This window comes from Dromaius novaehollandiae, chromosome 8 (genome assembly GCF_036370855.1).
Source record: "Dromaius novaehollandiae isolate bDroNov1 chromosome 8, bDroNov1.hap1, whole genome shotgun sequence".
NCBI lineage: Eukaryota > Metazoa > Chordata > Aves > Casuariiformes > Dromaiidae > Dromaius > Dromaius novaehollandiae.
The window spans coordinates 12,150,107-12,203,522 of record NC_088105.1 but is presented as its reverse complement, the minus strand read 5'-3'; the positions used below and the strand labels follow the sequence as shown (position 1 = coordinate 12,203,522).

The 53,416-nt window shown below is 52.7% G+C and overlaps 1 protein-coding gene across 2 annotated transcripts; it reads left to right on the top strand.

Annotated features, from left to right (window-relative positions):
• Positions 1 to 3,981: 3,981 nt before the first annotated feature.
• RXRG (retinoid X receptor gamma) lies at positions 3,982 to 45,856 on the top strand. Of its 2 annotated transcripts, none has more exons than XM_064515666.1 (10): positions 3,982 to 4,144; positions 34,652 to 34,911; positions 38,068 to 38,212; positions 38,880 to 39,059; positions 42,174 to 42,334; positions 42,782 to 42,911; positions 43,168 to 43,300; positions 43,819 to 43,910; positions 44,194 to 44,299; positions 45,565 to 45,856. In XM_064515666.1, the coding sequence occupies exons 1-10, from the start codon at positions 4,048 to 4,050 to the stop codon at positions 45,710 to 45,712; spliced, it is 1,452 nt and encodes a 483-aa protein (XP_064371736.1). In that variant the 5' UTR covers positions 3,982 to 4,047; the 3' UTR covers positions 45,713 to 45,856. The 2 variants fall into 2 exon arrangements, with proteins under 2 accessions (XP_064371736.1, XP_025979190.1); XM_026123405.2 differs by lacking the exon at positions 3,982 to 4,144 and adding an exon at positions 24,727 to 25,013.
• Positions 45,857 to 53,416: the final 7,560 nt, after the last annotated feature.

The window sequence follows — 53,416 nt, the reverse complement described above, 5'->3', positions numbered from 1 at the left end:
CTAGTAGCATGCTTCAACCCATCAGAGCCTGGACCTTTTTTGAAGCTCTGGGGCTTGAGACTTGAAGCACACCAGATACAGCTGCTTTGAGAGGTGCAGGCCAGCGAGTGAGAAGGAAGAGTGCGGCATCTGACCTGGGTGCATGTCCTCTGTGTTGGGCCAGCAAAGCCAAATGTTTGTCGCCTTTGGATTCACCATGCTGCCCCAAAAGCCAAACAGACATGTAGTAGCGTTGGCAATCCTTGTAGGAACCTCATGTCTACCAGACTCCCCTTCCCTGCCCTCCCAGCAGGTGCCAGCTGGGCTTTTTCTTTCTTTCCTCCTATGGTTGTGTTTCATCAAAGCAAGCACAGTCAGGGGATGCAGAGCCTGAAGGCTTACTAAAATTAGGCCTGATCTTTGGTCCTGTTTTCAAGGCATGCTGGCATCTGACGTACGAACTGGCTACAATCCGGGTTTGCAAGTCCTAAGTGCAGCTATGTTTGTATTATTGTTTGAAAAATCCTTTGGAGCTGCTGCATGCCTCTTGGCACAAAACAGCAGCACACAGGCACAGATCAAAGAACCCCGATGAAGTATATTTTGTCATAGATAAGCAACCTACGCTACCAAACTAGCTGGCAAAGGGGGATCACAGCAGAAGCACCAAGGCTGTGATTTTGACACAATGACACCATGTTCGTTCAGTGCCCATGACTCATTACTGGAGCCACATATGTTTGCTATGGAGATCTCTGGGTCTTCTGCAAAAACAGCTAATGAACAAGATGCTAAGTCCCAATTAAGTTAACGGGGCTCAAACAAATCTTTCATGTTGAATGCAGTGTTTTGTGTTTTGGTGGATCTGGGTCTTGCTAAAACTTCCCTTCCTTCTTCTTCCTGTTAGAGTTACTTAAATACCAGTGATTAAAAAGGAAGAACTATGAACAGGAGTTAAAACCCCAAAGTGTGATCAGGATAGATGTTTGGAATGATTGTATGAAATGCCTTCAAAGAGGTCATGAATAAGCAAGAGAGGTAAGGAAGAAGAGAGAAAACTGTGGTTTACACATTTTTTTAAACGTGAGTTTCTGAATGAAGAGGAAATGTTGCTGCCAGCTGTCTTGTTCAGCTGCGATTGCCTAACACACCATGGAAATCAGGGTCCATTGGCAGCATTCCTGCTGTCCTCACACCTCGATATGTTAACTCTGCCTGTCCCTGGGCCAGAGGAGCATTCATTCGGTGCTGGATTTGAAATAAAGGCATTCCAGCCCTCATCTGCTCTTTGGGCAACAATTTTGTTCTAGTTCAGGTCTCCACGAAACACCTGGAGGGCTGTCCATTCTTCTCCAGGCCTGTCCTCAGCCTGCCTGCTGCAAAATGGGCTTCTAAATGGCTGACCCCAGAATTAGGCATTTTCTAGGCCAAGACCAACATCTTAAACTTTACCTGAAAACAAATTGGCAATCAGGTGTAATGAAAACACTCCCAGGAAGCTTTGCAAAGCACGCTTTTATTACAGCTCTGTCTACGAAGGTCTACAGCCTCTCATTTGATGAATTATCAGTAGTATTTTTTTTCCTCCTAACAAGGTTTCCTTAGAAATGGAAGCATTGCTGAATCTCGAGTCTGCCTGGCATATTCCGGGGACATCTGGCGTAAATTCTTCATTATTAGATTACATTAGTTGCAGCAATAATCATTCACATGGGATTATTACATCCAAGCTTGTCTCACTGCCTTTATCCTTTCACACATTGTCTTTCCTGGTTTCCCTTCAAAGGTCTGTTGTGAGTCTGTGTTGGAGCAAGAAATTAACTTGTTAGTAATTTATGCATCATTTCCTCCAGCCACATGTATTTAGGGTAAGATCAATAAAATATAATAAGGAAGCGGGTGGGTATTGTCACTGTGGGGCTGAAATAATTCCTTTGGTATCACTGTAAATCCTTCCTTCGCATATGAAAACCTGCAGGCCTGTCCATCATTAGCTTATTTTACAAGGCTGCATCAGCAGGACATTGATTCAGCTCCTTTGTGTGCTTGCAGAGTTCATGTCCTGCTACTTCTGCTCACAGTCTCGCAGCCATGCAAAGTGATCTGAGCCAAGGTTTAAGATTTTGAAACAGAACTGTTGCATAGGTTTTCTTCCGGCTCCTGTGATATAATTAAAAGTGCCATCTAACACTGCAGCCTCAGTTTTGGAGTGGCTCCATGCTTTTGGAGATGTTAGGTCTGAGCACTGGAGCACCATGGCTCAGGGCCCAGAGATCTTGCCGTCTGTGGGAACTGGAGAGGGAAAGCTGAGTGAATCTGCAAGGTCTGTGGCAGGACTGAGAGGATCTGGAGTCCCCAGCTATTGCTCTGACTGGTGGGTACCCCTTCCTAGATAGTAATAAGGAAGGGAGTTTAGCCCCATCTCACAACAGTGTAAGGATATAAGAGGGATGACGTTTGTGGGGAGAAGAGGCAGCAGACAGCAGGCTGGATGTCTACGACTCCTAAAGAGGCTCAGAGTTGATGCCACGGAGTATCCTGTGTTTCTGTGTCTCTTTCACACCTCCTGGCTCAAGTCCAGACTATCCTACAGGGTTTCAGCTGTGTGAGAACTTGAATTTGGGGTATTTGTTGCAACTTCAGATGGAGATTTTCCTGAAAATGTAAGTTCAAAACAGCAGTTTGGCGCTCCTGCAAGCTCTGCCTGCCTGGTTTCCTGCAGCCAGTTTTCCTGCGGGAGACGTCCCTGCGGCTGGTGCTGATGTGGAAGGGGCTGCGTGGTCCACCTTGGCTTCAGCAATGCTTGTCTGATGGTCTGAGGGGACTACAGCAGTGCAGAAGCTCTGGTTTCTGAAAGCCTCTGGAAGCAGAAATCACTCTGGGACCTGCATGTTTTGTTGCCATAAACATGGAGAGATCCAGGGGAGGGAGGTGCCTGAAAGCCCTCCGAGGTCTGAGTCAGCCCCTGGAGGAATATTCTTTGTGCAGCGTGCTGGGCTGGGCAGCACAAAGTGTACGGGATGGGGCTGCAAAGGCAGCGCAATCCTGCCCTCCGCAACCCCGGCAGTGTTGACAGAGCCTGAAGGGGAGCACGGAGGAGATCAGATCCCGAGATTATCCGTGCAGACAGGGGACAGGAATGTTGTTTGCTTGCAGCTCCTCTCCATTAGCACTGGCAAACAAGGAGGGAAAATGCAGGCAGACGGTTTGAGGGTGCAACAGAGACAAGTAGGCACAGGGGTGAAATCAGAGGGTCCAAATTCAGCACAAGAAAAACTGGTCACAGCACAGGCTGGTTGTCTTGTTCTGAAACCTTTGTAGACACAAGGGTCCGTCCAGCTCACCTGTATGCAGCTAGTGATGCTGCCCAGGAATGCATTGCCCCTTGTCACCTGCCCCCATGGTCCTCAGAGGCAAAAGCCAATTATTCCTAGTCTCCGATGGAATTTAGGGGGGATGTGGCTAACACAATCACCTTTTTTTTTGACAGCAAAGTTTGCTATCAGATAGAGTGGGTATGTTTACAGACAAGAGAAAAACGGCCAGCTGGCAGAGAGAAAGGAAGAGAGAAAGAGGAAAGCAGAAGCGAGATGGATAAGTTATGGATCCATGATAAGAGTTCAAAGGAGAGAAGTTATCACAGTCTGGAAGTCAGGTAGGCTGGGCATGACCCATGGCTGCTCGTGACGGGATGACAGCGCTTTGCTTGGTTTCCTTCCATCAGGAGCCACAGGTAGAAAAGAAATTGCTTCTAGGAGACACTTTCTCAGCGGAGTCACTTTGGACCGACTCTTTCCCACCACACACCAAGCACGTCCCACCCCAGCCAGCCCGCGCAGCCAGCCCTCCCCCTCCACATTGCAACACCTCCTGCTTTCCAAAGAGAGAGGAGCCCAAAGAGCAAACACAGGAAACCCCAGCCCTGGTCAAGGTCTGGGAGGTAAATTTGTAACTTAGGACAGATCGTGAGGATGCTGGTTTGTAACAAGCAAAGGCTCCTTTCTTTCTGATCCCATCCTTCTCCGACAGCCCAGCACAGCTGGGAGAGCTGATCCCAAACATCCCTTCATGGTTGAGTCCACTGAAGAGACAGGACGCAGGTTGGAAATGCAGCCGGGCACACAGGTTCCTTATTCCCTGGAGATGGGCTCCTTCCCTCATTTCTGTAAGTTCTTGCCCTCACCCCCGGGAATTGGGCTGGACTGACCCCGCAGTCTCTGGCACAGTGGGCTCAGTTCTGCATTGAGGAGCTGTGTGGAGAGGCTGGTGAGATGCTCTGTGGCCACCGCTGAGCAATGGGGCTTGCTGGCCTCCTGGGCATGCTACTCCCATGGTAGTAGGTGCCAACCAAGCTGTCCCTCCATGGGAGTTTCATTCAGTGCAGGTTTTGGAAAGAAACGCTCGTAGCACTGTGCTGCACTCACCTATTACTCTCAGTGTAGTTTATTCTCTTGAGCTTGTTGAGGAGATGTACAGGACTGATGAGAGCTGCGTGGGACATGTTGTTTGCTAGGTACGGACCCATGGATCCGTGAGAAAGTCAGTAAGAAGGCTGGTCAGAAGGCTAGGGGTCAGGGCTTTCAACGAAAGGCTGAACAACTATTGCTGCTTAGTGAGGGGCAGAGCAAGGAGCAAGAGAAGTCTTCAAAATCAAGGAAAACCTGTGTAAACAGAGAGGGAGTAGTGGAAGGGTCCTATAAGAGGCAAGCCAAAAAAATCATGAACATGCACTGCAGGAAGGAGGGCTCAGGTGAGGCACTGGGAATAGCTATTTAACAGCATCAGTGGCACAGATGGCTGGGGAAGAGGTGGCATCTCCATCACTGAATGTCTCTGGTCCTGATTTGGGACAGGCAGATGGGTATGATGAGCTGACGAGATCCCTGCCAGATCTGTTTTCTGTGAGTCTGTGCTTTCCTCTCACACTGGAGGACAAGAAAAGTGTCTGGAGTGTGGACTGGGATACTGTGCTTGGGAGTGAGGGCTGCAATGTTTTATACTGAAGGAATTCTGTGGATCAGTTCATAAAGGTTAATAAAACACTGCTGGAAGTTGTATGTAAAACTAGCCAGGAATTTTCTGTGAGAATAATACTTTTTACACAGTGTTGTTTTTCCAAAAATTGAAATTGGCCCTGGATAAATGTTGATTGTTGTCAAATATATTAAATATGTATATATGTGTATATACATGTATGTATGGAGGAAGAGAGAGAGAGAGAGGGAGAGAGAGAGAATTCCATGGGGAAAAAGTCAAAATGGTCTAATTCACCTCAGAGCAGCTTGAACTCGCCTTGTGTTTTGAACTGACCCAACGTGTTTCACTACCTCCACTGAGTGTGAGCTCTTTACAAAATATGTGTAAATATACCCTGACCAAAAGGAATATATTTTCTTGCCTTTATATATTTCCAATCACACACAATTTAAAACAGCAACTTAACTTGCTGCTTTCTTAGTAAAAATATTTCATGAATCAATATCAATCAGTTAGCATCAAGGATGCACCGGGAGATTTTGGATGTAATATTGCCTTGGGGGCTGCCTGTCTGGCTCTCTACACCCTGCAGCACCAGGTTGAACTCTTGGTCACCAGACATTCCCCAGCCAGGTTTGGCCTCTTTCCCGTATGAGAACAGGGTGATCCTTTTTACAATTTGCATTTTTCCTGGATTGCTTCATGCAGCCCAATTTCAGCCCCAGCAGCTGCTCCCAATGTGTTTGAGAGGTGATTTTGGAAAAAAAATCAGACATAGTCCTCCCATGGCTCTAAGCCGGGAGCTGCTATCAGTGGGACTTGTGTGCAGGAGTTGCAGTAATCGCAGTCCTCAGCCCGCACGTGTCCCACAGCTCTCTGTCCCACTTCCCTGTAGTGCTTGACGGAGCTTCCTCCTCAGCCTGGAAGAGGGTCTGGCACCCAGCGACCTGAATGAAGTGCCATCATGTTTTAATTGGCTCACCAAGGAAACCAGACGTTATCTGCCCCGAACAACTTGTAAATCTGTGGGCTGTTTGCAAGTGGATGTGATAGAGGGTGTCAGTGCTGGAGGCAGTTGTGTTCAAAGAGGGAGAAAGACCTCACCAGTACGGAAAATCTGCAGCAGGACGGTGTGCCTGATTAGACATCAGAGAGTCCCTGGAGGAGACCTGGCTCTCCTTATTTCTGTCCCTCGCTGTACCAAATTGTGGGCATCTGGGACTCACCTACCCGGGAGCTGGTGCACAGCACTGATGCGAGGCTCCCTTTGTGAGTCCTGTGCATTTCCAGCATAGGTGCATGGTCCAGGCTGTCCGTAGAGCCCAGCACAGTGTGGCCAAGCTGCTCCTGGGGGGTGTCCTCAGGTGCTGATGTGTGGCCCATGAGACATCCCTGGTACATCTCTGTGGGGCAGAACTGATGTTGTAACTACTTGGGGCATTGAGGAATTACTGTATTCCTTATTTTTATTTTTTTTTTACAATATTCCAAAAACTCGACACATCTAGACTCTGAAGTGCTCCCAGGGTGGGAGGAGTTTTGGTCAAGTTCCATCGGTTTTGCAAGATTCCCTGGCCTTTTACTGGAGTGACTCGCTATATATGAGATACTGTGAGCAAATGTGTGGATGCAGGCAGCTCTGTTTCCTACCGAAAAACCTGGACAAATAGGTGTCCCTGTAAGTGAAAGGACAGAGAGACACTATTGTCCAAGGCTCAGAGACCTAAAAAGCTGGTCTGGGTCAAGAGTGCCAAAGGCTTCCACCCCACTAGTCTTCTCTGATCCCGCAGCATGAAGGAAGGCTGTAGAAGAGCCCTGCCTGATGCTCAGCACCAGTCCCAGTTTCAAGCTTCATCCTCAGCCTCTGTTGTCTGGTAATGATCTGCAACAGATTTATCACCAGCTATAGCTGAGAAGGCCCAGATGTGAAGTCTAGTGTGTGCTGCCAAAACAACTCACGGGTACTAACAGGTTAATCTGTTCCACTCTGCATCTGTCAATAAAGCATGCGTCCTTCCTGTCCTGACTTTTCCCAGTTGACCTTTTTAACCACGGTTGCAGGTTCTGCCCGATCTTTCCTTTGACAGCTCTGAAGATTCATTCTGAACTTTGCAGCGGTGATTGGTTTATGGCAGGGATCGGCAACCTTTCATGGGTGCAGGGGCTGCCTGCTTTTCTCTTTCTCAAAGCAGAGCTCACACATGTCTGAAGAAACTCTTGGGGAGCTGGGAGATGCTGCCTTTTCAATAGACAAGATGTTCCTTTTTGGCTGGTTAGCTTGGAGCTAGCTTTCGTGCGAGGAAGAAACTTCTGCTGCACTGAAGTCAGGGAACCAGGAAATCACTGCTGCTCTCTTCAGAGCCTGACCCCTTGCTCTTGCCCTGCTACGTGCCAGCCAAACGCTGGCTGTTGGTGCTAGCTGACTCTTCACTGAAGTTGTATTGCTAAGGCTGCACTTCTGGGTGCTAGAGAAAAGGACAGAAAATAGGAAGAGAAAAATTTCTCATTGGACAGGTATGTGGGTGATGGGAGCCTTCCATGACAACATGGTCAGGTGGATGCAGTGTGAACAGTCAGAGTGTGCGAGGTCCATCCTGAAGGCAGCTGCTGTCCAGGCCAGCAGTGATGGTCTTGGTTCTTGGAGGGCATTTGTGGTGCCTCAAGGGGACAGGCTGTGAATGCCCCTGCTTGCTGTCCTCTGCCTCATGCATCAGAGCCATGGGTGAGACCCGTGCAGTAGTGTCCTGGACTGGCTTCTCCTTTTGTCTCCATGCTCATCATTGCCTCTCGACCTTAGACCTGCAAGCCGAAGGGCTGACCCAGCTCCTCGATGTCACCTCTAAGGCTTGCAGGGCTGAACTGCTGAGCTTGCAGGGCTGCTGCTGCAAAACCAGGTGAACAGCAGGCTGGGGAGCCCCTTCAAGCAGCCTGAGGGAGCGGTATCTCGAGGCCTGAGCTGTTGGCTGCAGCAAGCACTGGCTGAACCAGTGATGGTAACAGAAGGTCTGGCTTTGCTCTCCACTGATGAGAAGCATGACAGGCTGACCCAGTGGGACTGTGAAACAAATAATGAACAAGAAGGATAGGTATCTTTCAAGTACTGTTACAACATGAGACCTTCCAAGGGATTGCAAAGAACTCCCCTGCAAAGCCAGGAAAGACATGACTTGGAGTTTCTGAAGCTGCGGGTGAAACCACACAATTTTGCCCCCTTCCAACAAACCCCGCACCTTGCAGGCTCTCTTTAAAGACTGACAGGAAGGGCAGAGATCTAATGGCAAGGAAGCATCTCTTTTAGGTGGCTGCTAACAGGATCGGATTGCAAAAATCCTGTACTCACAAGATTCAGACAGTTTAGAAAGAGAGAGGAAGAGCTTTGGACTCAGCCAGTCAGAGCTGGATCTGGTCGAGGCAGCAGGGTCTGTGCTTACATGCTCCCCTTCCCTCTGTGCCAGGGTACAGTGGCACCAGTACGGGGATCCAGTCCCTCTGACAAGGGGTTTGTCCCCAGTAGCAGCAACAGCCAGAATAAGGGACACGGACACAGGTATCACCTGGCCCTTGGGGAATGGATCGCCCTGAGCAGCCCGGGGGGCCGGCAGACAGTCACAGCATGTGCATGAGTGCATGTGTAGCTGAGAAAGGGGCACAGCGTGTACACACGTGTGTGCATGTATGTACACAAAATCTATAATGAAAACACCTTAACGCTTCAATTTGCTTCTTTGAATTTCCCAAGGACTTGCTCTGACTGAGATGAGTTAAAAAAAGGAGCACGTCCTGCTGCTATTTTCCTGTTACTCCAGTGACCTTGTGGGGAGAAGATTGTTTTATTGCTAGCCTGTTCCTTGCAGCAGAGAGGGGGCAGGAAAAGCCCTTTAATTAGCTGATGAAGGGGAGATGTCTCCTTGGCTGGACCTGCAGTGTTGCAGCAGGGAGTCCTGCAGCAGTAGGGGAAGGGGTAGGAATATAGGTAAGGGGTGTAAGCGTGTGGGTGTGGGTAGCGGGGGGGGGGGGGTAGGGGGTAGGGGGGTAGGGGTGCGTGCATGGGTGCGTGCATGGGTGCGTGCATGGGTGCGTGCGTGCATGTGCTTGTGGGTGTGTTGCAGGTGTTTTGAATCTCCTCTTGATCTACTCCAGCTGAAAATCCAAGGCTGGCCACCTGTGGGCTTTTCTACCCAGTGGGTGAGGTTAGGAGGTGGTTTACAGTTGGATCTCCCATTTCTTGCTGTGATTTTGAGCTCCTGGTGAATGGATCCTGCTTGGTTTCTCTTCTGGCTCCTACTGCAGTTGCCAGCTGGGCTGATTTCGAAATACAGCTGAAAGTCCTCCTTGTGTGCCCTGCCTGATGCCTGGTGCTGTTCTGCTCTTCCTGTGAGTCCCCTGTTCATGCTGAGGGAGATCCTATCACCAAGGGATTGCTGCCTCCCTGGGGAGAGGTGTGAGGCTGGCCTGGGGGGAAGGAAGAGGATGGGGAAGTGGGGTGGTAACTGGGGGCTCCCCCACGTGCATGGCAATGAGGCCAGAGAGGAAATTGCTGGTAAACTGGAACAATAGCACAATAAATGGGAGTAGCACTGAAAGTGCCAGGTGGAGAGGCACAGCCTGGTGCAGTGGTGCGTTGCTGGCCATAAGGCAGCAGGGTTGGTACCTCTGGGTGAGGTGGGCCACCAGACCTGGTGTCTGCATGCCCTCCTTTGAGGAGGAGCATCATATGGCTGGGAGCTTGAAAATGCTGAGGTGGCTCTGGCATGATGGGATGCAAATGCTGGCCTTGTCCTTGGTGGAGGTGGCTGCCGAGTGTGGCTCTTGCCTTGAATGGGTCCTGCTGCCCCATGGATTTGCTGCGATGCTCTTGTTTGCTTTCTCGTTGTGGCTTTTTAAAGGGAAGCCTCTGATACGACTCCGGCAGAAACTGCTCTGGAGTTGGCTGGCCTTTCTGAGCTATGTGCAGAAATGTTGTTGGTTCCTGAAGAAGACATTCTGGGGTCAGATCTCAGCAGTCTGTCACCTGTGAGTGGTACTGGAGGTGGCTGTGGTGCAGGGATGCCTGGCTGGATGGGTCCCCATGCCTGCACATCTGACTGGCAGAAGTCCTGCTGCTTTGGGGGCTTCGCAGGGGGTTTATCTTTACTTTTTTGGCCTAGTTCTTCTTAGCAAAGCTATAGTTTTTGTTACTGTTGAATAAAGCCTCTGTTCTGAGGACTTTAATTGAGGGAGAGAAGCATGAAATTGCAAATCTCATCAGGGAAGACATGCTCAGAAGCTGAGTAAAACCCAGGGGGTGGATTCTCCTCTTGTGTCACCCACTGTGCTGGGATAGAGGGTACCAAGTCAAAGTGTGCAGGAAATCTGGGTCTCCTTTAAAAAAAAAAAGGAACAAATACCAAGTTTGTGGTCCCTCAAGCACCCCGGAGCATGTGTGCCACATCTCCAGCAAACCCCGAGCAGATGGTGAGCAGGTGAAGACTGAACCCTGCTTGTGGCACCAGGGCAGGCTCTGGAGTGGGTGCACGGTGTCCGGCCGAGGGTGAGGTGGTGCTCCCCTCTGTGGGGGGTTATAGGAGGATACCAAAGTGTTTCGGGAAGCTGGCTGACCCCTGCATGGGTAGCAAAGGGGTTAAAGCGCAGCCGTTCTGCCCAATCAGCCTGGCTTGCCCGTAATAACCAATTAACGGAGTGTAATTGTGCAAATCCATATGCGGCAGTAATTACCAGGGAGATTAATGGATTCTTTCCTTTGCGAGCGGACCCCGCTGCCGCCGCCTGCCAGCGTCCCCCGCCACACACACGGCCCACCCGAAAGGACGCAACGAGGGGGAAACCGCGCGCCGACCTCGGCTGGATGCTCAGCGCCGAGGCTGGGTGGATGGGGAGGCCCTGTGGGGACTGCCCGGTGCTTGTTTAAATAACCCTTTTCATCTCGCTGCGTTTCCTTACACGCGGCTCGCCGCTCCTTGGCTCGCACCCGGCCTCCCAAGGACAGTCCGTGCGCAGCCTGCCGGGCCCTGGGCTGCCGCGTCCCTGCCCTCCCCTTTGTGCATTCATCCTCCCCTCCCTTCCCTCCCGTTTAGCCCTAATTGCTGCAGAATGCCACATTTGTTCGCCCTCCGCTTTTGTCGCTTTGTTATTTTAGTTGCAATGGGTAATCCAGCAAATTGTTAAAGGCATACGTGAGGCGAGGAGGGGAGAGTGGCTGGGAAAGCGGGGTGCTTCGCACTGGGGTTTGGAGAAGGTTTCCGAGCTGAGGAGCCGCGGTTGCATTTGGGGAATGGGCTGTGCTGCGCTGTGATCCCGGCCCCTGACAGACCGGCAGGTGCAGGAGCTGTGAGCTCCCATGCAGAGGTCCGGCCCATGGGGAGGCTGGGGAGCCAGGCATCTCCAGCCGTGTGCAGGGGGCTGCAGGTGCCCGGGGTGGCTGCATTTGCCCAGCTGGAGATGGGACAGGGCAGGCAGAGATTGCACTGCGTCGCGCATCAAGCAAAGGCCTGTCGCCTCCTTGTTGCCTTCCTTGCTGCATGGTCCCGACCCGATGCTGGAGATGGCCTGGCTGGTGGAATGGAGGAGAGGAGATGGGCTAGCTTTTAACTTGGCTTAAATAAAGCTCCAGATCAGGATAGGTTTATTCTCAGTTCTGCTTCTAGGGCTGAGCTGAGAAAACCTGTTACTACTTTCCCCCTTCTTTTTGGAGACTGATTTTGTGGCTTTTGCTGACACAATAGAAGGACCCCCTGAATGGTTGGTGGGGCATGAATCTGCCGTGGATGGGGAGGAGGAGCGCCAGGGTGGCCTGTGTGATCGCACACAACTTCTTTTATTCTTTTTTATTTTTATTTTTATTTTTTATTTTTCTCTCTCTCCTCCAGCTGCTGTGACTTGCTGCAGCAGCTTGATGGAAATCCTTGCTGGAGCTCAGCTGGCCAGGGCCAGATCTTGCTGCTGGGGCTGTAGCTGCAGGGCATGAAGGTGGTGGCACAGGGAGCTGTGCAGGGAAGCAGCTGCTGCTGCGGAGCCAGGAGGACAGGGAGCAATCAGGCCAGGAGCCTTTCACCTTGGCACTACCCATGTGATGTTTGAAGGGTGGGGGGAAAAAGCTTTTTTTAATTTTTTCCTCCCCTGTGTGTAGGCTGGGATTCAGACTTGGGGTAGGCCAGAGCCATGCAGCCCAGGTGCAAACATCTGGTGAGTGTAATAGCAGTCTTTGCAAAGGTCTGCCTTGCAAGTGGTGGATGCTCACAGGGTATGTAGGAGCAGAGCATGCTCCAGCACCCTTCCCCCTGCAGATGCCTCCAGCAGTGGCTGCCCTGAGCTGCTCAGCTCCTTCCCCTGCTTGGCTGTGGGGCAAGGAGGCTGCTGGGGCTGTCCCTTGCCCGGGCATCCTCCATCCATCCTGGCCCTGTTTGCAGCCACAACCATGTTGATAGACATAACTGATCTTTTTCTTACTGCCTACTCATTGCAAAGGCCAGGAACGTGGCCGCTCAGAGGTAATGGCTGTGCGAGACTCGGCAGAGATGCAAGCGAGGTTCCTCTCTGAGGGGAGTTAGAGATGGAGGGGGTTTTAGGAGACACCTGCTTGAAGGAGATGGGTTGTGTGGAAGGAGGTGTTTCTGGTGCTCGTCCCCGAGGCAGCTGCAATAGCTGTCCTGTGGCTCAGCTCAATCAGTGTCCCCTCTGTCCTGGGCATGGGAAAGGTGCTGGCCAGTGGAGTCAGCACCCTGCTGGGATGCCCAGCCCAAGTGCTGCCTCTGCTCTCGCTGCATGGCTGCTTTCGGCACAACCGTCGGTCCTCAAAGTAACTCTGGAAATAGGCACGTTCCTGCCAAGCGGACCCGTTGCCCACCTGGGCACCGTCACGGGAGCTCCTGCTAATGACCAAAACACATGTTTGCTCCCCTGCATGATGGGGTGGAGAGCAGAGGAGCTGGGTGATGAGGCCACCCTAGGGAGCAAGAGCAGCTTTTCGGACAGTGATGCTTTCTGGCCAACCAGGCTAAAATGGGAATGCAGTGGGAAGTTTCAGGTGCACCAACCTGGATGACCCCTCTGTTTTGGCAATGGCTGGCAGCCATGCCTTATGGGATGTGTCCTAATGTAGTGCAAATGGCAGTCTCACTGCCAAGCAGTGAGGAAGAGGAGTTAGGAAGTGTCTTGGCTGATGAGAAGCCAAACACCTGCAAACAGTCTTGGGTCTGACAGGGCAGGGCTGGAGAGAGGGAGCTGGGAGCCAGCCAGACCCCGCTCTGGCTTGGAGCTTCTCGCACTGCTCTCCCCTCTGTGGCAGAGGCATGCTCCAGAGAAGCTGTGTTTTCCATCAAGTAGCTGAGACCTTTGCTTCCTTTTTTCCTGGGATTTTGGTCATGAGTCATCAACAGTAGTTAGCCTGTCCTCCTGAGCCCTGGAATAAAAAAGTGACAGAGACTGTGGTCAACAACTTCCAGTCACTGGGGGTGGGGGGATACTCTGAATTTTCTTGGGCTGGAAAACTCCAGAGTTTGGGTCTTGTTTGGGGTACTGACTTTCAAATGCTTTATCTTGTGTGATGGTTATTTCTAAGCTGCAGGTCTTTTTTTGAATTGGGGTAGGAGAAAAATAACTTTTGAAAAATTTTCTTTCATGGTTTCCATTCAACTGCTTCCCACTCGGTTTTGTTTCACCCTGAGAAATACTGTACTCTGTGCTGGCATCTGTCCCCTTCATCCCTTGTTTCCTTTTCTTCCTGCATACTCCTGGCCCAGCAGGAAGGAATGGATGCTTGGAGTAAGGGTGTTTTTGAATTAAACTTTTTTCCACTGGCAGGGCAAAATGGAATAAACATAGTTCTTGGATGAATCAATGCTGTCAGACTGCAAAGGCCATGGCACAGCCAGAGGATGGAATCTTTTTGTGGATCCGATGCGCTTACTCTTAGTGCAAATGATCACTTCTTTGGGTAAGCACTGAAAAATGAAAATGCTTGTCCTGAGCATCTTTGAGTCCTTGGTCTGTCCTGGGCTGATTCTCACTAGATTTCCATCTCATACAGCCACGGGCAGGTTGACACCTTGGCCCAAATACAATGTTGTGCTGAGATTTTTGAATGTGTTTGCAAAGAGGATACTAACATGTTGGGGAGTCCTTCAGTGCCTCATCCATTCCTTCAAGAAAGGACTGGGACAGAGGTGGTTTTCTTGGCACAGGTTGGCTCGCAGGACCCCATTAGCTTGGTTTTCACCCAGAGAGAGAGACAGGGGAATCTCCTTGGCTGTTGCAAATGGGGCATTCATGATTGTCGGGAAGCCATGTCTGTTGGCATCAGCTGAGGATCTCAGCTGTTTTGTTTTTGTTTCTTTGCTTGTTTTCCATTTCACCTGGCCAAGGGTCCATCAATGCTGACCTTGCCTCGGTGCTGTGTCATCCTAGGTTAGAGGCTACGTGAGCCAAAGCACAGCAAGTAAATGGGTCTCTTGGGCGTGTTCTGCCTGCAGATGTTCAAAGTACCTCAAGCCTCAGGAGAGAAGCCTTCCCAGCCAAGCTTCCCACCTGGCTCACATGCCCAAGAGCATTCTGGGGGACTCAGTGCACTGAGTGAGATGTCTTGCACAGTTTCTGGGATGCTTAAAGTGTTGGGGTCTCTGCTGCCCTGGATTTTATGCTGCAGGGTTGCAGAATTTAGTGGGTAGATGCAATTGAAAAGCGTGGTAATTATTAAAAAAATAAACTAGGGGTGGTCAGGCCAGCCAGCACAGCAAGGTTTATGTGGATATGGCTTGGCTCTTACCTGCCAAAACATCTCTTTGGGAGCAGCCCCTAGCCTGTACTGATTCCCAAACCATACTGGGGAACTGTCTGGTCAAGCCTATCGGGGACTGCATTTGCCACTAGCAGGATAGACCCTGGCACTGTGCCCTGGTGCTTTCGGCTTTACTGGTGTGGATTTGGCCTTTATGGCTCTGCCGCTAGTCTTTTGGGAAAAGTCATGCCTTGGAGCTTAGTTAGTGTTGGGCTCTTTGTTTATGGAAAATTTAAGATTTGAAAATGGACTGGGCTCTGGATTTTGCAATTGGGATGTCTGGTGAATGGAAGAGACAGCTCTGGACTTGAAAAGCTGCTCTGTGATCTTCAAGGTCCTCTTTAATATGTGGTGTGCAGGTTTCTTGAAAAGTTGGTGCACATTAGCAGAGCGGTGGTACCTGAGTGTGCATGTTGTGTGCTGTACCCATGTTATCTGAGGCCCTTGCTCCCCTGTTGCATCGAGGCTGTTCCTTCTCCTCGGACGCTCTAAGCATGGGCTGATGTGTGGCTGTGGACAGGCCCTCACTTCTGCTTTCTTTCCCTTCCTACTGGGGAGGGACTGGGGGGCAGAGAGCAGCTATTTGGCAGTGCCAGCAAATGTCATTGCACATCCTGGTAAATTCTTAACATGTTTGCTCCTCACCGCTGCACTTTCTTGGCTCTCTGGACAGTGTGGTCTGTACCTGTCTTGATCTAGGGTCCTTCTTTTCTGTGAGGCACAAGGAATTTTGTCAATCTCCAAGGCTTTAAAAAACAGCAAATTTTCTGTTTGGTGCAGGGGGACATGTGGATTTTGGCAGGAGGGTATGTTTGAAAGGAGAGGGCACTGGTAAGAGAAGGGATGCCCGCTGCAGTTGATTTGTTGTCTTCCTCTTGGCTGTTCAGGTAGGGGAAGGTTTTTAAATGGAGACTTTCAGCAGGGAAGCGTTGGGAGGAACCAGTCTCCTGGGGGAATACTGTCTCAGCTTCGTGTTGTGTTTGTCTTCCTCCAGCTGCCACCGAAAGGTGCGTCCTGGGAGGCAGGACAGCTGCCAGAGCAGTTGAGGGATGTGCCTGTCTGTCAGAGCAAGGCAGAGTTGTGTGAATGTCCAACAGTCCAGGCTGGAAAAGTCCCATGCAGATGCTGGTTGGAGCTACAAAGAGCTGATCACAAAATGAACCTGCTGGACATTGGTGAGCTGGGTCTGTTAAGTCCCCGTGGTTTAGGAATCAGATCCCATCCCAGCTGGCGGCCACTCTGCTGCGGTCTCAGAGGGAGCCGGCTGACAGACCAGCAGGTGAAGCCAAGCACAGGGCTGTGGTCCTGGATGCAGTATTTGTGAAGAAGCTGTCTAGGCATTTCTCTGCAGCATAGTGTCAAACAGGGTGTGCTCTGTATAAAGATGTGGATTTGGTGTTTTTTTGTTTTGCTTGTTTGTTTATTTTTCCTGATGACTCAGAGGCATTGTAGGTGCAAGCCCAGAGGTTTGCAATGTCCAGGAGCACTGTGCTAATGCTGTTAGGCTAGAGGTGCTGTTTCAGAGTATTTGGAGCAATGGAAACTTGCTCCAAGACTTGCCTGAAACTCAGTGGGGCTCAGAAGAGCCAACACCAGGATAATCACGTCATTACATGCATGAATGAGGTCTTTGCATGTTAGATGAGACAGGAAAGCATTGAGGAACCTGTCCCTCCCTCTTTCGTGTAGATACGTTAGTGCTGTAGCACTACTTATTTTCTCCTTCTCTCCCAGGGGATCTCCTGGATGAGCTGAAGTCTGCTGGAAAAGGGGTTAATGATAGCAGCAGTGGCACTTGAGCAGTGAAGCAGAGTTGGGATCTAGGCAAGTTCCTTGGCTTCTGAGGTGCAGCAGGCACCCCATGAAGACATAAGCAGCTCCACTATCCCACTCTGGGGAATCCCATATTGCAATAGCTTATAGAAAATGCCTTGTCAACTGAAGCGAGGACTAAACAGCAAAGGCAGCTGGCTGAGAAATGCTGACTGAAGCTGCATCCTGGTGATTGGTAAATGTGGCTTTAGGGCTCTCAGTCCAGATCAAAAGCTCTGCTGCCATGTGACACAAAGTGCTAATCTGATGTAAATGCCTCTTCTCTCTTCAGATCTGTTTAGATGATGCTAATGGGCCAACTTGATAAGGCAGGCTTTATCCTGGATCAGATAAAATCTGCTCTCCCATAGCCTGCTTTTAGTAGACATAAAGCACAAGAGAGGTGGGAGTGATTCAGTGAAAGCCAGATCTCTCGCTATGGCATTACCATGACCAATGTGTAGTCAGATGCTTGCACCTGATCCAGACAGTGTTAAATGGACAGATCCAGCATGAATGAGCTTGCAGCTGTGGCCTTGCTTGCTTGGAGAGAGTGTGGGTTAGAAAGTCAGAGGGATGTGCTGATCTCGGCTCCCCGCGGTGGGACAAAGAGGGGCCTGAGACGAGGTGTCTTGCAGGATAGATATTGACCTTCTGGGTCCTGGCTGTCGTGACTAGGACCCTGGGGACTATGCTGTAGCTGGTGATGGCTACAGTGTCCTCAGCTGTGAACATACCAGTGCTACCTGTGATGTGAGGGCTGGTCCTCCTGGATGCCCTCAGTCCTTCTTCCCCTGAGAAGGGAGCTGCTCAGAGCACAAACAACCCCTGTTACCTTGAACTCCCTGAGCCGTGTTTGCCTGGCTGGTATAAATAGCCTGTCTGAGGCAGCTGGATGTGATGGAGATTGACAGGTTGTCTCTGGAGTTTTGCACTTGCTGAAGCAGGAGGAAATCTAAAAGCACAAATGTGGGGGCACACAGAGCGAGAGCAGCAAGTGAAGGGCTGCTGACTGCACAGGACACCAGGGCTGCAGTGTCCACCTGTGGGAGCCCTTTGCGATCTTGTGTAGTGCAACACAGCGGCAAAACCTTCTCAGCTCCTCATGGAGCTCTGGTGGCCATCAGCAGATGCAAGGTCCAGCACAAACCCTGGGTGTAGGGGCTGTTCCCTGTCAGTTGTGTGTGCCCCAGCTCAGGGCCCTGAGGAGAGGAGTGTGGTCTGCTAACAAAAATTCCATCTTTCCCAGTAAGAAGAGAATGAAGAATTGAGTGGGATCAAGAAAAAAGGCTTTTTGAAAGTGTTCCTGAAGTTCTTCAGTGATACGTTGGGGGACTGAGTTTGGTTTAGGTCATTCCAGGCTTCTTGGAAAGTCAAAGAAGCCCTAAAAACAGTGGGGTTTTTGTTGTTTTTTGGGAGGCTTCTTAGGTGTCCCTGGCTCTACAAGCAATAATGCAGGGTTAATCTGGTCAAGAAACTCTTTTCTTTCAAAGAATTTCTCCAGAAAATGGCAGCTGAGCAAAATGACAGTATTGCAGGTGACTGTATGTGCTGTCTTCTATGGGTTCTCCAAGAACCTGGGGGCTTGTTTTCAGGAGACAGGGAAATCTTGGGCTTCAGGGTGTATTTTTCCTTGAAGGAGTATAACTCTATTGTTTTAAAGCATTTTGCAGTAATCTCAGCTTCACATTACGTGTGGTTACGCAGAGCTGACGTTTAAATGGACAATCTGTAGGTCTTGTGGCCCTCTGATGGGAAAGGGTGTTTGCAGGATAGTGTCAGGGAGGAGCCATGTGAACCTCTCCCAACCTGTACTTGGAAAGCCCCTTGCTGAATGCCAAATGACACATCAAACCAGACTTTAAGGACCGGATGCTCTTTTTCTCACTAAAGTCTCCTCTGAACAGGAGGGACTTTCAGTCTGCCCATGGATTGGGATGATTTTTGGCACTTGCCCTTGGAAATCCTGACTTTACTCTGTCCTGATCCAACCTGAAGCCCTAATTTTACAGCCCAGTTGGCAACCTTGCACCACTAACTAAAGTGGAGTCAGAGGCTTACCTTGGAGTGCAGAGGGGTGTGTGATTCTCCCAGTCCCAGTGTGGCAGCACCTTGCTGTTTTTAGCTCCCAAACCTCCTCTGCAAAGTCAAAAACGTGGAGTGACTTGTCTGAAAGCCTGCAGGCTCCCCAGCCCTAAGGGATCACTCTGTAGACCAGACCACTGCCCCTCCACACAATCCATGCCCAAACCTCTCTACCCCACGTAGCACAAATCTCCCCGATGAAGGGCTGGATTATTTCCTCCATTTACCCTGATCCCAAGCAATGCATGCTTTTGACAGGAAAACATTTTTTCCAAAGAGCCTACATGTCTTTTTTTTATCCACCTTCCCAGGAATATTTTGCTGCATGCTTTTCCATGACGCTACTGCCGCTGACCTTTCTGCTCCGGCAAGGGGCAGTCGCCAGGGAAGCACATAGGCAGCGATTCTTCTGCCGTTACAAAGGCTGGGATTGTTGGCAGCTTGACGCCCGGGCAAGTGTCTAATTGACTTGACTCTCTCTAGCTGGGCTCCGAATGGGCTTTCTGCCTCAGGATATCTCGGCGTTATAGTGGACCTGTTGTTTTTGCTCCTCGCACGGTATTAAGAAGTGCATTGTTGGAGCAGAATGCGTGAGTCAGAACGGATGTGCTGCCCGTCGCCTCGCAAATGAGCGCCAGCGCGGCGCAGAGCCGCTGCGGTGGAGCGAGCAGGGTCACCTGCCGCCTGCGCTTGGAGGGGGAGAAAGCTTCTCAGAGCATCCCGGAGAGTGAGCTTGGCTTGATGGGATAGGTGATGCTTAATATGCAGGAATGGACAGATATAAACCTGCCCGTTGCATCTCAAGAGGAGCGTTAGGATTAAAATATCTCCTCCTCTCTAGTTAACTCTGGCGTGCTCCCCCACCCCAGCGTGTCTCTGGGGCAGGTTGGTGCTGGGTGCTGTCTGGACTGGGCAGACACCTTGCTCCGGTGTCTCTGTCACCCTGTCCTCCGGCACGAGTGCCTGGGAGCATCTCGTCTGTGTCCGTGTCAAAATGTGTTTGTGCCGCCGTTGGCGCCTGCTGTGGAGGTAATTCCCAGGGAAGCCTGGGCAGCTGGGCCCGCACCAGGCAAAGCCGCTGGAAGCGCTTAGGCAGCCGTAAGAGGATTCGGTGGCACCGCTGATTAGCGTCTAGGGCCTCATTATGAGGCTGGTAATTGAAGGTCTCCTGAGGTTTGAACAGACGGGGAATTATCTGCCTGCAGAGCTGGGTCTGGGCTGCAGGGGACGGCACTCTGTGCGAGGTAGGCAGTGCCCCCCGGAGCCCCCTTCGGTGGGGCGGCTCGCTGGGGACGGTGGCCCCGGACCCCGCGGCACGTTCCAGCCTGGGGGGGACCTGGGGAGGGGACCCGGTGGGTGGCAGCCGGGGGGTCGGGGAGGGCAGGCTGCGTTATCCCAGGTGTGTCTGCGGTGCAGCCGTTCGAACGCGCTGCTGCGGGTAATTGCATTAGCCTGGTGGGGCTCCGGGGCTAATTTCATTAGCCGTGTGTCTGCGGTTATGGCTTCGCAGGAGACGGTGGTGCGAAAGGGCAGGGCTGGGTGCGGCAGGGCTGCTCCTGCAGTCTCCCTCCTCCCCGGCCGCCAGGAACCTGGGCAGCAAGTCCCTTTTGGGGACTTTCCCCTGCCCCAGACCAATGCCAACGGGTAAAGCAAAGGGGTGCTTGGCTAGCAAGGTGCAGTGGGGGCTACTGGGCAATCTAGAAAGGGAGCCTGGGCTCTAAAACCAGTGTCCTGTCAGCAGCAGATCTCCTTTGGGACAACATGGCTCAAAAGCAGTGGGAGGAGAGGGAGATGTTGCATGTGGCTGTGTGGTTATGAGGGCTACCACTGCCCTCATTGCACAACCATAGGACACCTCTGCCCTTAAACAGGTGGGACGGGGCCATGATGGGATCCTGAAGAATGTGTGGGGTTTTCCTGCTTCAATCCAGCATGAGAGGAATGGAGACATATGGGATAAGAGTATTCCAGTTTGGGTCCTTACGTGTTTAGGGTCTGACCCTGAAGACCAGTGTCTCAAAAGGCTTGGTGGAAAGGGCCTGGGAAGTCTTTGGGATTTGGGCTATTCCAACATGCTGTCAAGACATTGGAAATTTAGTTTCTGCCATCGGAAATGGAAATTTGATTGGGAATGGAGCAAGACAGGGGGCCCGATATAAATCGGTGCTGCTTTGTCAGAAGTCCTGCCCTGGCTGATCCTCCAGGGTTTGGTTGCGGCATGTGGGCCCAGCTGGGAGCAACGTGCCAATGGTTTTCCTTCCTACAGTGACAGTGGTAGTCATAAAGTCTTCCTCTTTTACAGAAGAGAGGTGGGGTATAGAAAGCCTTCGTGAATCTGAAACAAGGTCTCGTGAGCTCTCTAGCAGAGGTCAAGGAGCTATTTCTGTACGGTCCAGGAGTACTTAAGACAGGCTGGAGTTGGTCACCGTTTGATTTGGGTACAGGAGACGGAGCATCTCCCTGCCTCAAAACCCCTGTTGGTCCTCTAAATTAACTGCTTGATGCTCACTTTGCCCAATGAGAGGGCCAGGAGGGGTTTCCTTGGAGCCGCTCGGCTTGTGTGTGTATTGCTCTGCAGCACCAAGCACTCGCTAACCCAGATCTGCTAAAAATCAATGAAGTAATCCACTTACTGCTTGGGACTGCCAACCTTTTTAAGGAGCTCAGAGCTGTTTTGTCTTCTTCTCTTCTCTCCCCCTTTCTTCTTCTAAGCTGGAAGAAGAAAAAAAAGAGGGGTCGGGGGGGTGCTGGCAGAGCTGGGCTAAAATCAAGCTCTTTGCTCTGGGCAGATCAATAAAAATAATTCCCTGCTAAAACTTCATTAGCATGGAATTAAAGCTGCTGAGATCTCATGTAGTCAGGAAGAATTAATGCACCCACCACAACTCAGCTCAGTCGGTGCTTAAAACGCAAAGCGGCTTCGCTGCTCGCCCCTCCCCATCCCGATGCCGCCGGGGCCAGCCGGAGCCTGCGGCAAGCGCCTGCCCCGTGCTGCTGCGGGCCGCTCGGCGATGGCGCGACCCCTTTCTCCAGCCTGGGGGCATGGTGCAAGCCAGGTGTGGATGGCAGCAGGGCGCAACTCTTGCAGAGGGAGACAAAACTGTTGATTTGCAAAGGTGGATTTGTCTCTTGATGCAGTGGTGCAAGTCTGAGTGCCAGTGGGCACGCGGGGTCGACAGCCCTGGGGCATCTCTGTGGGGTGATGGACAGACAGAAAGGTCTCTTGTTTGTTGGGGCTTTTTTGACTGAAAAGTGTTTTTTTCAGGCTTGTCAGGAGAAAAATCTTTCCCTGCTGAGAAATCCAATTTTCCATCCAAAGATTGAAATGAGCAGCCTCGCAGCCTCCACGGGGCCCTGCTTCTCCCGGCGCCCTGCTCAGGGCTGCTCCCAGCTCCTGCCCTAATGGGAGCCTGGTTGCCACCACTGAGGCAGCAGAGCTGGAGGCAAAGCCAGCGTGATACCAAAATGGCAAGTGTTGCCTGCGGGTTAGGAGTCTCTGTGGCTGCTGGTGGCCTGATGCCACTTGGGGAGCACCTGCGAAGGAAGGAGCTGTGTGTCGGGCTCTCGAAGGTGGCTGCAGCTGTGAGTGCTGGGAGGAGAGCTGGCCCTCATCGGGGCATGTCCCCCAACTGTGGCAGGGTGGTGGGAGGGGGGACACATGAGGTCCCTGCACAGGCAGGACACAGTCCTGCATGGGTTAGGATATTGCTGCGTTACGCTCTCGCGCGGGTTATCGAACCTTCCCGTCTCCCTCCCTTCCTTGGACCTCGTAACTTCTCTGGCCTGATAGCAGAGCGCGCGAGCGTGCCCCTCTGCTACTTCACCCCTCTCCCAAAGAAACGGCTCCGCAGTGCTGCTTGTGCAGTAAAACAAATGGGATGGGGGAGGTGGCCAGGTAGAAAATATGAAAGCTCTCTCTCCTCTTTGTGTTCCCTTTGCGTGCTGCAGTTACCTGGGTTTGCTTTAGTAGGACCTACTCTGAATACTGATCTCGCTTCTCACAGTATTAAAAACAACCAACCAGGGAAAAAAAAAGTGCATGCACCTACACCCCAGCTAATTGGCTGTGCAGAGTACAGATAGCACTGCCAGCAAAACCCCTTGCTCCCACCGCCGATCTGGTTACCTGGCTGTCTGGCCCTGCAGAGACGCACTCCTAAAGGGTAGGCATGGTGTCCTGGTGAGCTCCAGGTCCTGGAGGTGCTCTGACACATGCACACAGCTCTTCACCAGCTGCAGCCATCCACGGCATGGTATCGTCCTGACACTGCACATTACCAGGTGCTGGGACCTAGAGCCAGAGCAGCAATGGGAGGAAGCCAAGGGTCCTTTTAAAACTAGTTAAAAAAATGGTTACTGAAATTTGCTTAAACTCCAGCTAGAGAGAAATGGGGATGACAATGGCTGAGGAAGAAACGAAGCTAAAACTAATAACCTTTCCTCTGCACATGCAATAGCTTGGGGCTGACAGCACTACAGCTAGCATCCGTCTGCGTTGAGGCTGGATGCTGTTAACTGCTCTTTTGCTGGTGTGTTGAATCGCTTTCCCATGTGACATGTGGTGCCAAGGGGCAGCATGGGCCCTTGCGGGAGCTGGAGGGGGAAACAGCCCAGAGGTCCTCACCAGCTGCCAAGTGTCCTGATCTGCTCTTCTCCCCTCTCTTCATGTCGCGGGGCACGGTCAGCCCCCGAGGAGGTGAGGCAGAGCCGTCCTTCCTGCGTGCCCACCCCTGCACCTGCGGGAGCTGCCCAGCAGCCCCACGTGCTCGCCCCAGCACATGGTGGGTAGGGCCCCTCGCAGGCCCCATGACCCACAGTATCCACGGATGGAGCTCTGCAGGAGGCAGGGCAGACCTCGGTCTTCGCTTGCTTTGCAACCTTGGGCAAAGTTCCTCCCTCCTCCATGCCTTTGAAGTGACTTCAGCCTTTCTGATCTGGGTGACACAGGATGGGCTGTTGCCTGCCCCCTGAAATTGCAGCCCCATGGAAGGGAGATGGGTCTGGTCCCGCTCCAGAGTCCTGATCCCTGGGGGTAGCAGTGCTGGGTGATGCTTTGCCCCGCTTTGCAGCTGGCTGCTGGATTCTGCTTATTTCTCGCAGCGCTTGGTTGTTGTGGTAGGTGGGCTGTAAGCTGACACTATGGATGTATATATGGGACCAGCTGAGTATCTCAGTGGATGGTGCTGCCATGGTCAGGAACTATTTGCTGACCGTATCTGGCACTGAGCGAGCCCCACTGGGCTCTGTCCCCACTCCCCTTTTCTTTCTTCTCTCATCCAGCTTCAGCAACCAGCTTTAAAGCAGCCCCTTGCAGACTGGCTCCTGTCTCCACCAGGTGATGTTCCCCCAGGCAGCTCGCACCCCATGCTGCCTCCGAGACGCCAGTGGGACGTCTGCTCATCGGTTTGGCATGCAGGGTCTAGCAAGCAGATCTCTGGGGGCTTGGTGCTGCAAGGCTGCTCTGAGAGCCAGCCGCACGTCCTGCCCGGGCTGCCCTGTCCCTCATGGTGGCATCCTTCCTACGAGCCATCCCCGAGCATCCTGCCCCCCACAAGCCCCCCAGGGCCACGGTCTCATGGGGGACGACCTGTGCTGCTGTGTGCCAAGACAGCTGGCCACTGGGGTGTGAAGCCTTGCGTGGTACCTGGTGGGACTCCTTCTCTTGGCTGCTTTTTGGGAAGGGGAGCTGAGCTTCTGACTCCACCAGCCCCCGAAGCCCTGGCCCTCTCCAACCCCTCGGCTGCGGTCCGGCACTGCGTCTCGCTGGGGCACGGGCATGCCGCCACCCGGGGAGGCCGGCTCGGTGGCTGCGGGCACGCTGCCTTCACTGCCCCGCACGTGAGCTCCTGCCCCGTCCGCCGGGCGAGGGTCGGCCTTTCTCGCCCGCCTGGAAAACACCTCCACGTGCCGGGGGCTGCTGAGACTGATAAACTGCATCAAGAACAAGCCGCATTCACTGGTGGAAAGGCAAAGCGTGCCCCCTCCTTCCCAGCGATGCTCCTCCCCTGCACAGCTCAGCCTTCCCCCCTCAATTTCTGATCTATACGGGAGCCGGCGCGCATCGATCCGTGCCTCGGCCGGGCGGCCGTGGATGTGCCGGCAGCCGGGGCGGCCAGGCACGGGGGGCAGCCCCCGGCGGGGTCGCGCCTCGTGGCGGGGAGCCGCTGCCGCGACGCGAGGATGAGGCCGGCCGAGGAGGAGGCAGCTGCCCCGGCGCCCTCGGAGCCCCCCTGCCCTCGCGGAGCCGAGCCCCGGCCGGCTGTGCCGTGCGCCGGGGACCTCTGAAGCGAGAGGAGGCGGCTGCGTTTGCAAAGGGAAGAGATGAACTGAAGATTAAACATGTATGGGAATTACCCTCACTTCATTAAGTTTCCCGCAGGCTTCAGCAGTGAGTATTTTCCTTGCGTTTGCAGTCTGCGCCTTCGCGGATAGGGAGAGAAACTGATCCCACAGGAAGAGCTGGGGGGGAGGAATTTAAAAGCGTGGTTAACCTATCTTCTCCGTGGCAGTAGCCTCCCGGTCCGCCCTAAGCAGCGCCTGCACGCTTACGGTCGCGGCTGTCTTTTGCCTATGCGTGTCCTGAACTTCAGCAAAGCTGAATCCGGCTGTCTGAACCGGTGCAGGCACGATTCAGACCACGAACAACTCTTCCTCTAAAGTTTAGGATATGCTGTTTGAGGGATGCTTGTGTGTGTTGGGTTGGATCTGTTCTTTGAAAGAACAGGATCAAATCAAAAGAGAATTCTTCCAATTTTTTTTTATTTGTGAAATTACTGGAGGAAACAGCTGCTTTTAAAGCATGAGCCTGCCCCTTCCCTGGCCCAAGAAAATCCGGAGTCTCTCCTTTCCCTGGCCGGTGCCTCTCTCCTGCCCTTACGGCACCGGTACTGAAGCGATCATGCGAGCTGGGTCAGGTTAGCCAGCCGAGGCCGCAGGCAGCGGTCTGCACAGGGCTGCCGCGGTGTGCACGGCCGCGAGTTACACCGCCACCGCGCACGCCAGCCGAGAGCAAGCCTCTCGTGTTGCAGAAACGGGAACCACTCTGGGGAAATGGGGTTTGCATTATTTTTATTGGAAGTTACTCTCCAGCTGAGGGTTGCAAAGCAGCAGAGCTCAAGGACGGCTGTATCGTGCTCCCTCGATGTGCTGGCTGCTCTCAGCTGGGACAGTGTGCTGCCGGATGGGGCAGCCGGTGGCAAACCAGACCTGGCACAGCTCTGACGGGGCACTAAAAGTGGTGGAAATGGCTTTGTTCCAACATGGGAGGGCAGAGGGGGACTAGGGAGAGCAGGAGGTTGGTGCTCACCTAACCGGGGCCCGAAGGGAGCTGGTGGGAGTGCTTGGCTGCGGGGCGGCGAGTGCCCGCGCGTCCTCGGCCGGCACGGGCAGCTGGGGCGGATGCCTCAGCAGGGAGGGCTGGAGGCGCGGGGCAATACGCTGTGTTCCCTCCTGCAAAGCCCCGGAAAGGTTTTCTTCCCAGCTCTCCCAGTATTTCTATTTAGCAATTGCTGGCCTCAAACTTTCTGGGCTGCTGGCAACGTATTGATGCCTCTTTGGGGAAGGTAAAGTGCAGTGATGCTTGTGTGTGTGCAAAGCCTTCGTGCTGATGGAAAACTCCCCAAGCTGTCCTCAGCCCTTCAGGCTGTGTGTACACCAACCTGCTGTTTCTCCGCCAGCGGAGGCACGCGCTGCCGGTGGAGTCTGCGTGGGAGCTTCCCGCTGTATTTTTCCCTCTTGCCCCAGATGCTCACCTCTGGTGCTTCTCTCACTGCAGAAAAGTCATGGATGTTGCACCAAATCATCCCCAAGTTTTACAAGTCCCTGACTTTCCAAAATACCTTTTCAGGTGGTTTCTGCAGTAAAGAGACTTCTTGTTGGAAAAAAATCTATTGCCCACTCATGATTTTAAGGAACAGGGAAATAAAACCTGCACTTTCTCCTATTGCTGCAAGAAGCGTGAAATGATAGATGGGGAATATTTGTTTGTTAATTTGTTAGGTACTAAAATTTCACGAAGAGATGAAAGAAAAGTGACGTTCAAACTGATCTTCATAAGAACCAGGCACAGACCCCTGTCTGCAGGGATCACCATGCTCAGCAGAGCATTTTGGAGATTTCTAGGGGAGGAAAGTGTTAGTGGAAGAGGTATTTCTGCTCCACCAGGAGAGACTAAGGCACTATTCTCTAACCCCCCAACAATTCAATATATTGGGACTTAACTTTCATTTAGTTAACAGTGTATTTAACTGGCATTTTAACCTGCATTTGACTTGGTTTAAAAAAATTGAGGCATTGAGGTGAGATTGCAGCTTGGATGCCTTAATGCGATGGGAATCTTGCCTCTACCACCGACCCAGTGTCCAAAGCTCCCCACTGCCTTGGGTCTCTGGCCACAGAGCCCACGTGGGCAGCCTCGGTCTCTCGCAGGCCCTACGGACCCTCTTGGTCTTTGCTTCTCCCCCAAACATAGCTACAAAACTGTTCCTTGTCCTGCCTGTGCTGGCACCATGAGGGGGGAAATCAGGTCAGTGGACAACAGTCGTGTCCACATGAGGACGTCAACTTCATTGCACTGGTACTGCATGGTGCAGTTGGAGGGCAGAGTTAAGGTGATGTGGCTGCTGCTGTTTTATGGCATGCTGAGATTTTATAGCTTTGGGATTTCTTTTAGCTCTGAAATTCTGAGATGTGTTTTGAGCAGATCAGCAGCATGTTGAGACTGTATTTTTTCAAAATGCAAGCAACTGAGACATATCCTCTAACTTAATGTTATCTGCATTCCAGTTAGAAATAAAGCACACATTTTTGATAGTGTGTATAACTGTTATTTCCAGTCTTAAATGGCTGAATAACACTGTCAAATATGTATCTGAGAATATACACACACAACTGGTATAAGCACATCATTTGTGCTGGGAGAAAGGGCACTACGACTGTGAAGTATTGCAAGTGAGCACACAGAGTAACAGTGGAAGTGTCCAGAGTAGTCACCTTTGCACATCTAAAGCAGGAGTAGTACGTGAAAGCAGATGGCTTTGCCTTCACAGCGTAGAATGTAAGAACATGGAAAGGGCTTCAAAATGTGTTTTTAGTCAGTAAAAGGATGCATTTCACCCAGAGTCCAGCTCCCAGGGCAAGGAAAGCTGCTGTGCTGGCTGCCCCCTCTCTCCGAGCACTCCCGAGCACAGTTGGTTGGGGATGAGAACTGACTTGGCTCCTCCACAAAGTCTCTTTTATTAGTACTCATGTAGCTTGGCCTGCAGCCACCCCACCTCCGGCTGCAGCCTCGTCAGCTCTCCCGAGCAAAGCAGGGTTAGGCCAGGTCACTCGGGGGCTTGGGAGAACTGCAGAGGAAAACCCAGGTTGTGCTTGGAGCGGGGCGGCTGCCCGGCTAGTGGCACCTTTCTGCCCGTGATGGCCTAGGTTTTGGGCCTCACAGGCTGCTTTTTTCTGGATGTCGCAGCTTGCAAGGTCTGTACCTGTGAGTGCTTAGGTGAAGATGGCTCTTTGACCCAACAGGTAAAGGTGTAATAAAATCCAACGGCTGGGCAAGCTCCTGCAGCCAGTGAAACCCAGAGATTTTCTAAAAGCTGAGGTGACTCGCTGTCAGGGCAGTTTGCCTGGGGCTGCAGCAGACCATGCAGCCGTGGGATCCTTTCGATGGGAACCCGGACCCCCTCCGGGAGTTTAAGGCCCATTGGAGGAATCAGTGAGCTGCTTTTCCTGGAGGACGCCATGCTGGAGATCCTGGTGGCCAAGTGGGAAATCTGATCAGATGGTCACGAAAAGCCCTTCAGGCCTCACATTCTGACTTCTCTTTCTCTGGGGAAGGCAAGTTTTATCCAGGTCTTGTGTGTTACTGTGGTCACCAGGGGATGTGATACCTTGTTAGGGTGAGTGAATTTTTTTGCAGTCTTTATTTTAATTACCTGACATGCAGTTGCTAAGGGATTTACAGCTTCAAGAGAATGCAATACCGGTACCTGGTAATGCACAGTTTTTGTTAAAATCCATGACAAACCCTGTGTTGGCTTCTGGGGATTTTACTCTCTCCTTCCCTCCTCTGTAGCTTGGTCTCCAGGAGGGGAAGCATATGCAGCCACACCGCAGGTGCGTCTTGTCTGAGTGTCCTTGGGCACAGTAAGCCTTGAGCCTACTGTCCAATTTCAATCAAATCAGAGCAAAATCTCAAAATCACATCTGATGCTGTGTCAGGGCAGATGAAAGTCTCGTGTGCTCCCAGCCCCACTGCTCCTCACTGGCCCCTGATTTGCAAGGGCAGCGCAGGAGCCATGCAGCCCTGCAGCCGACCGTGCCCAAAGGAGAGGGAGAAGGTCTTCCTGCTGCCCAGGGAAACTTTCTCGTGCTTGCTCCCACTTATCCGTGTGTGGATCACCACTGCAGACTCCTCTGCTTACGCATGTGCGAGCACACCTCGGCGCATCTCTGCGCCTCCATGATGTTGGCTGTCAGGGGAACTCTGCATTATTTATTGACTTGCAGCACTGGGCGTGAAGATGGAAGCACAAAGGCTGCTGGACCTTAAAAGCGAGGTGAAAACAAGAACCCTTCTGTAGGATATTACCACAGGGAGCTCTGCTGCCTGTGGACAGTTAAAATATCACTAGGGTTTTTTTGTGTGTTAACTCACATGCATTAAATAAAAAACTATTTCTGCGATTGTAGTGGCAAAACTTTGATTCTGGTTGATGTGGGGTCCTTGCTACACAACTGCATCCAATCTCAGGAGGGTTTCTCGCAGGTATTTCATCCCGAAGGTCTTCCCCAAGGACGAGCTGTCCGCCAAGCAGTGCCTCCGATGCACGTCCATGCTCCTTTGCTGAAATCAGCCTGTCTCTGTATGTCTTGACCCACTTGTCCGTGCTCTCTGATCAGCAGAGGATGAAGTACCTGCAAAATTTCAATAGTTGTGTGTCAGGCAGGGCAACTCACACCTTTAATCACGCATGACAATGAAATGAACCCTTTCCCCATATATCTGAGGCTTCAAAAGCATGCATATGCTTTTCATTATTTAAAGTTTGTTCTGTCTTTTGATTCTCTATGACATATTGAAGAAGAACTCTGAAAAGTTTGAAGGTATCCTCATCTGCACAGCTCTGCATGTCTCAGGAGGCAGGATTGCTTTACTGCCTAATTGAAGAAAGACCTCAGTATTTAACTTGGGCATCGTTCCTCCCAAGGGTTTGCTGGCTTTGGGGCTGCACAGGCGTTAAGTCAAGCAAACCTCGAACCGATGTGCTGATTGAACAGACAGTGTAAGGGGGAAGGCTTCTCATCTCTCTGCGATCTCACTTCTCCCTTTGTCCACACCTAGCTGCTGAGATGGGTGTCTCCTGCCATTATATGGTGGTTTGATTTGTTGCAGTCTGGATACTTTGATACCCATTGCCTTTGTGGAGATGTGTGTGGCTGCTTGTGCACTGGTTCAATTTGTTTCCACTTTGGCCCAGGCCGGCTATATCCCATGAAGTGCATGCAGGGTAGAGGTGTCCAAGTTGGTTTTATCAAACAAATGTTAGTCCTGGACCAGTTTAGCTATATTAACCCAGGCCTGGCTTGTTTAGCCTTGGCCTGGAGGACCTGGAACTTTGTGCTGTGCTGGTGCATCTGTGTGAGACACCTGGGCATCCACAGTGATGAAGATGCAGCACTCCTGTACTCCTGGTGGTGTGAGCTGGGAGGCTTAAATCCTTCTCAGGCTGCTGATGGGAGTTTCCCACCCCGGGGGTAGGATTTGGCCACGGTGGAGATAGAAACCCACATAGCAGCAGAGAATCAAAAGTTTGTTGTATCCTGTCTCACCTTCAGTGGCTGATGGGTGAATGTAATGCTGTTGCTCATGTCCTCAATGGCACCGTTACCAAAATGTGGAGAACTGGGTGTTTCTTGGAGTCTCCCCTGCTGTTTTTTCTAATGTCAGCAGAGTTGTGTTTCATGTCTTACGATCCCCTCTCTGTTTGCTAAAGCCATAGGCCCCACATTGCATCTGGCTGCACTCTTCCATCCCACAGCTGCTCTCTGCAGCAGGCGATGGGCTGTGCTTGAGAGGGGGCTTGGAACAGCAAAGCAGCCAGAATTCCCCCTCTCTCATCTTTTCCTTTTAAACTTGGCTTCCTATGAAGGGAAGGCTAGTGTGTGCATGCATCTGCGTACAAGGGAGCACGTGGAGGGCTGATTCGCAGGCACTGAGTCCCTTGGATCCTGCATGCTTGCGTGTGGAGTGACCCATTGCGTTGCTCGCCTGGTGCCCAGGCTCCTGTCAGCCCACGGCATGCTGGCCATGGGGTCAGGGCCATGGCTTTGGGGTGGTACCATGTGCGCTTTGGGTGCTCAGTCCGCTCCTCCCTCTCCAGCTCACTGTGGCCCAGTTGCTACTCTCTCAAATGGGGCTGGGAAGACCTCAGCAGGAGATGTACCTCCCAGCCCTGTAAGGGGCTGCCAGAGAAGAGGGGCTTTTCCATTAGTGCACCCAGGGAGAGAAGGGGTGCTGGGCAAGCCCTAACGAGACATCAGAGAATCCACACAAATGCCTCCTAATCCTGCCCTCTCTTCCCTTCTTCTCCAAGACAGAAATAAGCACAAAATCAGGCTTCCCTGAACCTCTTGCTCAGGAAACTACTTGCCGAAACATTAATGCATATGGTGGGGAGGAACATAAACAGACCCATTTGTGGAGCAAAAAAATGCGATCTTATTTGCAAATGTGATTCTGAATCTGCAGTAGGTGGTTAAAAGTAGTACTGAGCCATAAAACTTGTTGCAGGGTCTCAGCTGGCGTCCTTAGGAGATACGTGAGCCCTGGTGAAGCCAAGAGCCATACCTAGTGCTGGATGGCCAGGGGCTGCTCTGCAGCAAGGAGCAGAGCCCTCGTCTCGTGACACGGGGCTGGCCCTTCACCCCACAGGCCCTGCTGCGGCCATCCGAGTCTCTGGCATCTAGCTGTCGTGTTTCATTACCTGACAGAGATCCGGACCCGCACTGGCCTGTTTAAATGTCACCCGTACCGAATCCTGGAGGAGGCAGTGGGGCCGCGACTGGCACGCAGGGCTGGCTCCCTTCTCCGCATCCCTCCTGCTCCATCCCAGAGGACCCTGTCACCTCCGCAGGGAGCTCCTGGTGGAGCAGGGCTGCCAGTAGCACAGTGTTTTTGCTCCCTCGCGGACGGGCTCGGTGAGCTGATCCCGGGCAAGGGCTGGAAGTCAGGGAAAAGTTTGGACTACCTTGCAGAGAGTGCTTTGATTTGATTTGGATTCCACCTTTCTAGGTGGGTTTGGCATTGAAGTTTATTATGGATGGATACAATTGTTCATTGGTAAAAGGAAAGTCAAAATCAAGGGTTTTGACTAATGGCTTTTGGCTACAAAAGGTTTGGCAGCAGCACCCAAATTTCCTCAGAACACAGTGGTGCTGGATCAACGTTTTCTGATTTGGGTGGAAAAGCATCCCCGAAGACCACTCTGCTTCCAAAGAGAAGCTCCTGGCCCTGGCCTATGCGGGTGGCCAGGCCCCATGGCAACAATTAAATTAAGGAGAGGCCTCACCTCCACTTTGTGTCACCAGGCCCTGGCAGAGCCCAGCTTTCACCCTCATGCTCTCCTCTAGATTTTCTATTTCTCCATTCACCTCCTCCAGCAAACACTCCCCCATTCGTCCGAGCTCCCTCTTCAGCGTTTCGCTGCCAGGGAAGGGTGGTAGGCACAAGCCTTCCCAGCTGCCTGGCTTGGTGGAGCAGCCTCCATCCCGTCCCGTGGGGCAGAGGATCTCCCTGGATAAACCCTTTGAGCAGTCACTCTCGGCATGGGTGCAAGCACGCTACAGGGCTCGTTCTGGCAAACTGTCTCCTTTGGGTGAACGCCTTGCTGCAGTCTGACTGAGGACCTTGCTGATAGAGAGGCTTCATGGTGGCAACATTTCTGCAAGGTCTGGTGTAATGCAAACAGATAAATTAACTCTCCTGGGAGTCTTTTGTAGACTTGCCCATTTCCCAGGCACCTAACAGTGTATCTGTAGCTTTGTGTCTTCTCTGAATTACCATAATAGCTTCTTGGTTTTGCACGCTCATCTCCCACCACGTCCCGCTCTACTGCTTGACTTTGTTGTGTGAATAAGTATTTCTAATTGGTTTAAATCTTCCGCATGATACTTTCAAAGGATGGCCATTTTCTGTGTTACGGAAAAGGGTGAGGAATTGTTCCTCATTCCTCTCCTCCGTACCTGTCATGATGTTACAGACCTGTGCCCAGTCTCCCCTTTAGTGGATTATTTCCCAAGCTCATGAATTCTCAAAGGCAATGTTGTTTATCTAGTTGTTTAAAGAGACATAAAAGCAATTTCCTTATAACCCTATGCTATGGCTGCTGGGTAGGACTGTACCCTGTGCTATCAAACTACTCGCAGATGATGAAAAATACATTCTCTTTCCTCTGAAGTGGTTAATGGGCCAAGTCAGGAAGCTCCTTTGAAGTCCTGGGGAACAAGTGAGGAGCCTCCGTGTGCTGGGCACACAGACATAGCAAGGGCCACAGTAACAGCACTTCTTCTGCCCGTCACTGAAGGCTCTCCTGGCAGCTGCCTTCCTGGTGGAAAGCTTTTCCACTTGAAAGCAAATAGGGGATAGGAGTTTTGCTGTGTACTAGTAGTATCCCTGGACAGAAGGAGGGCTGTGTACCCCTGCGTGTCCTGCTTTACTGCCCATGGCAGTGGCGGGGGGAAGTGTGGTGGGTGTCTCCAGCAAGAGGATGAAACCCTGAGTCCTGGCTCGGCTTCTCCCGCACCACCAGCCCGCCTCGCTGCCTCCAAGGCTCCTGCTCTTGTCGCTGTGCCTGCTTCCTTTTGCTGCACATTGCTTTCCCACTGGGAGAATTGATCCAAAAAGTCAAAGCAAGAATTGACAAAGACCTTTCCTCCCCCCTCTCTGTGCAGAATTAAGTCTGAAGCGGGTTGATAACAGCGGATCGAGTCCTCCTTGACTCTGACAAATGTCTTTAATGTTATTCAGCAAGCTGACCTTTTCCCGTCTTTATTGTGCATCTTCCCTTTGAATCAGATTTGATTGTTACTTCAGGTAAAATAACAAACACTGTCACGTAAATAACTTTGCAATAATGTTAAAAGGGAGAAAAAAAACCCAAACCCAACCTGGCCTTACTTTCAATTGTAATGGGAACAAACATCCTCTGTGCCAGCCATGGAAAATCAGCTGTGTGACATTCCTGCACAACATCTTGCCTTGATACTCAAGGGAATGGTCTCCTATGTTGAAAAGCCAACAGAGGAACAACGGTTCATTGAAATCTTAATGACAAATAATACTAACTGGAGTCAGTAAATTCTAGGGGAGGGAGAAAAGGTCATGTATAAATCCTTAAAAGTTAGCTACCCTGTCTAGATTGGTGGGCATTTGGTACCTAAATACCATCTGCAGGTTTGAGATTGGTCTTGTCAAAGACAGCATTTAGGTCCTGGGTGACATGTTCAGGCTCCAAGCCTGCCCAAAAGTGACAAAGCTCAAGGTTATATTGCTTTTCTGTGCCGTGTCCTTGCTAGCTGGGGAGGAAGAGTTTGGAGAAGGCCAGCGTGAGACAGGCAGGCAGCGGCACCTTCTTCCTGAGTCAGCAGAGATGCTGGAGCAGGGAGGGAAGACTTGATCATTAAGTATTATCTTGATGATGATGTGTTTTGTTGCTTTGTGTGACTCTGTTTCCTTTCCCATAATCCGGTGTTTTACTCCTTCCTGTGATAGAATAAAGCATGTTTGCTCACTGGCAAATGAAGCACCGGTGACAGGCGGGCATGTAGATGTGCTGTGACCTGAATCAGGATGAGCTTGTTTGGGTGAGGACACCTAGAAGGGTCAGGGGTCTAACGGGAAGCCAGACATGAGACCAGGAGAAATACACCCGTGATGTGGACGACAGCTGCCACACTCCTCTCCATACATATCCATATGTATTTTATTCCCCATTGCCTCCCAGCACTCAGTCTTTCTGCCTTTCCTCGTAGATTCCCCTGTTCACGCCAGCTCCACATCCGTGAGCCCCTCATCGAGCCTTCCCGCGGGGAATTCGGCGGACGGTCATCACAACTACCTCGAGGTGCCTGCGAACGCTTCAAGGGCGCTGCCATCCCCCATGAACACCATCGGGTCTCCTGTGAACACGCTGGGCTCGCCATACAGGGTCATCACATCCTCCCTCGGCTCCCACTCCGTCTCCCTGTCCTCGGCCCCGGGCATGAATTTTGTGACGCATGCCAGTCCGCAGGTGGGCAGATACCCTCATGCTCTCTTCAGGCTATTGACGGTGCTTGATGACTGGGATAAAGTCTGAAAATCTGAGAGGGCTGGTTGAGTGGTGGTGGTGGGGTTGGTGTGTTTTTGGCCACTCATGGAGATTGGACGTAAAGAAGAATTTTTGTCATGTGAATCTTCCTGCGTAAATCCCCTTGGTACAGCCAAAGAGAAGACGATCATACGTATTTCAGCACATCCTGCATCATAAAGGGAGAAAGCTATTTCCTGAGTTTATCCTCACCAGGGGGCAATCTGATCTCACTCCACTGCACTAAGGTGTAATTTTTCTATGTGGCAGTAGTGACATAGCTAAAAGCTGCAGTATGGAAAGCGCTCCCCTTCCTCCTGGAAAAGGATATCTGCTTCATTTCATTGTTCAGAAAAGAGACAGACAGCGAGAGACAAATGTAGATGCTAAATGCCAGCCACATACTCTGTGTTGCATATAAACTTTGCCTGATATGAACTGAAGGAAAACGAAGCGCTCCTGTCTTTACTGCCTGAACCATGCCAGGTGCTGAGGTTTCCCCTCCAGACAGAGCGGGGAGATCCCTGGGGCTGGGGCCAGTGCCTCCACCTTGACACAGTGGGGACTGTGGTGACGGCACAGGATTTTGCCTCCTTTGATGCCCTGACCTCTAGGGGAGCTGATCATGTGCTGTAGTGCTCTGGGGGATGCAGGTCTAAGTGAGAATATTGTGTTTTATTAACAAGATTCTGCCTTTTATTGATTTATTATTAGTATTAGTATTAATATTATTAGTGGTAGGGAACCCTCGAGAGCCTCGCAGCACAGCTAGGTAAGCAGGGAGGAGATCACCTCCAAGTCCTCACTGCCTCCTACCCCGCTGCCCCAGCTAGACTGGCCCGTCTGCAGAAGCACTTCTCCTCAGCATCTGCAGCAAGCACTAGAGGAGGATGGTGCATGGAGGTCCCCAAAGAGCTCAGAGAGTTATGAGGACCTGTGATTTGAAAGGTTTGACCTACCAGCACCTTCACTTCTGCAGAGGTCTGAGCTGTCTACAGTGGACATGCTGGGCCTTGTTGCACCCAGCTGTTTCCCCATCAGCCTGATGATATCTGTGCCCATGATACCCAGGGGCAGGTGCGACATCATCCTGGAGCTTATGGCGATGCTGGCTGCACAGATACCTTTCCCTTGAAGCCAGGGACATACTGGGAAGCGATTTTCCTGACCTGGGTGCTGAGCTGGCTGCTGTGTCAACTTACCAGCTCCAAGGAGTGTGTTTCACTTGCCTTCGCTCTAATGCAAGGAGACAGCTGAGCCTCAGGGATTCGGCAGGGAGGCAGCTAATGGATTTGGGTTCAAGCAGGTGTCCCAAATATCATACATGATTGCACTTAACCAGCAGGAGCTGAGCTCCAAAGGCACTGATGGCTAAACTGCCCTGTTTCTCCCTGACATACACCCTCTCTCTCTGCTATTGTCTAGAAATGCAGCTAGAGAGAAGGAAAAGGTGGTACCTGAGCTCGCAGTAGCATTTTAAACTATAAAAAATTCCTCCTGGTTCAGCATCTTGGCAAGAGGTTTCCAGGGTAAGGAAAGTGGCTGGATGTTTGGAGGAAGTGGGGTCTGAATTCTCCTTTCCTTGGGCTAAATTCAGGTTTTGGAGCATTAGGATTTAAAGCTATCCGGAGCGTGGGCTGGCTCTCTGCTGGAGGGAGTGTACTTCTGTTCCTCTGGGCAAGCTTTTTCCATGAGCTTTTATTTTCTGGTGGGGGGAAACAAGCTGGTACTTAACATGGTAATCACTGTTGGACAAATTGTATTTTCAATGTCATCAAACCTCTGAAACTTTGAAAATGAAGGGCCTGGGGTGAGAGATGACACACAGACTTGTTTTGTCTTTTGCTTTTTCTAATGAAAGGCCCAAAATCCAAATGGGACCGACCCTCTTGTTCTTTGGTGAAATTTCCCATGGAAATTTTTATGCTGTTTTTGTAAGAAATAGGCAATTCTTTAGAGAAAATGGAGAACTTGTAGCAACGTGCGTGGACTCAAGTGGTTTAGATATTACGGAGGCTGTAACTAAGGCTGTAGCTGGACTTTCCTCCAAAGCCTCATTTTCTGTCCCTACTTCTGTCCTTTTGCTTGAAGGAAGAAATATAGCTGATAAACTGGGGGGGGAGATTGTTAAAAACAACCTCAGTGAAACAGAAGCCATCCCCCGCCCTCAGAGCACAGAGGCTGCAATGGTGGTTTGAGGGTGGTTTTGGAGAGATAGGCCTCTGCATTGCCATGCCCAGACAGACCGCTTTCAACAAGACATGCTCAACAGCCCTTAATCCTCACTGCCCTGCCAACAGCAGCTTGAAAGCAAACAGCAATAAAACTAAGCCCTGGGCAACATCAGGCTCGGGTCTCTAATCGATGTCGGTTTGTAACCTTTAACTTCCAGCAGCTGCAAGCAGCTCCCTGGACCTCAGCTGGAGCCCTGAGCCTTTCGCCTGTGTTTCACTGCAGCTGGTTTTAGATGCTTAATCTAGTCCCTTTTTATGTCTGGGAACCCCAGATCTGCACCCTTCTCCAGCCTGTGGTAGTATTTGGGAACTTCAGTTGTAGGAAGTGACCGAAATGGCCATGTTTTCATGCAGATTTGTACATCAGAAATCAGGGAGGGACTTTTGGTTAAAAATAATAGTGTTAAGTGAGTTAACAGCATTTCAGCTCCTCTGGCCATGTGGCAGTATGAGTTTAATTGTAACAAATCCCCTGGCTGCAAACCCTTTCCTTACTAAGTGTTTAGCACCTGATGCTTTGAGCAGCCACTGATCTGCATCCTCTAACGAAGCAGCCCCAAGACTCGGAGGCTGTAACTGAGCATCTCATCTTCCTGTCTTCAGTTACAGCATCAGGGCTGGGTGAGAGTGACTCTCTGCTACTGGGCAACTGCTTAAACCCTTCCAGCTAGGTTTACCTTGCCACCCGAATGGGATCACCAGAAATGAGCGGGAGGATGAGTCTGGCAGGGCAGTGAGGGAGGGCTCACCTGGCCCCACCCAGCACCAAAAGCCTCTGGGCGCAGCTCGATTTGGGGTGGTTTTGATGGAGTACTGGACTCATGCACTAAACCTGCCTCATGTCCTGTGAATTGTGCCTCTGCAGCTCAATGTCCTGAACAATGTCAGCAGCTCTGAAGACATCAAGCCCTTGCCAGGTCTCCCAGGGATTGGAAGCATGAATTATCCATCCACGAGCCCAGGATCCTTAGCCAAACACATCTGTGCCATCTGTGGGGACAGGTCCTCAGGTATGAGGTTTCCTTTCTTGGGGAAGGCTTTGCGCCACGAAAACCTCCTTGGCTGCCCTGAAGCGAGGCTGGCATGCTAACGAAAGCTGTGAGGTTTCACCAATGCTGTACTGGCAATGCAGGACTTGTAGTTGGGCTTGGCTGACCCCAGGGCAGGCTGTCTGCTTTGCGGATGAGTGCCAAAGAGAGAACCGCCCCAGAAGCCATGCTCCTCTCCCTCTGATGTGTGTGACCTCATTTTGCATTTTGTCCCTGTTTGTTAAAAATATACTAAAATCACTGTGTTCTTACAACCTGCGTTTTGTATTAGTGGGGCTCTGGCCATGTCTGGGCTTCCCTTGAATGCCAGGGGACCTCGACCCAGCCATGCCTGGCAGACCCCTCTGTGGCAGTGCTCCCCGTGTGCTGGGGCTCTCCTGCTCCTGCACCCCAGCTGTGGGGCTATTCCATAGCCCTCTCATGGGATGGATGTAGCCCATCTGCATCACTAGAAAGTGGAGGTCTGGCCTGTATTTTGACTGCCACTGGTCGTTATTCCTGCTAATGGCCCCCAAAGCCAAGCCAAGCCTCCTCTGGTGACTCCCTGCAGCCAGTCCTGTTGCCTTTTGGGTTGGTTCAAGCCCATCTGTGCTGGCTCCCTGGTGACGGGCTCCCCTTCGCTCCGCAGGGAAGCACTACGGGGTGTACAGCTGCGAGGGCTGCAAAGGCTTCTTCAAGCGGACCATCCGGAAGGACCTGATCTACACCTGCCGTGACAACAAGGACTGCCTCATAGACAAGCGCCAGCGCAACCGCTGCCAGTACTGCCGCTATCAGAAGTGCCTCGCGATGGGGATGAAGAGGGAAGGTATGTGCAGGCAGATGGAGGGAGGGGGCACATTCCCTACATATGTGCTTTTTGTGTTAGTGTAAATCTGGCTCCTGGTGGCCTTCTGGGTCTGGAGCACTCCAAAAACCCACACTGGCAATTTCAGGGCATTTTGGCCTGATTTCTTAAAAGAAATGAGGTGGATGCAAACCCGTTGAGATAAGGGTATAAAGTAGGGCTCAGCCTTTATCAGACATCAGAGAATCTGCACAGGGCTAGGCAGGGATGTTCTTTGTGACCCAACCACAAGGAGCCACCCAGTCCCTGAAAGAGATGTCTGTAGAAGACCAGGCTGCAGGAGCTGTGCTGCCCCCAGAACTGCTCGCTTTGGGTAGGGCTTTTCCAGACCAGAGGCTGGTGATGCCAGTTGGTGGCCATGGGAAAGCTGTCCCTGAGGGACATGGTGCTGGCCCCAGCTCTTACCCAGCGCCTCTTCCCAGGCAGCCATGCTGCCAAGGCTTGTCTGGGTGGCCAAAGCGGTGTCCATGGTCTAGGGAGCCATGTGTCCCTGTGGGCGCACCAGGAAGACAGCATGGGTGCGCGCAGTGATGGGACGGTGCCGCCCGTGAATGGACAGGATGAGCTAAACAGAGCTGCTCCTTGGGGCAGATCCCTGGGTGACCCAGAGCATCCTGAACCCCCAGCTGCAGCCACAAGCAGGCAACTGGGGAGGAGGCTCTGCCCTGGGCCCTCTTGAAGCCACATGGGGCATCTAGAGAGAGTTTTCATCCTGTTTGTCCCGTTGCTTCCTGAGTCCCTGTAAACTTCTGCTGTCTACAATATCCCTCAGTGGGGAGTTTGGCAGCTTGTCTAGTTACCCTGTGAAAAGCTGCCTCCTTTTGCTTGCTTTCAGCTTGCTGGCTTCACTTGTTGCCCCCTAATTCTTGCACTGGAAAATAGGGGGAATGATTTATTTCCATCCTTGATTTTTATAATTCTCTCTTCTTTTCCCACTTTTGCTTTTTGGAGCTGAGCTCTGGTACGGCTCCTGTCCTGTGGCATTTTCATGCTGCAGGAGAGCACTGTTAGGAAGCAGCTTTTGCAGCCTCTCCCAAGCTCCACCCGCATTCACTGCATCCCCAAAGGACTGTGTTTCTGGCCCAAACCAGCTAAGGTGTTGATCTGGAGCAACCATCTGACCTGAGGCCTTTGGACTTGGAGCCACCTTGTGCTGGCTTGAACGAAGCCTCAGAGAGCTGCTGACTGTGGCACGTGTCCGCACAGCCTCTGGAGAGTGCAAAAGCCTTTGGGAAAGCCCCCGCTGAGCAAATTGGTGCCGCTGGAAAAGGCGAGCCCAAAGGCAAGGGGGTTTTTCTCTCTGCCTCGGCTGGCCATCTGCAGCTAGCTGCTCCCCACCTCGGCTGAGCAAAGAGGACCGACAAGCTGGATTGTCTCCTAAATTATACCGGCAGATACGAGGTCAGGTAGTGACATGCAGCTCAGCTTTTAAGCGGCTTTTTTCCAAGATAAAATAACTGTGCTACTTCCAGGGTTAAATGCCACTAAGCGGTGTAACAGTCCCTCTTGGAGGCTGCGTTGTCCCCTGTGGAGCACATGAACGGGCTGGTGCGGGGCAGAGCGGCGATGCTGGGATGCAGGGCGCAGGCTGAGCCGCAGCCCCTTCGCCGCAGCTCTGGTAACGCCACGCTGCCCCAGCAGCTGGCGACCGCGAAATGCTGCATGTGCCTCAAAACCCCAGTCCCGGGCACCGTCCTCAAAGCCGGCTGCAAAGTGCTTCCGAGGAGCAGGGCGCCGATGCTGCTTCCCTTTGCAGAGCGTGACGGTGCAAACCCCAGGCTCCCCGTGGACGTGGGCAGCGTGAGAGCAATCCTCCGCAGTCCTCCCTCATCCTTCTTCATCCAGCAGCCTTGCCTGATTTACAAAATGGGGGCAAAACTCTCACGCGATCTTGGGGCTTTCGAGAGGCGCTTGCTCGTGGAGCTGGCTCCTTCCTCGGTGTTCGCCCGTGCTCGCTCAGGTCCCCTTTCTTCTTAAAGGACATCTTGTCCCTTGGCTTCATACGGGGGTGGTTTCCCCATGCCTCTGGCTACTGACTGCCCAGAGTTTAGGTAAATGATCAGGGAGTCGTTAAGCTGTGGTATAGCAAAGTGTTTTGAGACATTTCTCCCCAGCGATGAGCTACACTGATATGGCACCTGCTGCTCACCCACCACTTATTTTTCAGTAAGTTTTCCTTATTTTGGTCTGGGATTTCTCAAACAAAAATGTGAAGACAAAACCTTTTGGGGTTACAAGGCTCAGCAGGCAGCATGCGTGTGCCGTGCGTCTGCCTGTCCTGCTGCACACCCAGAAATCCCGGGAGCTAATAACGTAGGTGTGCGGAGAATTTCAGTGAACCTGTGGTTCCTATCAGATGATTTTTGGGAAAATGCCCAAAGAGATGAGAGAGGAGAGTGAAAGCACTGAGGACAGCACTTCAGGTGCTGCATGGGGAGGGCTGGGGGCCCAGGTCGCATGGCTCCTGGCAGGGGGTGGACAGCCGGCCCTGCCGCCACGTGCTCTGGCAGCTGTGGGGTGCTCCTGGGGGATAAATAAATCCAGCTGTGACTTTTGGGGGCCGATTTTGCTGGCAAGTTACACTCTGCAGTTACATCCCTGCAGCGGCAGGAGCTCGCAGGCAGCCCTGCACCCTCGTACGGCTCCAAGCACCATAGCTTAATTCAGGGCCTTGGCATGCAGGAAAAACCTTGGTGCCTTCAGTGTTTCAGAGCAGGCGTCTCTCCCCCGGCGTCTGCTGATGGCTGAGTCCAGGCTGCCACCTGGAGGTATTAACTGCAACTCCTCTTCTGGAGCTCGACGTCTGTGAAATCACTGCCTTTTCGCCAAGTCCAGAGGCAGCTGGGCTACAGCAACCCCAGAGCTACTGGGGAGGGGGCCGGCGCCGGCCTGGTGGTTGTCATTTTAATAGACCAGCGCGTGATCCATCTACTTATTTTCTGTTCTTCCCTTTGTTGCCCCCCGATGGGTTTTCTCAGCCCTCGTCCCGGGGAGAGGAGGGTCTGACGCGAAAGGGGCATCGGGAGAGCAGGTAAGCGTTGGCGCGGTGTAAAGGACGGCTTCCCTGTGCTCCAGCTGTGCAAGAGGAGAGGCAGCGAAGCCGGGAGCGGAGCGAGAATGAAGCCGAGTCCACGAGCAGCGGCAGCGAGGACATGCCCGTGGAGAAGATCCTGGAGGCTGAGCTGGCCGTCGAGCCCAAGACGGAGGCGTACAGCGACGTGAGCACAGAGAGCTCGGTAAGCGGCACCGTGCCGTTTCAACAACATCCCTGTCAGCTTGAGATGAGAGCCTCCTAGGTGAGATTTGAAAGGACAACCCCCGCAAGGAATGGCCGGTGTTTTCCAAGCGTTTTTTGCTTTGCACCACCTAAAAACCCTTGCTAAAAAGCAAGGACGTTGGCCTGCCATGCAGAACTTGCTTTGCAAAGAACAGCGAGCAAACAGAAAGGGCTGGCAACTCTCAAATTTGGCTTTCTCTTGAGGGAATAATAATATTAATAAAAGATTTCCTCTCCCCAAAACTGTACAGCTCAGATTACAGGTGATTTGAACATTTTACTTGTGGCTCTGAGCAGTGTTAACGCCTTCGTGTGTGCAGTGCAGGTGGCGAGTATCAGTGATTTTACATTGGCAAATTCTCCCCCTTTCCTCTGCTCCTTCCCTTTGGTGTTGCTCTTCCGTCAGACCAATGACCCCGTCACCAACATATGCCACGCCGCGGACAAGCAGCTCTTCACGCTCGTCGAGTGGGCCAAGCGCATCCCCCACTTCTCCGACCTGACGCTGGAGGACCAAGTCATCCTCCTCCGGGCAGGTACCGTCCCCGACCAGTGGCCTCCACAGCTTTTCCTGGTGCATCTGTCTCCTCCCTGGGGACCAGGTGTCATGCCACCAGGGAGAAAGCAGCTGCCCACCTCTATTTGGGAGTGATGGTTTCTGGGTGCTGCACCCCAAATTGCTGCCAGTGTGGCATCTTTTATCCTCTGCCCACCCTCTAAGAGAGAGAGACCTTGCTGGCCTCCCTCCTCAGCAGCACTTGCCTCCTGCTCACCTCCCTCTCCCTCCTGCAGGCTGGAACGAGCTGCTGATCGCCTCCTTCTCCCATCGTTCCGTGTCGGTGCAGGACGGCATCCTCCTGGCGACGGGCTTGCACGTGCACCGCAGCAGCGCGCACAGCGCTGGCGTGGGCTCCATCTTCGACAGGTATGGGGCCCGTTTCCATCACCCCCAGCGGTCGCAGCCAGGCCACCTCTGTCCCTCCCCTCTGGAAGGGGAATGTCTCCTTGGCGAGAATTAGAACAAACTGATGGCAGTTTGGGGCAGAACTAGCTTAGAACGAGGGGGAGGACATTTGTCTGACTGGCTTAAAAACCAAGGATGGGATGAAGGCACCCTGGAAAGGGACTTGCAGCTGCAAAAGAGTCTCCTCTGTTGTGCGTGTCTCTCTCCGGGGGTGGGATGGCTTGTCTGCCCTCTCCTCGCAGCTTGAGGGCCAGTCGTAACTGGATCTAGAGCTAATACCAATGAGCAAGAGCTTTAGCTGTCAGAGCCTTAAAACCCAACCTGCTGCGTTTGCTCAGGTGACGGCTGCCCACGTAGCGCCCGTGCCGTGTCTGCGCCCTGCCGGCAGGACACGCTGCGTTGCCGCTCTCTCACACGCGAGGGCAGTGCCCGTGCTCTGCACGGTGAAACGGAGTGAAAACAGTGTCGCCTCTGCGCAGGGTTTTGACAGAGCTGGTGTCCAAAATGAAGGACATGCAGATGGACAAGTCGGAGCTGGGGTGCTTGCGAGCCATCGTGCTGTTCAACCCGGGTAAGTCGCAGGGCTGCCGGCCCTTGGAGCTGGGGCAGTCCCACGCTGCTCCCTTCCCCGGGCCGTGCCCTCAGTCCTTCCCTACGGACAGCACCCACCGCCTCTGCGATCTGCTCCTGTGTGTCTTTGCCTGGTGGCACGACATGACACACATCTGGTGTGGCCGGGTGCCTGGCAGGGCCAGGTCATACGTGGGGGGAGATGGGCCAAGCCTGGCCTTCCAGAGGCAAAAAGCTTCCCTGCTGCAGTGATTCCCTCTGTCCGGGGTCTGTCTCTTGTCCAGATGCCAAGGGTCTGTCCAGTCCTTCAGAGGTGGAGTCGCTGCGGGAGAAGGTCTATGCCACGCTAGAAGCCTACACGAAGCAGAAGTACCCTGAGCAACCGGGACGGTGAGTGTCCCTGGGGTCCAGATGGAGGGTGAGAGTGAGCACGCAGGATGCTCCCTCCTGGGGAGCTCTGAATTTCCAGCTGTTTTGACCTCCTGGTTTCTATGAATTTATGACTGCCTCCAGAACTTGTCCCGCTTCCCTTCGAATCCGAGGACACTCATCCAGCATTCATGGCGTCCTGCAGCAAGGAGTTTGACAGCTCACCTGCCCTCTGTGCTGGGAATTGGTTCCCATTAGCATCATTTGAAGCTTCCAGTTTTGGGACTGGATGAAGGAGGGGCGGTCGGTCCCTGCTTGCCCATCCCTAACTGCCTACCCTGAAGAGAGGAGGCAGAGGCAGCAGGATCTGCACTAGCTCCACAAGAGCTTCCCCGTGGCCCTGCAGCCCGGAGCAAAGCAAGGGCAAGATGCCAGCCAAAATTGCGTGGGAAACCCGGCTCTTGAAGGCTGTTGGATTCTGTCAGTGCCCTAATCCTGTGCTGGAGCCTTCAGGCTGTAGATGGGATGCAATTTTCTAGCTTCTCGATCCAATCCTACCCTCTGCTGGCCAAGCTCTTGAAACGCCAGTCCCAGATCCGGCGCGGGGCCGTTAGGCAAGGGATGCGCCTGCAGCGTCTTCTGCTATTTTTGGCTCTGAGCTTGGCTGTAGAGAGCTGCAAGGAGTTAGTGGGGAGGGAGCAGGGGGAGGAAGGTCAGCTCGCTGCCACCACGCTCGAAGCAGGGCCGCGCGGAGGGAGCAAAGGGCTGGCAGTGGTGTCGCTGAAGGGTTGCGCTGCCTCTCGGAGGCTGTGAAGTTTCGAAGGTGATCTTCACTGCATGGTGGAGATGCAAGTCCTTAGTTCGGGCCCTGGCCAGGGAGAGAGTCTGGGGGCATCTTTTCTTTTTTCCCCTTGCAAGTTTATAAATGTGAAATTCTTTAAAATATATATATTTATATTCTCCCTCTATGCATATGGAAAGAAATGCTTATTTCCCTGTTTTGAAAGCATGGGGAAAGAAAACAGGGACCTCCTTTTTCTTCACACCCTGCTCAGCCATATGAATCAGCCAGGGTACCTTGGGGCAAGGGGACTTTCAGAGCCGTTTTGGTGCAGGACTTGGGCTCTGCTCCTTCAGGCACGACCCTGTTCCCCCACCCCGGCCAGGCTGTGCATGCAGGACCAGCCCCCCTGGCTCCATCCAGCCCCCAGCGCAGGCTCAGCCGCACGTGGGAGAAAGCGGTTGATGCCTTTGCCGCACCCCTGACGCTGCTCCTCACCTTGCAGGTTTGCCAAACTGCTCCTGCGCCTGCCGGCGCTGCGATCCATCGGGCTGAAGTGCCTGGAGCATCTCTTCTTCTTCAAGCTGATTGGGGACACCCCCATCGACACCTTCCTCATGGAGATGCTGGAGACGCCCCTGCAGGTCACCTGAGGGTCTGGCCACCCTGGACGGACCCCAGCCCCTCCGTGGCCCTGCACAGCCTCCCACCCCTCCACCCCAGCCCTGTGAGGGCTCAGGAGGCTTTCCCCACCCTCTGCTCCTCCTTGGTGGGATTGTCGTGTTTTTGTACAGCTGTAAATCACCCCCTCTAACCCTCCCTGGCCCGGCCCCGGGGGCGCTGCAGATTCTCCCACCAGCTAACCAGCCACCTGCCCCCCCTGTACAGATAATCGCTTTAAATTATTTTTTCACTCTCAATAAAGGCCAACGGAACAAATACTGCTGGAGAGGTGTGACTGGAGCCTGCAGTGCCGTGTCCTCCTCTGCTGGGGCCACGGGTCCAGCCCGGGATGGGGCTGAGGGACCCTCTGGGGACTATTTAGCAGCCCAAATCAGTGTGGGAAAAGCCCTTGGGGTACTGTGCCTTGTGCTGGGGGCACAGTCCTGAGGCCAAGGGAGGCCAGGTGTTGCTGCTGCTTGCTGTCACCCTGCATCGAGGCAGAGGGGCTTGCTGCTGCCGTGCATGGAGTGGCCCGGCACCTTCGAGCCCTTCCGGCAGAGGAAGAGCCGGAGAAGTTTGCTGCTTTGAGTAGAATCATTTTATTTCAACAACTAATCATCGGGGTGGCCCAAACCTGGGTGCCCCGGGGCAGGCTGGCTCCCTTCGCAGCGGCAGGGCTCGGTGCAGCTCCCCGACCCCGCAGCCATTTCCGCCAGAGGGCTCCGCGAGATGCGGCGCTCGCTTCCCATCGGTGCTGAGCTGAGCAGCCTCAGACGAGTTGAAGGCACGCACGTGTTCAATACAAGGAGATTATCCGGGTGGGAAAGTGTCCTCCCAGGAACCCGGCAGATTGTCTGTATTGTTATTGGTAAAACAGGTGTAGTGTTAAGTGATCTGCCCCTCCTGGCCCTCCCGCAGACGGCGCGGTGAGGTGCAGCCGTGCGTTGTCTCTGCGCCTGCCGGACTGCAGTGCTGCCGCGCGGCAATGCGGGGAAGTTCGGGGGAAAGGAATAGTCACAACAGGAAAGAAAGAAAGATAAAAATGAAACAAGTTGTTAGAACTCCCATGCTGGGACATGATTCATTCTCCAGTATTTCGCTGTGAAAAGGAGAGAGAGAGAATCAAATGAGTAAGGGAAAGAAACAGGAAACCAAAAACTACAAAAACTCCAAAATTCATTTTTTTCACAGTGACACTGAAAAAACACGGAGTGTTCCAGAAGGGGTGATGAGCATTGACCAAAGGGATTATTTTTAAATTGAAAAGGAAGTTTTCCATTGAAAGGGAACTTTTTTAAGGAAGAAGCAATATTCAACCTGCTCTTTGTAAAAGCCGTGCTGGAGCTGGTGGTGTGGCACGTGTGCTCCTGCACGCAGAGCATGCTGAGGTGGTTCACAGGGGGGTGCCTGGGGTGCGCTGAGCCCCAGGACCTGGGCACCTGCCCCACGCTGCTGGTTAAGCAAAGCTAGAGGTTACCTCCAGCCTGGGCTGCTGTGATCTTCCCCCACCAAGAGCAGTGGGCTTCTAAGGGCTGGTCCCCAAATATCTGGGTCTGGTTTTGTTTCTGATTACAAAGCCTTGCATTTCTCTTGATCCCCCCCCCCCCAGTTTTGACGGTTTACATCAAGGTTAGTTGGTGTTAGTAGGTTTAGCAAGAGAAGGCCTGCAGAAGTTGGTGCCACCTTCTGAAGATAATGTGGTATTAATGCTTTTTGTCTAAATACACAGAAAAACCTAAGGTTCTTCATGCCTGCAGAAGACCTCTTGCTAAGGTGGTGTCTGAGTGCTATCTAGGACCGGTCCTTCCTGACATCCTTGGAGCAGAAAATTTCATTTCTGAGGAGCTTGAATGACTGCATGCGCTGTTAAACCACAGAGCTGAGGCTCTGTGAGTATGACATGGAGCAAAACCTGCAGCACCAGGCAATAACTCAAAGTGTGCTTCTGCTCTGGGGTGAGCTGCTGCAGAACATGGGGCTGGGAGGGCCAGAGAAGACATGCTTGAAAGGACAGGGTGCTTCCTCAGCAATAAAACAGTCCCTTTTGGGAGCTCACAGGCTGTGTTCAGCATGACCGTTGTTGCAGCTGTGATCATCAGTGTCTTCCTAGAGCTGCAAGGTTTAATTTGGCCAAGATATCCAAAAGGGTTTTGAGCCATGCTCGCTCCTCTCTGATAGGGGTTTAATGTAGACAGCATGACGCCTCTCGGTGGCTTAGTTTGAGTGATGAGGGATTCGGACTCCCTACTATTACACATCAGCAGAGCAGCTCAACACACAGTCGACAGAGAGAAATAAACTGGGCAGCAAAGTGGGCTCCAGCTGCCCAGCTCAGATGTCCAGTATCTAGTCCAGATGGCCCTGCATGTGCCCACCACAGTCAGCACAAGAAGAGCTTGCTAATTCTTGTGAACAATTTCCCTTGACTGTCTTGATGCTGATCTCAATCCACAGTCTAGGGAACAAATCCAGACCATAATCTGCAATATGAACAGTCACATTTTGAAGTCTAAAGTTAAGGGAGGTGATAACCAAGACTAGGGCAGAAAGTCTCAGAGTGGTCATTTGTGGCTCCTGAACACCCTACTTTCGGTAGTCTACCTTGAGACAATTGTTTTTGGGCCACCAGATCTTCAGGTCTCATGTCACGCGGGGCTTCTCTTCTTTTTCCAGAACACTAGCTCTTTTCTGAAAAATTTTGGTGCTTGATCATCTGCTTGATCTCCCAGAGGCCAGTAGAGTAGCAAGCCCATGAGACACGGAGCATGGAAAATACGATATTGCTTGCTTGTCTGAAACTGTCATCAGCAGACAGCTGTCTTACGCAGAGGAAGGAAGTCATTGAACAACCCACATCTATCTGCAGTCGTTGAGGACCTGAGGTATGAAGCAACCTCCTGGGTTTGTTCCTGTCCCTCAGATTCTCCATCTATGTGAAGGACCTCTAGGTACTTTAGATGGGGTCTAAATGCTGCCCAAGAGTAGTCCTTCCCCAACACCCTCATAAAGAAGTGCAGCTGGACTCACCAGATACCCCAAGGAGCAAATCCCACAACAGTTATTACTAACTTACTAGTGTCATTTTGCTCCAGGGTCAATTGTTGCAGAACATCAGAATGACATAGGTGGAGCTGACTGTATCTGCAGCCCTGAAAAGAACAGATTTTTGTAAAATAGTAGAAATCACTGTCATGGGTAAGTCAAAGAAAACTTCTATCCACACACACATCTCCAGCCCTGGCTTTTGCAGAGTTATAGTTGCACACTGAAAGACCCAAAACCAAAGAAATACCAAAGGTTGAGGTCCATCCAGTGTGGCCTTTTTCCTTGCAGACATAAGTCATGATGATGGCTTCAAACTCCAGGCACATCAGCCACTTTTCAGGAAAAACAAATCAGAGTGTGAGAAGTAACAGGGTCCAGCTACCTACCCATCTTACTGAAACCTGGCTCCTTCTATCTCATCTGAGTTTTGATCTTTCCAGTTTCCAGTTGCTGGGTCTTGCTACCATAAAAACCCTTGTAGTCTTAGATTAAGCTCTGCATTTTTCCCTTGCTAAATCAATCAGACTCCAGGAATGAGTGGTACAAGGCCAAGTGTCATATTTCTCATATATGTCATTCCCTACCATGCATCTCATGAGCTTTCTGAGTTAGTAGCAAGTCCCCAACACTGTGGATGAGCTCAGTTTTAGTGCATGGGCCAAATATTTCTAAATATTTATTAATTCTAAACTGCTTACTCTATAGTTCTCTGTGGAGGGGACTTCAAAAAATGGTGGCTTTAGCCACTTATAGTAAGGACCTTGGAACAGGAAAAAACCCTCCTCAAACTCTATCGATTTCTATAAGCTGGATTTGTTTCTTACCCAGAAATCAGATCAGAGCATTTTCCTGCTCTGTCATAGTTTGGGTTCTGTAGTGGTTTCTTCATTTCCTGCTGAAGTTCCACAAAGTTTGGAAATGTTAGTTCTGGTTTGGGAATAAAAAAAAAAAAAAAAATCCCAAACCATAAATGTTTGAGCTGGTTTGCATTCAGTTCAGCTCTGGGCTTCCTGCTGAGTTTGGTAATTCAAGGGCACATCCTATGGACCCCAGATGACTTTCAGCCACCAGTGTTGCAAGACCGGATGCGATCACGGTGTGACTCCGAACTGAGTGCCAGCACTTCTGCCCTTTCCTCAAGGACTTCTCGGCTGGGCTGGGCCCTGCTCTGCCATCGCCATCACACCTGAGCTTCCCCTGCGGTACTCTCTTCGCTGCCTGGTTTCTCTGCTCGTCCCCTCTCCTTGCCTCCCAACCGGCAGCTCTCCTCCTCTCCATCAAAGGGTCCTGGTGGGGGGGATAGAGAAGGTGGCTGGGAAGCAGGGCATCTGTGCTCTTTCAGGGGATGGTGGCTTTTATTTCACAGTGAGGTGAAAGAGCATAGTATGTGGTAAAAAGCATAGTATGAAGACAGAGATGCCTGATAAATCCCCAGACCTTTATCAGAATTAGTGGACTGGGACCAATTTATACCCAAGCAAGGCCAGTGGCTGCCAACCCGTTCTCTGACTCTCTCTCTGCTATCTTTGCCATTAACCCTACCCCGAGGCAGGCTCGGTTTGCTGGATGTCAATAGTAAAGCTGCGGGGTGGGGGTGGGGGTGGGGCTTTTATCACGTCAGGGGGATTTTATGGTGTTGCGGCTGTGGGCTGATCTCTGGCCTTCCTCCTGAACTGGGGCCAGCCAGCCCTGTGGGATGTGCAGCAGGTGATGCCTACAAGGGCTGTGAGGGTGGCAGGAAGGAGATGGTGCTGGGAGGAGGGCTGAGTGCTTTGCAGGGGTAAATGAGGCAAGAGGACTCTCCCTGAGGGGTTCCTATTTGCTCCTCTCTCTCTTGCCAGGTGGGACTCTGGTCTGGCCTTCTGGGATCAAAGGCTGCATCCCTTGGAGTCCTTGCTCTAACTAGGGATCGACTCCTGGCACCAGAGCAGGGACCAGTGAGACTGGCAGCCGGAGCTACAGGGCTCCTTGCTACTAGTGCTGAGGCTCAGGGCTCTCCTCCATGGGTCTCATGTGCTAGGCAGGCCCCATGTGGGGCTGCCCTGAAGGCTCCCCCCAGCAGTGCAGCTCCCCCCAGCCTGGGGGTAGGGGTGCTGCTGCAGCTGGCAGCTCTGAGATATGAGCACCAGTCCTGCTGGCCAACCCAAGCTCCTCGACCCAAAACACGAGGGTTAGGCAATCCCAGCGGAGAGTATACTGGAGAAGGTGTGCAGCTGCTCTGTGAGTGTTGCAAGCTCGGGCCTGGCAGTTTGGTAGAAAGCTCATATTTAATGCTATTTTTTCCCCCAGACCACCCAGTTTCTATAGCACCTGGCTGCCTGCAGACCCTTGAGCTAAAAGGAGAAAGCCTAGTCCTGCTTCTCCTTGTGTTTAACTCTCTTCAGCTGCTGATGCTGTAGGCTGCTGCACCTAATTCAGCCCTGGGTGAGCTGATCGTTGCACCCATAACCCTTGGAGGATGCAGTGAGCTGGATGAATTACCTCCAGCCTTCTGTTGGGCCATGGTTTGAGGTGAAGGTGTGGTTTGGGGAAAGGTGAAATCGCCAGGTGAGCCTGTAAATGCTGCTAGTGAGGGGTTTGAGGTGTGTGTACACGCTTTACTGATGGAGCTGGTGACAACCCTTTGCCCGGTGGGCTTGTCCTTATGATCGATGTGTGGGCTTGTTTCACTGGCTCTGCACCTGATTTGTAGTGTGATGGGGTCCTTCTTACCCACTGGGATAACAACAGTGCAGGGCTTCTTTAACCTCTGCTCAGCCTGTGGCTTGCTGCTTAGTGAAGAGAAAAGGGAAACTGAGTCATGTTTTGCCTTGTCCATTTAGATCCCTGTCTCTCTGTTAAATGCTGTGCAAATGCAGCAGATTGGGTGCTGACCTCAAGTTGGACCAGACCCTGGATAGATGTGTGCAAATCACAGGCAGCAATGTTCTGCTGCAGGGCCCTCTCTATTATTTACCAGGCTGATACCATGAGCCTGATCCTTCATAGCCTGAGGTGGGAATCAAGTGACCAGACCCCTCCCCTTCTGGAGAGAAAGAGCACCATAGGGTGGCAGTGTCTAGAGGACGGTGACTCCTCCCCAGATGTCCCTGCATCTCTGATCCCACTGCATCAGGTGGGCAGCAGTCTGTGAGCAAAGTGCCTTGTGCAAGCACTACGATTTTTAACACTCCTGAAGAACAGCATCCCTGCTCCAGGGGGTTGGCGCCTGTCTGCGCAAGGGAAACTTGCTACCCCTGCAAAGTCCCTGCCTGTCGTGCTGCTGGGGCTGAGTGGGATGGGTGGAAGAGCAGCATGCAGAGCCCTGAGCCCCTGGCCCATTGCAGTCCTTGCTGGGCTGGTGTATTGGCGTCCTGGCTCCAGTAGATCAGGCTGCCTAGAAACTTGGCTGGCTGGAGCTGCTCAGGGACCTTCAGGAGGTACAAGACTGAGGCATCAGAGCATAACACCTCTGCTGCAGTTGCAGCCCAGCTTGTCTGAATGTCGGGGTCCAGAGCTATTCCACGCTGACCAGTGGAACTGTACTAATGGCTTGGTGCCTGGGTTACCCATCTAGTTGCACTGGGAAACACGGGGTCCATCCTAGACTCCCATTTTTTTTTTCTCTCAGGAAATGCTGGCAGGGTGGTGATCTGCCCACGCTCACCTGTGGCCTCTCTCCTTCCCATGAGCTCCCCAAGGACGTGACCTTGGTCACTGTGGCATCCACGCCACCCAGGCGCGGGGACCTCTTGGTGACGAGGCTGCCCCACAGCTTTGCCTCCGGAAAGGCCGGGAGCGCTCCCACCCCCGGGGGCCAGCGAATGCAGGAGGTGAGGCCCCTAAATCCTCCCTGGCAGCAGCCCCAGCCTCCGCAAACCTGCAGCGGGTGCCTCGCAGCTCGGCAGCCGGCGGGGGGGTGCAGCCCTCCCCCGGGCGGGGGGCCGCAGGGACGTGGCGTGCACCCCCGGGAAACAGCGAGACCGCGGGCGGCGGAGCGGGGCAGAGCCGGGGGTTCGGGGGAGCGGGCCCTCCCGGGGGCCGGCTGCGGGGCCGGGGCGCCCTCCCTCCCGGCTCGCCCTTTTTTGAGTTCCCCCGGGGCGGAGCGGGCTCGGGGACGGGAAACCGTCCCGGCCGGGCGGGGGTTTTCCCCCCGCGGGGCCGGTGCGGTTTGGAGAAGCGGCGCTGCCGCCGGGGCTGCGCCCGCCGCCGGGCCGCCCTTGAGGGCTCCGGGCGCCCGCAACGAGTTGCGCCGTGCTCAGCGCCGTCCGGGGCAGCGGCTGCAGGCGCCGAGCCCTCCGGGACAGGTCTGCGGCTCCGGGCTTTTTTTCTCTCCCGGCACTCGTTTTCCTTAAATACTCGCAGAGCGGGCTGGGTCGAGCATCCCCGCCGGCGCCCTCCCCGGCCGCGCCGCTACCCCGAGCGGGGACCGGCCGTCCCCGGAGCGCCGCGGCCGCCGGCACCCGCCCCTGCCCGGCCCGGGTTTCCCTGGAAGAGGCGAGCTCGTTTCCAGCCGCTTTCGCTACCGGGAGAGCCCCGGTGGCGGGGCATCACCCTGTGGGGTTTTTTTGTTTGTTTGTTTTTCTCCTTTTGGGGCTGCTATTTAAGGAAAAAATAAATAAATTAAAAAGGAAAAAAGGGAAGGAAAGGGAGCCGGGGCGGCGGCGGGG

What these genes read in the sequence shown, in the direction of transcription:
- RXRG (XM_064515666.1), top strand. Translation starts at nt 4,048, where the DNA reads ATGGTTGAGTCCACTGAAGAGACAGGACGCAGGTTGGAAATGCAGCCG. An exon ending in CTGTGGGGACAGGTCCTCAG is followed by an intron (nt 38,213 to 38,879) that starts GTATGAGGTTTC and finishes TTCGCTCCGCAG; the next exon opens with GGAAGCACTACGGGGTGTAC. An exon ending in GTGGGCTCCATCTTCGACAG is followed by an intron (nt 43,301 to 43,818) that starts GTATGGGGCCCG and finishes GCCTCTGCGCAG; the next exon opens with GGTTTTGACAGAGCTGGTGT.